General features: G+C 37.2%; 3 protein-coding genes and 1 long non-coding RNA gene across 4 annotated transcripts; 2 read left to right on the forward strand and 2 right to left on the reverse strand.

Moving 5' to 3' along the window:
- The first annotated feature begins 12,241 nt into the window (after positions 1-12,241).
- On the forward strand, positions 12,242-17,437 carry LOC149843467 (Sas10/Utp3/C1D family). The gene is made up of 9 exons (XM_090001843.1): positions 12,242-12,283; positions 13,589-13,671; positions 13,796-13,883; positions 13,994-14,173; positions 14,811-14,984; positions 15,067-15,240; positions 15,440-15,594; positions 15,897-16,026; positions 17,104-17,437. The coding sequence occupies exons 1-9, from the start codon at positions 12,257-12,259 to the stop codon at positions 17,113-17,115; spliced, it is 1,023 nt and encodes a 340-aa protein (XP_089857969.1). The 5' UTR covers positions 12,242-12,256; the 3' UTR covers positions 17,116-17,437.
- Positions 17,438-25,653: 8,216 nt separating this feature from the next.
- LOC149843468 (universal stress protein PHOS32-like) lies at positions 25,654-26,025 on the forward strand. The gene has a single exon (XM_090000915.1). It carries the CDS (start codon positions 25,654-25,656, stop codon positions 26,023-26,025), a length of 372 nt encoding a protein of 123 aa, XP_089857041.1.
- A 14,791-nt stretch (positions 26,026-40,816) lies between these two features.
- LOC149843469 (uncharacterized) lies at positions 40,817-48,219 on the reverse strand. The gene is made up of 2 exons (XR_016430875.1): positions 48,181-48,219; positions 40,817-41,128 (listed from the first exon to the last, which is right to left on the reverse strand). It is a non-coding gene; the product is annotated as an uncharacterized LOC149843469 (long non-coding RNA).
- Positions 41,894-42,767, reverse strand: LOC149843470 (uncharacterized). The gene is made up of 3 exons (XM_089999835.1): positions 42,669-42,767; positions 42,482-42,586; positions 41,894-42,383 (listed from the first exon to the last, which is right to left on the reverse strand). Exons 1-3 carry the CDS (start codon positions 42,729-42,731, stop codon positions 42,024-42,026), a joined length of 528 nt encoding a protein of 175 aa, XP_089855961.1. The 5' UTR covers positions 42,732-42,767; the 3' UTR covers positions 41,894-42,023.
- Positions 48,220-72,089: the final 23,870 nt, after the last annotated feature.

Raw genomic sequence — 72,089 nt, forward strand, 5'->3', positions numbered from 1 at the left:
TAGGGTTTTGGTAAACCCTAACGAGTTTTAAATTGAAAATCAGAATTTCTGACAAAGGAAAAATACTAAACAGCAATCAAAAATTCTAAAAAATTCACAGTAGCTAGATCTAATCAATATGAATCCATGGAACTTTAAAGATCTAAAATCGGATATAAGATGAGAAAAATATCATCACAGCAAGTTACCTTCTTGATTTTAACAACGATTTTAAAGTTTTAAAAACCCGACTTGATGTCTGATTTTTTTGACAGGGTTCCCGAAGTCCAAAACCTCTGGTTTTTTTACAGTAGTTCCTTTAGATATGCATGCATCACATATAAAAAAATCAGAAATAAACAACGAATATTTCAATCCGAAACAGCATGCTCTTTTCTATTCTAAACTAAAAACACACAGAAATCTAAGAAACTTAGGAAACCATGCATTAACTAATGAAAAATAATAAAATAAACACTAAAACAGTAAAATAAAATTGATTTCTATGCTGGAAAACGTGTAATAAACATGGATAAACAAATAAAAAAATAAAATACAGGGAATCCATGGCTGGAATTTACTTTCACCTTTGAAATCATGGATTTAACCCATTTAACGGGTAAATCTCACGTTTCGTCGGTTAAGAACATGAAAAACGTACCTCTCATCGATTCTAATGGATTAGAATCCTTGAAATCACCCTCAAACTGATTTAGATCATCTTCTTGGGTCGATTTTGGGGTTCTTGGATGAAATCCATGGTTAAATCCATGAACACAAGAGTTTCCATGGTGAAATCTATTGAAAAATCATAAAAACTAATAAAATAATATTAAATAAACTCACCTTGGGGCTGCAGCTGCAATGGAGGAAGGTGGAGGTGCTGGAGAGGAGAGAGAGGCCACGAAAATTCGAGAGAAAAAGAGCCCTCTTTGACCTCTTGAAGTCCCCTATTTATAGGTTTTCAAAACCTCCTTAATTAGAGTTAATTAAGGAGTTTTATTTTTTTAGAACTCTTTCTAATAAATCCAATGAAGGGGCAACGATTTTTTGGAGAATTATAGCCTAGGTGGGACTCTAATTAATCCCTAATTAACCCTTAATTAAACCCTAGAAAGTCCAAATGTGGCACCACCTAGTATGGACCCACATTTGGTTTTTAAAACCTGAATTTAAAACCTTTAAAAACCAATGGTTTAAAAGTTAAATAAAATGGATTTTTAAAATTAATTTTGACTCCTCTAAACCCCTAACCTAACTAGGACAGTGACTAACCCTAGTCTAACCTTGACTTATTCAAATGTGGCGCCACCCCGAGTGGGCTCCACTTGAATTTTCAAAAAATGATTTTAAAACTTGAAAATGAGAGGTTTTTGAAAAGAAATTCAAAAGTAGACTTTGAGATTGAAAGTTTTGAAATGGCACAGAGTTCCAACTGGGTCAGAACTCCTCTGGATATGGCGCCAACTGAGTGGACCCCACATCAAAGTTTTGAAAATTTGAAATAAATACTGAAAATGGCTTTAAAAAAGGGTTAAAATCAATATTTGAAATTCAAGATCTTTGAAAATAGGGTCTCAAGCGAACTGGAACTCCGGGTTAGAGTCCTGAACTCTTAGGACTCTGAGATTTTAGATTTTAAAAGCCAAATGAAAGAATTTTCAAAAGATTTTATCAAGAAATGATGAAATAAGTCAGAAAAACACAGCCAGGGGTAGACTCCTAACTCGACCGACCTCTAAAATAGAGTCCTGAACTAACTGGACTCTGTAAAATGACCTAAATTTTGAAAACAAATAGAAATAAATGAAAATGAAATAAAAACAAACTTCAAACAGACTCCTGACTAGACTAGAACCCTGGGATAGAGTTCTGATCGGACTGAAACTCTAGCTTTTTTTTTGGTATTTTCTGAAAAATAGTTGAAAGAACTTGTTAAAACAGTGAAAACAATAACGAATATTGAAATAAGACAGAGTTCTGATCCAACTGAGACTCTGAGAATAGAGTCTTGATTGAACTAGGACTCTCAGATTTTTGGATTTTCTGAGAAAACAAATGAGAGAATTTTGGAAAATAGTTAAAAACAGGATGAAATTGAAGTTTTGGTTCAGAGTCCTGTTCTGATTAGGACTCTAAGAAAGAGTCCTGATTCGATCAGAACTCTAAAAGATTTGGTTTTCTGATGAGCAAATGATGAAACTTGGGCAAAGCTTTTGAAAACCAGTGAAAATGAAGCGAGAACATCAATTTTGGATAGAGTCCTACTTCGATCAGGACTCTGAGATAAAACCTCAGAATTTTAAAATTCTTTGATAAAAGCGCAACAGTTTTGATAGATGAAAAGATTTTTTTGAAAGATTCTTTCAAAATTTGAAATCAGGATCGGAGTCCTGATCCAATTAAGACTCTCTGAACAGAGTCCTGTTTTGACTAAAACTCTGAGTTTCTGACTCATTTTGAAAGATTTTGAAAGATTTGATTGAAAATGATTGTGAAAGATTAGAGTTCTAATCCGATTAAAACTCTGAAGAAGAGTCCTGATCCGACTGGACTCTTGAAGAAGAGTCCTGATCCAACTAGGACTCTAAGATTTTAGCCAAAACAGAAGATTTTGAAAGGTTTTCTCCGAAAACAGGTAAAAAGGTAGTGAAAAGTAGAGTTTTGATCCGACTAAGACTCTGGAAAAAGAGTCTTGATCCAACTAAGACTCTAAGATTTTTGAGATTTTTGATAAGTGAAGGAATCCAGAAGCGACACCACCTAAATGGGCCTCATCTGAGAATTAAAATCAATTGAAATTGAGTTTGAAATGAATCCAGATCGTTTTCTAAGAAAGTATTTCAAAATATAAGGTCCCGGGGGTTGGAAAATGACAGAATGTTGAATAAAAACCCAAGTTTTAAAATTGTTTTTGAAAGAAAAGTTTTAAAAACCTGAATCTGGATTGAATATTTTAAAAACAGGAGTGCTGGATCTCGAAAATGAGATGGGATGACATGCAGTGCTATGCAATGTGATGAAATGATATGCAAAATGTATGCAGTGATATGCAATTACATATGAAATGAACAAACACTGGATGAGGGTGAAAATTTGGGGTGTTTACAGTCATGTAATCAGGTGGACAAATGATAGCATGTTGAATACTCTCTTTCTTAAATTTTTTTTAACCTCCTATGTTCATGCGTGAATGTGTATTATTTCAAGGCATTAATGATGGATTTGGTGGAAGTAATCAAACTGGTGATTTGATGACGTTGGTGTGAATAGAGTAGACTAGTAATTATTAGTCTAAATGTTGCAGCACATTGTCACTTAAATTTTCTACAGGTTGAAAAATGTGGATTTATTGAACCTTTTCCTTGCTCCTTTATAAGCTGTGTGAATGATATGGCTATTGTCCTTTTTGGATTGCAAATGCTTGCAAAGAAACGTAAGAGTTCAAGAAGCTTATAAGAAATCAAATAGCCTTACAAGGATTCATAAACTGATCCATGTTGTAGAAGGTGGATAGAAATGCATATGCAATTTCATGGTGCTCAGTTATGGGTGATCAATTTATTCATTCCATTGAGTTGAGTCGTTAAACCCATGGGCTATGACACATGGGTACGACTGAGGATATGGAGATGTGGCCATTTTTATTAAGCTCCCGGTGTGGCATAGCTCGTGGATTTTCTTTCCATGTAACTCTAACATTGTCATATAGGGAAAAAACACCATATAAATGTCTTCTTAAGGCATCTACATAGACGAGTGAAAACGGTTGGCAATAGATAAACATGATTCTGGTCTAACCAGAATCTTTACGCTTGATAAACCACAACTAACCCAGATTCATATCAGTTTATCCTGACATGGATTGACCTGAACCCAACAACAACAGGCATGGAAGTGGACGTTGTACCCTGTTGAGGTCATTGTCGTTGTCAGTGTGGGGACATAGTAGACTGGGGTTTGTCCATCTCCAGCTTGCTGTCGCAATTTTTATATAGCTGACTGTCCCTTTGCGCAACAGGGCATCTCACGCTCTACTTGAGCATAGTTGGCTGGGGTAACATTGACCTCAGCCATGGCATCTTACACACGGTGTTGGGACAGCAGGCCAGAAAAATAAAGATACAGATGTATAACTGGAAAACTGTTTGTTTTACCCATACTGCTTTTTAAGAAAAAAAAATAGTGACAGATCGACTTGGGCTATTTTGCCTCAAGTTTGGGTGGCTCAGTATAGTCTTCAAGGCTTTTAGAGATCTGCCTTTGCCCAATGGTGGTTGCAACAAATTTGCAGCATGTCAATGACTCATCGCAACCCGACCATAGTCGAGAGTATATATTTATATGTATATATATATATATATGCATGTATATGATAAAATGTTTTGAAAAGAAAAAGGGTTCGATACGACCTTATGAATGACAAATGCTCAAGTTCATAAAGCCTCAATTGTCTAGGTATTCTTGTTCTACTTGTTAAATATATATATATATATATATATATATATATATATATATATATATATATATATATATATATATATATATATATATATAAAGATGGGAATTTGGATGGTTTTGGCCATCACCGTATGCATAGATACACTTTTGCAAAAGTTGCACATTTCATTATTTGTTCCCGAAAAATATGTTTATCTCATTCTTGAGTTTGTGAAGTATAGAAAATGATAACTGTATGTGTTACTTCCCTAAAAGTGGAAAATACATTACATCAGAGATTCACTATTATGCACATACTTCAAGTGGGTCTGAGATTTCCTATTTTGTACATACATTAGATCTGGTAAAAACACATTGTAGTGCACAAGTTAAATAGCACGATGATTTTTATTATATGCTTATGAAATGAATGTTATGTATCGATGAATGTGGAAAATGATTTAGGTGTCCATGACATATTCATGTTGCACATGGTTTTTGTAAGTGATTGACATACGAAGGTTGCGACTAATGTTTCAATGCACGAATTGCATGTTGCCAAATTCATACTTTTGTTATAATTACACAAATGAGAAAAACTACAAGGGCACGATAATACAACTCGAAACTGAGTTTGTCAAATCTTTTTGGTGTCATATGGGCATATATGATGCTAAGGGAATTGCATATAATTGAATCATGATTTGCATGTAAATATTATGACATGTTTCGGTGCTAGTTGATCTATGTTTGTTCTGCAAAAGTTTGCATAATAAAGGACATCTTCATGACATGATTATGTGAAAACTTAAAGTCGAGCTTGCAACTTTGCAAAATGTTGACAGTGCCATACGAGCACATGTGAATTGTTAAAGTGGGTTATGCCATGTTGCGGCATAACCAGTGGGGTACGATATGTATACCCTAGCACAAAAAACAAAAGTTAAATTAATACATGATGACATAAATGAAAACTCTAGATTCTGGGTATACCTGAAAGAGGGTATATGTTACCAGTTTCTATTGGGGTTCCGGGTACATCTAAAAGACGATGTATGTCACTGGACCTAGAGAAAATAATAATGAAAATATACGCGCATGTAATATAAACAAGGGATTCTGGGTATACCTGAAAGACGGTATATGTTACTGGTTTCTCGGGATACTGGGTATACCTGACAACGGTATATGTTACTGGTTTCCCAGGGCTCTAGGTACACCTGAAAGATGGTGTATGTTACTGGACCCATGGTCTACCTTGGAGAGGGTAGATGGTACAAGCTCCGTGGGACAATTTTTGTTTTGGTGAGAGCGAGGCGTCTCACCTGGTCCCCAGTCCTCGGAGTTAGGGGGTCAGGACTACCAATTCGTCCTAGGTGGTAGATCCAAGTCTTCTGCAGAAGTACAGGGTGCATCCTAATTCTAGTTCTAGCCATTGGGGAATACTCTCTCGGTCATGAACCGTCCCCTTTGGATATCCGTACGGCTAGTCATACGGGTTATAAAATAATAAACCCCCGTGTGGTCTCGGTCTGCTACGATGTCGAATGCCTGTGCGTACCCACAGGGAAATTAACAAGATGAAACATAAAGTTAGTGCATTAAGAAAGATCTTTAAGTAGTTGCATACTGCTCGATGTTGAAATTGTTGGAGTAAGTTGTGACTCCTGTAGAGCATGATTCAAATTAGTTTTCCGTTACATGGAAATTGTGATAACTTATGAATGATGTGTTGAACGTTGATGTTTGTGCTTTATACACATTTTACATTAAATTCTTTAGTTAAGTCAGGTGTACATCTTCATTAGTTCCAAAGTTGTTATTGCTTATATAAATATGGTTCATGCATATGATGTATCGTGCTTTGACGTTGATGGAATATATCATGAAATACTTGACTTTAGTGACCTGTACATTTATCACTTGTTAAATGGTTATTGTTCTATCTAAACATGTTTCACATATACTTGTACACGTGACACTGTGCATATTCATATGGATATTATGCTTCTTACTCAGACGTGGTAGTCTGACCCTTTCTGAATTAATATTTTTCAGGAAACTGAATGACGAGCAATTGCAGTCGTCGCTACGACAGTGCCATGTGACCATATCTTCTTCGGATGTCCTAAGGAATATGACTTGTAATAAATCATTAAGTTGTAAATAATAACTTATAGTATTTCAATGCAAGAATTTATTTTACTTAAATGCCTTGAGTCTGTGCTATTACTTGTAACCTGCCCAAATAATTTGAATAAGGATTTAATAAAGTTTTCCGTTGTTGTTTAAAAAAAAAAATTATTCCAAAATTTTCGAGTTAAATATTTGGGGCGTTACAGAATCATTCATAATCCATTCTTGACTTTGAATCTGCCCAAAACATATTCACAACATACCCATCTTCATCCAGTTGCATTGCACTAAAAAAACCAGGGTCAATGTTTGGTTTTTTCTGTAGGTAATCAACCAAAGAACATATTCCTCCATTCTTTATGTTTTCTCACCTCTTCCTTCTCAAGTGGTTTCTTAAATCCATAGGTGTGAATGATATATTCTCACGACCACCATCTACGTGCCCGTAGAAATTGTATGTCTTCCTTGGTGCAATGCCGGCGGTATCAGCTATTTCAACAATTGTAGCATGCACTTCAGTTACTTTACGATATAACCTTAATATATGAGTCATAAATAAAATGGCTAATTCATGATTATGATCATTGATTAAAGTACAAACTATATATTTTCCATTCGGAAGTCTTCTTAACACCATTCTTGCTGGATAGCCGCATCTTGAATTTGGCTTGCTCCTTGTTGGATTTTCACTTGACTTCTTTTAACCTTGCTTGGAACAAACATATGCCTTTCTCACCATGACACCCTGTGCATTTTTTGCCCAAGAATACCTTCTAATACTGAAGCCAAGTTTTAAGGCATAATCATTGTAAAATTTGTATGCAACTTTCTCATTATTAAACTGCATTCCCTCTACGGGAACAGAGTCAAATGTACTACCATGTAGACTTGAAGTGCCTGCACCTTTGTCAAGTGCACTGTCATGATCGTCTACCTCATTATCGATTTGCAGTTCGTCTGCTGAAATATTCAAGTCAAGAGTGAATCTAATGCCTGCACCCTTCTTATCATGTGCATCATTAGTGCACATATTCAATTCTTCAGGTGCGTCGATAGTACGGATGTTCATTGCTCTATGACTTCCCAATGATTGAGATACGTCATCTTCACCGCAACTAGCTGATATGCTCAACACTGTTATGTGCAAAATATCAATTTGCGCTAGCCAGCGCATACGTTTACTATGATTTATAGAAGATGCATATAACAATGATTACTGATTAGTTAAGCATAATAACTTACAAATCGATATTAACAAACAACACCATATCTAACAAATCGATACTAAAAAACACATAATATCTTACAAATCTATATACCACAATTCAACATAATATATTACAAATCGATAGTAACAAACAAAACATCTCACAAATCGACAATAGAAAACACATAATATCTTACAAATCGATATAGAGCAATTCAGCATAATATATTACAAATCGATATTAACAAATAAAACAATATCTCACAAATCGATAATAGAAAATACATAATATCTTACAAATTGATATACAACAATTCAACATAATATATTACAAATCGATATTAACAAACAAAACAATATCTCACAAATCGACAATAAAAAATACATAATATCTTACAAATCGATATATGACAATTCAACATAATATATTATAAATAGATATTAACAAACAAAACAATATCTCACAAATCGTTACTATAAAACACATTGAAAATTTATGGGTCTTAATCGAAACTCGAGTCTTGTATAAAATTTCACAAACTATACTCGAATTCATGTATTAATAGGACCTTTCAGTGCAGACCCAGGTCTTCTTATTTGTCACCATACCTAGATCCTATAGGATTTGGTCCGGGTAAACCAGACCCGTTGACACCCCTACCGCCAATGCTCACCATGTTATATGATACACACGACACGCGTGCAAGATTGCCATACCACAAAGGACCAGGAGCCAGAAAAAAACTCATCTAAAAATAACATTTTACATGCGTGAAATTATCGTAAAGTTTTATATTGTTAAACATGTGAAAATCGAAGTTGAGAGAGAGAACAGTTTGTCATATGATTTTTTTTTCAATCACAAGCAAATTTTAATTTGTTAATAATTTTCTCTTCCATGTGAGAAAAAATGCATAGGTAAATTTATTCACAAGGAGGGGCGGTCACAGGTTGCCAGAAAGAGAAATAAAAATGGGAAGTATCTTGAAAAATGAAAACAGAAAATAAATTGAAAAACAAATGGAAAGCATTTAACAAGGAAAAAGAACTTACCAAATATGAGAAACATGTGTCTTACAAAAGGGAAACACTTGAGAAACATGTGTCTTACAAAAGGGAAACACTTGAGAAATGCATGGGAAACAAGTTTTTCAAATATGGAAAACATGTTTTTCTTAGAGTGGGATGGGAGTGTTAGCATAAACGAGATCGTGGAATAGTCACTTATCGAATGCAGTCTTGGACAATCCGAACGATGTTTTGGTATATGTGGGCGGTCAGCATTCTTCTTTGTCAATCAATGCCCTCAATAAACTCAGGCCAAAATGTTGACGTGTGAGTAGGACCCTTGAACCCAAAGAGAAAAATCACACACGTATGTAATACTCATCACACCGTTATGAGTCTCCGATTTATAGGGAGATCTGGTGAAGATCAATAATGGGCGTGAATGGTATTTGTCTTGTAACCCCCAAAATCCAAGAGCTTCCCCAATGGATGTCCCTATTTGCCTTGTAACAAATATCGCGAGAATTATAAAAATATCACAAAAATATTGTGAAAAATTGCCTAAAAGTTTAAAACAGTAATTTCTCACGAGGTTTTCAAACCGTGACAAATATCACGACATTTACTGTTTTAGCATATATTTATCACAAAAATTTTATTTCTATATGTGTTTTATTTATATTTTCTTATAATTTTTTTATATTTTAATTTAATTTTTATTACAGAGATTTTGCCAAAAAAAACTTGAGATTTATGAAAATTTTCAAAATCTCTCAAGTTTTTGACTCTCGAGATTTTGCCGTTTTTAACTTTTGTCACTATGGTCCCTTGATGTGCTCATGTCAATGTAGGTCACATTTACGTTGGATCCGATCCGATCCAAAACTCAATAAAAAATATATATTTTTCAAAATTTATTTAGAGTTTTTTGTTTTGGAAACGATTTATAAATAAACATGTTTTTCATGCTCCTATAGTGTTTTTGGTAACCTTGGTATGGATTTACATAGTGCATGGTCAATGGAAAAATTAACCCATAATGACTGTGAGTCCATTGGTGAAACCAAACCGATTTTAACAACATTGATTAACAGTATTAAAATAGTAAAGTATTTTTTTTAGAGTTAAAATAGTACAAAAGTAATGTGAAAAGGTTGTTGATGTGCAACGTGGCAGTGGAGAACAGATCAAGCAATATCTCAAAACACCTTCTTTTAGCATGAATAATTAAATGACGGGCATCTTATCTGTTAACCCCAGCGCTCATTGATGACGTCATGGACATGCTTGACCCCACAATGAACGGTGGAGATAATTTTCCAGACAAAAAAGAGTCAAAATGTAAAAAAAAAAGCTTGTCTCGGCATATCAACGGGTCGGGTTTATCTGGACCTGACCCGTACCAAACCCTATAGAGCCCCGGTATGGTGATAAATAACCGTGCCAAACCCTATAGAGTCCCGGTACCATGACAAATAAAAAGACCCGATTAAAATCCAAGTTTGGACCTGAAGGTCTGATTAATACATGGAGCCAGGTATAGTTTGTTAAATTTTATACCATACTCGGGCCCAACCCGAGTTACGATTAAGAAAAATTTTCAATTTATAAATAATAAAAAATATTATTGTAAGGGTATGGCCCTAGTCTGGTCGGGTTTATCTGGACCCAACCCGTACCAAACCCTATAGAGCCCCGGTATGGTGATAAATAACCGTACCAAACCCTATAGAGTCCCGGTACCATGATAAATAAAAAGACCCGATTAAAATCCAACTCTGGACCTGAAGGTCTGATTAATACATGGAGCCAGGTATAGTTTGTTAAATTTTATACCATACTCGGGCCCAACCCGAGTTACGATTAAGAAAAATTTTCAATTTATAAATAATAAAAAATATTATTGTAAGGGTATGGCCCTAGTCTGGTTCATGTAGTTCTTATCGGGTTCGGGTATGGTTTCTCTTATGCTGGGTCTGATTAGACTTAGGACTGGACCCGATACCATATCCAAAAATCGAGGCCAGGTCTGGTTTCACCTGGGTCTGAACCAAACCTGATAGGTTGTGGGTGTGACTTGGATTGTCAATCTAGACACGCCCTTAGAAGAATGTTGCTTTCAAAGTGTGATTCAAGATAATGAACCGGGTGCGGACCAGGTCTAAAACACGTAATAGTTGGGTGGCAGCCATATTGGACTACAAGATCGGTTCAAAGACCACACAGTTGGCAAACTCGCCGAGTCAACTTGGTAAACTGGATACTTTTTAGACTAGCCATCAGCTTGGGTCAAACTGGGATTGGATCAAATGGCCAAAGTTATTCAGTCGGTATCAACCTGGTGACTCACTCCATTTTGGGTTTGATGCGGTTAACTGATCCAATTCAGGTTGATTATATATCCCTTTTGTTTGACCCAACGACTCGCTTGGTTTAGGATCGGGTTAGTGACCGTTTGCGTTGATCATATCCTCTTTTTTTTTGCTTTTGTATATTTTAGCCTTTTTCTAGATTTATCTTTTACATATATTTACATTTTGCTTTTTATAAATAGTTTTTATTTTTTAAAACCTTATTATGTTTATAAATAAAAAAAATTCCCACCCATAAGGGCTTCCTTCATTCCGTAAGGGGGTGACTTATGAATGTCACCAAGTTGACAGGATGTCAAAAGTTCGAAACCTGCGGGTGGCATTCCTTGCTGCAAGGTTGAAGGTGGGTGTATGCTCCGGGGCAGGGGGACCTCCCACGGTTTTACCAATTGGAAGCCAGCCCGCATGCAGTAGGTTTGGATTGTCCAAAAGAAAAAAAGGAAATTTCTGTGTCATTAAATTTTATTGTTTGACTCACTGAGTTGCAAGTTTGGTCCGAGTTACTGGGCTTGGTTCAAAAGTGTTTGTTTGATTTGCTTGTCAAGTTGAGCTGTCAAGGTTTGGTCCAACACAAGCCCAGGTCAATACGGAGGACTCAGATACATTGGGTGAATCAATAGGCTTTCCAGCCGGATTGGTACGGGTCCAAGTCCAACCTAGATCCAGACCAAGTTCACCTGGATTCCGTCATGTTCCTCTTAATTTGGATCACAAGTAGCATTCACTGGGCCCCGTATGTGGGTCTGCATCGGGGTCTAATCCAAGAAGGACCGAGTCTGAAAAGAAAAAACAAACTGATCATTTTTCAAAAAAAACAAAACAACTGATCACCATGGGGACAAATATCGCGATATTTATTAAAATCGCGCGAAAAAAACGCAACATAAACTGTAAACGTTTTAAACGGTTAAATCTCGCGAGATTTACAAAATCTCGAAAGATTTTTGTTTTGTGACAAAATCTCGAGATATTATTGGTCACAGTATATTTTTTTTCCACGCGTTCTTAACCTTGAAACCCTAGGTGACAAAATCTCGAGATCCTCCCCACTTGTTTGCGAAAAACACAAACAACTTGTGTTGTGTTGTGCGGTTCTGCCTGTGAGAGCACTGAGATGCAACCCGACTGCAACAGCCAACAGGTTCATCTCTCTCTCTCTCTCTCTCTCTCTCTCTCTCTCTCTCTCTCTCTCTCCACACGCACACACATTCATATTGGGTAGAGTTATTTTTCGCCAAATGTTTAGGCTATCGTTGTTTGATGATACATTCCTATGCAGCAGACTCTTAGAGTTCTGGTGATTTGTGATTTGGGCAATGCCCACAAAGTGTTTGAGGGAATTCCCCAACGAAATGTTTATTCATGGAATGACATTGTCAATGCATGCTTCAAAAGACAATGCCCACCAATTGTTTGTTGCAATGCCTGAGAGGAATGTGGTGTCTTGGAACACTGTGATTGGTGGGTTTGTTCAGAGTAGGTATGACGACAGAGGGTTGAGATTTTATAAAGAGATGAACAGGGCTAATGTTCTTAGTGCGGCTGGTAAACTGGGTGATTTGGAAATGGGTAGGCAAAGCCGCAGTCAGGTTGTTAGTGTTGGGTTTGATTCAGATTTGTATGTTGAGAATTCCTTTGTTTATATGTATGCAAAATGTGGGTGTTTGTGCAATGCATACAGAATATTTGATGGGATGGCCACACTGAGGTATCATGCACTGCATTTTATATTATAAGTTTGCAAACCACAACTTCCATTTTGACAAATGCTAAAAACAAGTAACCATGTGGTCTCCAGAAAAAAACCAACAAATAAATTTCATCGTGAAGCCTCATAATCCAAGTTAAACACCAACAAGGAACATATATTTTTCATTGAATGGATAGCCTAACATAATATGCAAGTGAACTTACGCAGAAAGAAATTTCATAACATGTATGAAATCTGTTACACGTTCCCCTGTGGCACCCTCATCAAGTACCCCATCACTTCCAGCCAAGTCCAGAAGAGAAAGCTTGCTGTATGTGCTTTCCTCCATTACCAACAGGCTAGAATGTACATGAATTGTAATCACCCTGAAAGTATCCCAGTGAGTCATAACATAATGGTAGAGTGGGAGAAAAATAAGTGTGTATGTGTTTTATATTATAAGTTTGTATACCAACATAATGCTAGTGTGTGTTATTCCACTTGCATAATTTATGAATTCCAGCATATTATATTCATGTTTTTAGTTGCATCTTCAGATACGATTAAACATGGGTACCATCAGTTCTGCAGATGCCGATAAAATCCCGATAACGAGTTTTGACATCATGCCTTAAAACCTAGAAAACCCTCTTTCTCATCAGTTCTGCAGCGGACTTATCTCAATATCAAGACATAGTTCCTCTCTTTTCTGGATTTTTGGGTGTTGAACATCATCGTCGTCTTGAATTAACTCAGTGCAGAGGCATAGATTTCATGGAGGAAACAGAGGACAAACCGACTCCCCCCGAAGCAGGCACTGACCATGAGATAATGACGAGGTATGTAGTTATATTGGTTTAATTTTGATCCCACATGGAGTTCTTATCTATTTTCAGAGTTAGATATGTTTTTGCATCGTTGGGTGTCTCAAGTTTGCTCTGATACCAATTGGGTCTCTCTCAGAGATGCCTCAAAATTAGTGGGTTTGCTCAAAGAAATGAAGGAAGGATTGGATACTGTCAGGGGTAAAGTTCAATCACTCACTGAGAAGGTTTGCCTGACCTTATTAAATGTTTTCAATTAAAAATGGTAGATTGGGTTCGATTGGCTTTGATTGATTAATTAGTTTGGTTTTTGGTGTATGATTACGATTGATGCCAGGTTAAGGAGAATTGCTTCCCAACTGGGGAAGGGATAAGCTACCTTGATGCCAAACACTTGTTACTCCTCAACTATTGCCAATCGATTGTTTACTACTCGCTTCTTAAGGCCAGGGGTCTCTCAGTCTGCGATCACCCCGTCGTCCACAGCCTTGTGGAGTCGAGATTGTTCTTGGAAAAGGTCTGGTTGAGATTCCTTTTAGTTCAATATTTTTGAATTATTAGTGAGTAAATGCACCCTGTTTTACGGTCTACTTATTTTTCCAGTGCACAAATAAGAAAACATACATGTGCATATGCGGGTGGGCACCTATGGTGCAAGGCACCCATTGCCATGGGTATCTTCATGCATAAAATTGATAATCATATGATTAAAGCTTGATTATACTGAAAATTTCCTATTTGATGCCTAATTTTCTCCTTTCACGTACTCAATTTGTTTAGTTTTTGAGAAGAGGCTATTGATCATCGAAGTTGAGGACAAACAATTTGCAGCACAATTACTTTCACAAATTTAGGACTCTTGCGTTTTACACTGTCTTTGCTTTTGTTCAATCTTCTTTTATATATATATATATATATATATATATATATATAACTTTCAGCATTTTTTTGTTAGAGCATTTACATAAAGCATTGAATTCAAGCCACTCATCTTTTAAGCAATTAAACTGCCATTTCAGTTTTGTTCATTATGGTTACTCCTGCGCACGTGGTTGTCTATATACACAAGCAATCATGGTCATATTAATACAAGTTTGCATGTTTTCTAACCTGTCATATTGTTTCACAAATATTGAATTTGGTTATTTCTATAGGTTCGTCCTATTGATAAAAAACTTCAATATCAAGTTGAGAAATTGATAAGAGCTGCTAATAGTGGATCCACAAAAGTGGCACCTGATGGGAAGGAAAGTGATGTTAAGGATGATCTGTTGAAATATAAGCCTAACCCGGATATGATTGTCAGTAAGATGGATCAGGATGCCCAGGTAACTTTGGCATACCCTCTGTCAGTTTTTGTGATTTACAGTGAAAATTGTTCTGCTTGTAACTTTTGATGTTTACATTTAGGATGGAAAAGGTGTATATCGTCCTCCTATGTTTGCTCCTACTAGCATGGATGAAGGGAAAAGCTCAAAACAGAAGAGGATGGAGCTGAGAAAGGAGAAAGAAGCAGTGAGGCAAGCTTCACATAGTTCCTTCATGAAACAAATGTTGAATGAGTTAGAAGGAAAACCAGAAGAGGTAAATATTTCATCACTCAGCTTTTACTTATCATTATTGCTCATGGATGTCACACACACACATTTCTTTGTTTTATGATTAAGCTGGGGTATGAACAATTTGGAGTCCTGCCGAAGACCCATGGCTAAGATAATGATGCTATTATACAGCCATCACACAACTTATTATGTGTAATTTTATTACTGTCATTTATTGACAGGTGAGAACCAGTGGTTGGTACGAAAGCAAGGATTTTGTTAGAGAGAAGGCAAAGTTTGAAGAGCGTGCATGCGTAGAGGAAGAAAACTTTATACGTCTTCCATATTCTAAGGAAGAAAAAAAGAAAATAAAGCATCTGAAACGTTCTAGAAATGGGTATGAAGATAACATTAGCCAAATAACAAACTCTATTTTTATCTGTTCGCATGCTTCTTTTCATCAACTCTGTTTTATTTGTTAATATGTTTCTTTTTGGCAATTCCCTTTTTTATGCACTGTTGTGATTCGTAAAGATAACAAACTATATAATTGCAGGTTATATTAAAAAACTGGGTTAAATATGACATGGATTTCTATTTTCAGTATAAAATGTTTCTTAGTTTTGCCACTAGCAATTCCTTTTCAATTAATGCCTTTTATTGCTCCTTTTTTTTCTCTGTTTTTTCCTTTTTCCCAAGGTTGCTTGGATTGGTGGATGATTTTTATCATGAAGTTTCTGGTTTGTTACCTACTGAAGAGATGGAGGGTAAGCAGAAGACAGACTATGCCAATGTTAGCAAAAGAAAGAAAGGTTTTAGCAAACGCAAGGTATATCTTCCATGTGACATTATTTCAAAACACATGCAAAATCTTTCGGACATGCCCATGCATCTTTATGAGTTTGCTAATATGTACTAAAACAAGAGCATACTGAACTTGTATTGTGTCCCTTTTCACGATGAATTTACCATTTTTAGGTGAATGGATTATTATTAAGAGTTTGTCATCTCACTTGGATACGAATCACTCACTTCCCCAACAACTAGTTACAGTTGATTTTGTAATAACTTAGGACTCAAACAAATAGATTTAATGGTATGTGGTCATGATCTTGTCTTGAGTGCTCAACTGTGTATGGTACTGGTGTTCATAGTTATGGTAGTTGACACTTCATAATGCAACCTAGACATATTCTGAGCCTGATTTAGAAGCAAAGAACTACACTGGGTAACATGGGGCCATAAATCTTATGATTTTGCTATCCATGCTGTTAAGCTTATAGACTTTTTTGTTATATTGGCAATTTCTAAACATGTGCATATAAATGCTGCCTGCTTTCATCAAATATTCTTATAGCTGCTACCAAGAGTGGAGACAATGGTGATTCATGTCACAAATATACTTTGTAATCCAGCTTGTGCTAGGTTTGTTGCTTGTCTGCTCATTGATACTTGTGATGTCTTTTCTTTTCCTCTTTTACAGCGCCATGTTTCTGTTTGGTAGTTGATTTAGCTTGACTGGTAATCTCTTTTTCTAACCAAAACTTTATCTTATTCACTCGAGCTTCCAAAATTGAAACCGTAGACAACAAAGTAGTTTTTGGTATTAGGATGAAAAGTGGAGATAGAAGCAACTTTTGATATTAATAGAAGTATGCACAGTTGCATGTACCTGCAACAAAATCAGGTTTAAGTTCTGCTTTCTTTTTTATGCTGCTTGGAGCCTTAAAGCCGCTTACATTTCATTCTGTTTACTAGAGCACAAAGCTCTCTCGCATACACCCCTAGTATGAAACTTTTGCTTATCAATTTTTTGTGTTCTCTGGTGCTGCTGTTTCTTTGTTCATTATATTGGAATCTATCCTCGTACAGTCTTTTATAATGACAATCTGTCTTGTCACTGTAGAGGATGCGATGAAATAGTAGCTCCTGGGAACTGAGATGCACGGTTAACTGTTAAAGAGAAGCAGATAGATACAACATTTGCGAGTAGTGTTACAAATAATTATGGCTGCAGTTCACCACATACGACCAACTCAGAGTAGTTTTTCTCATTCTATTCATTTCATTGTATTGAGCAAAAGCCATCAGCATGAAATACATAGGTTTAACGTATATTCGTTGGTGTTTTGACCGAACCATTGCAGCTGACCAGCAGTTATGAACTTTTTTTAATGTTTATTTTTCATAGTTGGTTGCGGATGAGTAGATTCTATACACTCAAATATTGTTACATCCCACAGCTCCTGTCCTGTCCAGGCATTCTGTGAACTTAAACGAGTATGATAGCTTTTTTTGTTTCTGTAAACCTTTGTACCGTGGTTTAAATTAATTCATGGAAAACCTCTCAAGATTACAGCCTGAATTTTTTCTTGATGTGGTTGAGGCCGTGATTAATTTAGGGGCTGTTTGTTACATGGCACTAGGGTGGAACACCCTTTGCCATGAAATGAGCAAAATGAATGGAAAGTCATTGGCCGCTGAACTTTGCATGAAAGTGGTTCTCTGCCTTTTAGTGTGCAGGCCCCACAGGATGTTTCTGCCTTGGCTTTTCATTTCACCACAAGAGAAACAGGGCCACTTTCACCTGAAAGTGGGCCTCCTTCCCATCATTTGAAGTGAAACAAACAGCCTCTTGGTGTTCCCAGTTTCTCTGAATACTGATGTTAAAGTTTTGGAATCAAAAGTCTCTAACCATGGACTACTTAAAGATGATGGGTTGTCCTGAAGGGTGCTTGGACAGCGATGGACATCGGGCTAGGTAGCCCATCTGTTATCTGAACATGTTGTATATTAGCTCAGAGATTGGTAAACCAACATTCTGGATGCTAAAGTAGCATTGTTCATCTTCTCATTAGCTGCAATGTAGGTTGTGTTTGAATGTTCAGATTTCAAGCTAGGATTTGAGATCTGAGCATTACCGTTACACATATCTGTGGCCCAAAATGTATGCCTGAGGTTCTCATACAAACTACACCCAAATGATCTCACCAAACTCTAGCCAACTAATAATGTGGAACTCCTAGATTCCTGTTTAGTGGAATGATGATGCAGTATACTTCTGTTATTATGATATCCCTTCATGGTTTTTATTGCCGGCCTTCCTAATACTGGATCTGGATCTTGATCTTGGCGGTATGAGAGGATTTCCGATTTTATTGAGCAGCCTACTCTGGATATTTGTTTATACATGGCTGTGAAGTGTGAACTATCCAACAAGGGGGAACCCAAGGGTGCGCTTGAATACCACGGATTGTAGAACCTTTATCAATTATAGTGTGGGGCCTATGCAAAGACTAGGTAGACAAACTCTGAGTCTCATATTCCCCTGGGATTTCAAATCCAAGCATTCAAAATGCAACCTAAAACTCCAAAAGTTTTTTTTCGACAGAGAAAACTCAAGTTTACCACATGATACAACCTTAAACAATGCATACTCACTAGGCCACAAATTCTCAATTTCCCATTGTGCATTGCAGATAATACACTAAGGATTGTTGGATACAAACTTGAGAAATCATTGCTTTTATTACGACCAAATTCAAATTCGTTAGCAACATGTCTATTAGATGTGATGATTTATGGTGATCTGGATCCTCTGAAGAAGCCACATATAATGTGACCATTTGTTGTCAAATATAAAGATTGAGAAAGCCCATGGACCCTTGGCGAGCTCATGGGGTCAGAATTAAGAGGCAATTTCATCCAAGTCCAGGAAAATAATTGCTAGCAAACAAACAGTGAAAATGATGAAAGGCTGAACATCTTGGCAAAGATGTTTTTTTTTTTACCAACGAAAATGTGTTCAATGTTTCAAAATGTTTTTGATGATAAGAACAAGAAACTTTTGCTGTAGGGAATACCCCAGGAGAGCCCGGCTTGGATGGGGCCAAGCCTTGTCAGGCCAAGACCCAAGACTCAGACCCACCTATATGTTTGTTCAGTTAATGCTAGGCTCCAAAGAATCTTTTATTTTTTATTTTTTCAAGTGAAGATGGAAGATAACCGAAGTGGGATCAGGTGATCGGGGCTATAACTCTGATTACCTAATCAACCAATCTCATCGAAAAATGCTGAGCCTTGTAGTTGTAGCAAACAAAACATGGGGACTGCAAGGATGCTTCCACGAGATTGGTTGCAATACCCTGTGATTCTTGGAGTTTTTCAAGATCCAGTGAATGTAAATCACAATCACAACACTTTCTCAAAGGTTAGTGAAACATGAGAAAAGTACAAGTTGTGATTGCCAGCTGTGATTGGTTTTGCCTTGAATCTTATAAAAGTTGGTCACAAGAAATAACCTTGTGACCAACAATCACAACTACTTTCTCAGCTCTCATTGTCCATTTCCCACCTGTGATCAAAGCAAACATGCCCTAAGTGATCTCCCCAATCACTTGATCGCTTCTTGCAATAACTCCTGTAGGATTTGAACCTGAAACCCCTCAATTATGATAGCGTGACTAACCAACTCCAATCTGATCAAATGTTTTACCGTTGGGACCAGGTAGAAACCAACAGCACATGCAGCCCAAACCCCACATGTTTGGTTTGATCTTTCCGCCCAAGCTGCACACCCAAAGCTAGGGCTGGAAAACGAGACGAGTAGTTCTAACAAGAAATCTCGAGCAGGGGTGGGAAATGAGACAAGCAGCTTGGAGCTTGCTGTTTGGCTCAACTCAGCTCCTGAAATGTTCAGTTTGGCTCACTGAGGGGAGCCACAAACCAGCTCATTTAGGTATCAGAGCTGAGTATGAATAGAAGAAGCTTGCTTGGCTTGTTAATATATATACACACACTTAAAAAAAAAAAAAACAAGTCAGCTCGTAAAGCTCAGCTTATAATGAGCTCAGACTCCGCTTGGCTCGAGACGAGCTCATGAGCCGAGTCTGAACAAATTTTCACCTTTAAAGAGAACCCAAACAGGCCAAATTCAGCTCGTTTGCCAGCACTACCCAAAGCCCAGTAGGCCACCCAGCCCGATGTCACTAAAATCTGGGTTGGGTCCCAAAGTAGTTTCTTTATAATTAATCCTATTGGAACAGGTGGACCCTCGTCTTTTTTAATTTTTCCTTTTTTACCACAATCCAGGGATAAATTTACCACCATTGTCGAATGGACTTGGTTAATCAGATTAGCACCACATATAGCCAAAGCTTAAGTACAAGTTTGGTTAATCATAAGTGAATTTAAACGAGCTTTAACAGCTCAAACTAGTGCTCGAGCTCAAACTTGTTTAATTGACAGAGTTTACATATAAGCTTGAGCAGAGTTCGTTTAACAAATAAATGACCTCAAGTCAAGATCGAGCTACCCGGCTCCTTGTGGCAAACCCTACATACCAATATGCTTGTTATTCGTAGACCTTGCTTAGTGCATCAGCCATTTAAAAACTTTAGTAAACATCTACTTTTCTTCAAAGTGATAAAATTTCCATTGAAAGGCAAATGGTGGTAAGTGAAATCACCCATCGCCATTGTCTCATTCTTTATTCAATTACCAAGACATGAAAAATAAGATGTGGTTCATATGGACATGCCTCCATCAATGCACACATGTGCATGTGGGCACGAGTGCGTGCACGTGCGAAATTTCTGAGAGCATGTCCCTCAAAAAATGCAAAACGAGTGAATCAACTCAACAAAGAGACAGGAAACACACTACACATCTCAACATTTATTCGTGTTGAATAAACCTGATCAAGATCGACACTGACCAACTACTAGAGAAGAACACTTTCCCCCCTTACACATCCTTGCAATGACCTCTTATGTTTATTTCCAAAAAAAAAAAAGTCCTCAATCATAGTGGACAGTATCTTGAAAACAATGATTTGAAGAAATTGGTCAAACAACTTGATGTTAGTCAACACTGTGCTTCCTTTTTTTGGGGTTTTGGAAGATTGTATAGCAACAAACCTGATACGAGTATGATAGTTCCAATAGCAAAAAATGGGGTCAGAATAGCACCTTCGGGGATCCAAGGCAAAGGAAGTGAAAGGAGGTAAATGGAAAGTGGCACTGCAGAGAAATGAGAACATTAGTTCCTAAAATTACAGCATATGCATATCAAATTATTTATTTATTTAGTATTTATATTTACAGTCCACATCTACATATTTATTCACTTGTTTATATTTATATTTATAGTCCATATCAATGTCTTAGACATCATTCATTAAAAAAAAAGTCTTAGATATCATCCAATATTGAGTTGACTTGAAAAAACTGAACTCAGTCTTGCCTACAGATATTTGGAAAAACAATGCACCTAGGCAACTCAGATATTCAGCAGGGTCGGTTTGTTCTGCTCCATAATCATGGTAGGTATCCCATAATGAGCTAAAACGGCAAATGATCCGGCAAGCCCACTGAAATGCTACCTTCAGTTATTTGTGGTCATCATGCATTACAGGCATATCATAATTCCTTAGCTTGTCATTTAAGAATTGAGTTCAGCTTCTACTTGTCAGCTAACTTAAGCAACCAGTACCAAGTTCATGCCAGTTACCAAATGTGCAATTTGCATGCACACAATCACGTGCATGTATATTATATATATATATATATATATATATATATATATATATATATATATATATATATATATATATATATATATATATATATATATATATATATATATATATATATATATATATATATATATATATATATATATAGGGCAGTCAACGGGTTGGGTATCCAACCTATCAGGGTGTACCTGAACCCGCCCAAATAACAAGTTGTCAGATTCAGGCTTTGGGTTTGGGTTTTGCCGGGTCAATAAAATGAAATCCCAAACCCGAATCAACATAATATCAAGAGCTTACTTTCACTAAGGGTCAGATATCAGGCAAAAATAATAACCCAAACCCAGCCCACATATTACTCAGGCCGGGTTCAGGTCGATCGAAATAATATCCAGGTCGGCATCTTTTATGCCCATACCTGGATATTTGGGTTGGCATCAGGTCGGTTTGGGTACCCAATACAAACTTGACCCGTTATATTGGAAATATATTTGGCACTATTTGCAATACTGCATTATCTACTAGATTCCATTCGTAAAGTATTAGTTGCAGGTGTTTTTTGCTTAATCTGAATCTATGTTTCAATGCTTGCTTACTAATTGCTTGGTTCACAATTTGCTTTCAAAGCTCATATCATTTCTCAAGTGTCAGATCTTCCAAACCATGATCTGAAGGTTGAGGTGCCAAACTCTACGGACTGTTTCTCCTGCACGTTGACAGAGTGCCAACTTTTCATGGGGCTTGTCTGAAAGCCCCCCTCGCAATCTACTTGTGGCCAAAGAGGACTGTCACCTTCCTGCATGATCCTGGTAATCCTCGTAATGAAGGATACTCAAAGAACATGTGGGAGGGGTTCTCCTCTTCTCTTTTGCAGAGATCCCACCTATTGAGGAATTGCATCCCGAGGCGTTTGAGCTTATCCTGAGTGAGCAACTTTCAATCCCGAGCAAAACACACTGTTATCAACGTGCGATGATAGTTTTGTTTATGCCACACCTGTTTGAAAATTGAGTCCACTGAAAACAAAAGATTGAGAAGAAGCGAGAAGAAAGGAAAACACGATTTACGTGGTTCGGTCTCTATAAACACCTACATCAATGGTGCAAAGTCACTACTCAACTCGATGAATTGAGCATGTTCCATTGAAGACTTTATATAATATTTTACAAGGAGGTATTGCATTAGAACTCTCTTTATTTTTCACATTGCCGTGGACTCCTCTGGATGAGTCCATATTAACATGAACCTTATCACCTTGCATTTGACCAAGACTCTTCATTAAGTTCTGATTATGCAAACCACAACTTCCATTTTGACAAATGCTAAAAACAAGTAACCATGTGGTCTCCAGAAAAAAACCAACAAATAAATTTCATCGTGAAGCCTCATAATCCAAGTTAAACACCAACAAGGAACGTATATTTTTCAACGAATGGATAGCCTAACATAATATGCAAGTGAACTTACGCAGAAAGAGATTTCATAACATGTACGAAATCTGTTACACGTTCCCCTGTGGCACCCTCATCAAGTATCCCCATCACTTCCAGCCAAGTCCAGAAGAGAAAGCTTGCTGTATGTGCTTTCCCCCATTACCAACAGGCTAGAATGTACATGAATTATAATCACCCTGAAAGTATCCCAGTGAGTCATAACATAATGCTAGAGTGGGAGAAAAATTCCTGTGACATATATTAAAAAAAAAAAATTCTTGGCATTTTTTTTAAGTCTAAAAAATTAGACCAAAATGACCCTGAGTATGTTGACCGCTCCTAGGGTCGGGTTGACCACACCCGGTGCTGCACCCGCATCGCGTCCCGTCGACGCAGGTGCGGCACCCTGCTAGCCGAATCCCAATGACATAAGTTGTACAGTACAAAGAACAGAGTGTAATGCCTTGTTAACTTTTTATTTTTTATCTCTCTCCTCCAAGCTTCTCATATTTTTCTTAAATGCTACCTGACCTTTCTCATTTGGTTTATCAGTTCTTTTTCTGTCTCTTTCTCCTCCCATTTTTATCAGTTCCTTTCAATCATTTTATTGATGTATTTCTTTTTTATTTTTATATTTTGTAAACTTTAAAGTCTTTTTAGCTGGATGGTACCCATGTTTAATCGTATCTGAAGATGCAGCTAAAAACATGAATATAATATGCTGTAATTCATAAATCATGCAAGTGGAATAACACACACTAGCATTATGTTGGTATACAAACTTATAATCAGTTGGTTGGTGTCTCTTCAAATCCCTTTGTAGGCCACTCTCACATGGATGAGTGTGTGTTTTTGCTTAGTAAACTAGTTTATTTTGCAGAAAGAATACAATAACAATCTTTGCATAAACCAATGTGATTATGTGTTATTTGCATATTTATTCTCACCGATTGAACCTTTTCCATGAAGCTTAGAGCATATACTAATCAACTCCTAAGTCCACTACATGGTTTTATATCTATTCTTTTCTTCCTGGGGTAACTAATGGGCAAAGTGGATTTAGGTACCAAGTCATACATCTTCATTAATACTGCTCTTTCACTAAATGATTTAAATATTTGATGTGTTTTGATGTGCTTAACAGAAAACAACAAAATGTTCTGCTAAATATTTGATGTGTCTTTATGTGTTCTATATAGGAAAAAAGACGGGGAGACCTAAAGATGCATTATGGAACTATGCTACACTACGATGTTTGTTTGAATAGTCTTTTTGTATAAACTTAATAGTTCTATATAGGAATAGTCTTTTTGTATAAACTTGAATTCTCATGAACTTGTGGTCAATTTGTTTTCGTTCTTGTTTTAGTTGATGCTTGATACTTATTTGAATGAAAGTACATTTGATGCAAATGCTTGATACTTATTTGATGTTTGATACTTTTTAGATATGGTTAGTAGGATTGAAAATAGATTTTATACTTTTTTTGCATGTAAAATTAAATTAGTTTATTTTATTTATTTTATTTTTTAGATTTTTTTAGAATTTATTTTATTATTTAATTTTTTCCCTGAGATTTTGTCAAAAAAAACTCAAGAAATATTCAAAAAGTTGAAAATCTCCCGAGAAATTCACTGCCGAGAAATTGCCGTTTTAAACTTTTGTCACTATGTTGATCACCTATTATCTTTAAAATGACTTTTACACGCAGAGGTTGTTGGATCCGGGTTGGCCAATGACTGTAAAGTTTTTTGGATCTGGTACATATCGTAACCAGGTTCGACGTGTTTGTTTGGATTGAATCCTGCAGAATCAAGTCTAATGAGGATAAACGTGTCACAATCAGTAAAACTTATTGGATCTTGGCCAGATAGTATATGGTGTCTACCTGGGTATAAAATCACCTGAAGCCTGATCGGGCTATAGTTTGGACCTATTCAGGGCCCTGGTGAAAATCTGACCCATTCTGGACACTCTTGATTCAGAGGCCTACGCCATGTTTTTTGTTTAGATATTTACATGGAGAAACCACCTCAGGCTCAGAGACCTAGTGGCACTGGCTTTACCTGCCGTATTTATGATTGTTGTCCGAACTGTTTGCAACCCTAATTTTAGGTTAAAAATTACCAGCATCCGATTCTCAGACTGCAGAACCAGAGATCTCAAGAATGATCATGGATTCCAAAGAACCCTCAATGCCATACATGTTTGTTATGGAAAATGACAGAGTACCGTACAAAAAAAATGATGTACTGTATTTTTGAAATTCAGCCCATGTCCAAAATTAGGGACAAGGTCTCCACCCCCGCCTCGTCTCTAAAATGAAACCTTCATCCCCGGTCCACCCCCGTGGCGGGGGAGACTTTGGACCTCCACCCCCGCCCTGTCTCAAAATACTAATCCCCGTCCCCACCTCGTCCTTGTTCCGCCCCGCCTCATCCCCCGTCCCCGTCCAACCGGTTGGGGCTCCATCGACCTCTACGTTCGGTCGATGAGCGTCCTCTATGGCATCGATTGGGTCTCTGTCGACACCGATGAGGAGTCGCAACAGAAGCTCGAGGATGACTTTGATGCCTTCACGACGACAAAGGCGACCGACCTTGCACAACCGCTCGTCGATGCACATATCCTCTTTCGGATCCACATCATGAAGGACCACGACATGAAAGAGCGACTCTGCCTCGAGGTCGAGCGGCTCGGCCTCTCCGCAGTCATCATGGGCAGCCGCGGCTTCGGCGCCTCCAAGTGGACTAGCAAGCGTCGTCTCGGCAGCGTCAGTGACTACTGCGTCCACCACTGCATCTGCCCGATCGTCGTTCTGCGCTACCCGGAGCGTCAGAAAAGAGGCGACGATGACGACTGATAAAATAGGGTTAGGGTTAGTAAGAGAAGATAAAATATGAAGGGGTGGGGGCGGGGGAGGGGTGGGGCGGGAGGGGGAAAGTGCCAGTCCATCCCCGCCTCCATCCCCGCACAGGGATGAATTTTAACCTTCATCCCCGCCTCCATCCCCGTTTCATGCCCTCCATCCCCGGTCCAAACAGGGCAAGGCGGGGCCCCGCTTTCCTCTGATCCACTGCCATCCCTATCCAAATTGCAACTTTTCGGTTGTAAAAAGGTCTTTTCACCCTTCAAACATGAAAAATTCCTCTAGATATATGAACTTTCTTCTTAAATATTCAAATATGTGAATTTCCTTTTTATTTGCAGATATCTTCTCAAATATACGAATTTCCTTCCATAAGTTTGTGAATTTTCTCTCAAAATATGATAATATGCTATTGTTCTCCCAAATATGTGATTTTCTCCCAAATCATGCATATGTCGTACTTATTTTATGATTTTCACCCAAATACACTAAAGGCTTTAGCATGCTTTTGAAGTGTAGCTTAAGACCCATCACTCTTTTGAAGCATCTCTAAAGGCTTTAGTGGCGCTTTTGAAGTGCCTGCCCATTGTGCTTTTAAAGTATCATTTTTTTCTCAACAAATTTCTTTATTATTAAAAATTGCATAAGGGGCTCAGGCAGGAAGACACTTGTAAATGTGTGAAGACCTTCGCGTGCAAAGGTCAGAACATTCACAAATGCGAAAGCATGCAAGAGGGTATTCCCAAATGTGTGGAAGAAAATTTGTATATTTGAGAGAAAACAAAAATATGAAAGAAAATTCACATATAATAAGAAATTCACAAGTGCGAAGGGTGAAAATATCCTTTTATAGCTAAAAAGTCATGGTTTTGAACATCGTATAGATTTTTAAAAGGGTTTTTTGAAAAACACGTCATTTTTAGAAAAATAAAATCATGTAGATCAACCCATAACCATGGCCATTAGGATTGTGTATAGGGATGGCAGTGGGGCGGGGGACAAGGTTTCCACCCCCGCCCCGCCTCAAAATTTTATCCTCCACCCCCGCCCCGCCTCCGCGGCGGGGATGGATTTTATCCTCCACCCCCGCCTTCATCCCCGTTTCATGTCCTCCACCCCCGCCCTGTCCCCGTCCCCGTCCCCGCCCCATCCCCGTCCCCGCCCCGCCCCGGCCCCGTCCCCGTCCCCATCCCCGTTTGTCAAATTGCATCCCTACTTAGAAATCATTCACGTTAATAATTCAGTTAATGATAAATGAATTCATCCACATGGAAAACAGGATCTCCCCGCCTTCATAGCCCAGACAAAAATTAGATTTTACTTGTGCCTAGTAAACTAATACATAACATCCATGGATCATGCTCTAGAAGATATTGAATGGACTCAGTTCCTCATCCTCCAATTTTTTCTGAACTGGAGAATATTATTTAATAATTAGAAAAATGAATATGCAAATAAGTTGATCTGAAATGTTAAAAAAAATTAAGCCAAATCAAACAACCACTATAAATGAAAAAAATAACCTATTGAAACCTGCTTTATAATCACAGAAAAATGTGTCCACTATATGAGAAGATTTGACAGCACAAGCAAAACCACAGAGTGCAACACAAATTTAAAACATGAAGGTCCAGAAAGAAAGCAGGATGAAAATATTGCCCTTATGCTTCTTCAGAATGTCAAGCAAAACCCTAGTCCAGTAGCCACGATAACTTAGATTATCAAGATCGGAGAGTGGTCTCTCAGGTGTCCCAAGCTTACCTTCTTTTTTTGATAGTTCATACGCTGACAAACAAACAATGCATCAGCCATGTCAAAAGTTGTTTTTAAGATCTCAGAAGATGTCAAACAATGCATCAGCCATGGAAGGAGGGAGAGATCGTGTCGGCCAACGGTGGTCGGCGACGGCCAACGGTGGTCGGCGACGGCCCAGCTCCAATGATAATGCGCATGGGGAAGGAAGGGGAAGAGGCGACGGCCCGGCTCGGCGGCTCCAGGGTTAGGAAATTAGGGAAGGGAGTTAGGGTTATTAAACATGTAGAAAAATATAAAGGGTTGGGGGCGGGATGGGGCGGGGCGGGGCGGGGATGGGGCGGGGCGGGGCCGGGACGGGGATGGGGCGGGGCGGGGCGGAGGAACGTGCTAGTCCATCCTCGCCTCCACCTCCGGACGGGGATGGATTTTAACCTTCGTCCCCGCCTCCATCCCCGTTTCATACCCTCCATCCCCGGTCCAAACGGGGCGAGGCGGGGCGGGGCCCCGCTTTCCCCCGGTCCACTGCCATCCCTAATTGTGTAGGTGAAGTTTGAGGTTTAATATATATATATATATATATATATATATATATATATATATATATATATATATATATATATATATATTTCTACGTAGAGAGGATTAGGTCGAATGTGCAATTTCTAATAAATGAACCACGTGAATACGCGTGCGCAGTCAAATAAAGTTCGCAGCTAGAGTGTATAATGCAACCTAGTGCGCCAAATATATTCACACTTTCTAACTGGATCTTAGTGAATTACTAGTGACAGAGACGACCAAATGACCAAGCCCTTGATGAGAACATGCAATAACATGCCTCTTAGATTAGTGTGTTCATCTCTCTCTCTCTCTCTCTCTCTCTCTCTATATATATATATATATATACACACACACACAGTATTTTCACACTTTCTTCATCAAATCATCTAGTTCTCAGTCCTCGTGGTACTCAATTTCTACTTGTTACTCCTTGTTTACTTCTCCATCCTTCCTAATGAAAAAGCTACTCATTCACTACTTGAAGAAAAGTGCACAAAATCATGGGTATCCGCTTGCCACAGCTCCTTGCTTCACAGATTGTTTGACAAGCTTTAAGTATTGGAAATGGATCTCCACTAGTAGTTGGTGTCCCCAAGGGGCATTTTTTTATCTATGTTGGTGAGAGCTCAATGCAGTTTGTGATTACTGTTGGATCATATTTCGAATCACACAGTTTCACAATCGTCATCATGATATAAAACACGATATAAGTCAGGAAATATAACAGTGTAATTAGCATGATTAACAGACAACCGAAACAATAACAGAGAGCAAGCATGACAGGTTTCACATAAAACCAAAATCGAGACAGCAGCATATGAACAAACATATACATAGAACACAATAAACGTAAGAGAAGCATGTTAATACTGTGTAACAGGCTAAGGCGTATGGAAGTGCTCCCCTTAGAGAAGATTTGCCCCCACATACAGTGCAAATCAGGGTCTGGCGTCCTTCCCCTAGGATACAATAGCCACGACGAACCGAACGGTGCACTCCGACGGGTCGTCCTTCGAAAATAGCCTCTTTGAACCAAATGTTTCAGAACACCCCTCTCGGGATAACTCATGAAAGAGAGAGAGGGAAGATGGGAAATCGCAGAGCTTCAGAAATGCGTCTGTCTCAGCCTGTGCGTAACCCCAGCCCTTATCATGCTTTTATAACCCACTAATGGTTATGAAACGTGGAAGGACCCGTTACGGATTCTGAGGAGACGTGATCCGTTAATGGACTTCGAAAGATCTAGATTCGTTACGAAATCCGAAGAGCCATAATGGGCACGAGGAGTCATGACTCGTTATCATTTCTCATAACCCGTTACAGAATCCAAATATCCAAAGAAACTTTGGGTAAAAAGGTACTTTGTCTTGATTGGATATGACCCTAAAGGGCCAATTATCCGAACCCGAACCCGAACCCGAACCCGAACCCGAACCCGAACCCGAACCCGAGCCCGGCTCGGCTCGGCACGACACGACACGGCACGGTGGGCGGGCGCGCGGGCGCACACGTGTGTGTGGTGGTCATCCCACTCTCTTGTTCTCAGGAACAAGTGTATGAGTTCACAAGTTGCTTATAAAGCCCACAGAAAACTCAAGCACAAGCAATATGGGACTATTCCACCTCATCAAGACCACTTCGTCTAAACAACTCATGTTTCTCCTTTGAATTCTTTCTCCCTTTCTTCTTACACCTAACATTCCCCTACAAATTCAAAGAGTGAAACGGGAGGAAACCAAGGTGCAAGATGAGACAATCTGCAATAGGACATATCATGCTTTCAACAATGGTACCTTCCGGTTTGAACCACTACCTTAGTTGACTAACTTTTACCCCCACAGGAACGAAGTGAACTGAAGTCTTAAACTTGAACCTTTGGTGTAGGAGTGTCCATCAGCAACAACATGACAAAGGTTCTGGTTGTAATCTTTACGGGCGGCGCGTTAAAGGCTATGTGCCCGAATCCTGTTTCATGAGTGACTTCAGGAATAACCCAATTCCTTAAACTGCGGCCACACAGTCACACTCACATAGGTGGGCTTCTCCAAAGATGCAGTGCTAACATCTCGCCTAGAAGGCTTTGAACCCATTCAGAGTTTTAACTCTTCCTTAACTTACAGCTACAACACCTTTCCAGAGTAAACAAGGGAACAAACACATATACAAAGTATCATATTTAATAAGGTGTTATCCAGTTCACCCTACAACTTGTTATTACCACATTGAACCTACTTTGTGGGATCTCCACTCAGATAGGTTGGGTTGCTACTGCAGATGAACTATTGATGGGTTTCAGTCCCATCCCCTCTCTGGATTTCAGGACTAAAGACTTATCTAGTCCTTTCGTTAATGGATCAACTGTGTTTTCTTTGGATCCAACATAGTCCACAGCAACCACTAACTGAGACATCAGTTCCCTTACAAATTTTATTCTGACTTGGATGTGTCTCCTCTGCTTTTGGTTATATTTTGTGCTTTTAATCTTTGCAATAGTGGTCATATTGTCACAATGCACAGATATAGCAGGAATTGACTTGCATATTAAAGGAAGTTCCTCAAGAAGTCCCTTTAACCATTCAGCTTCCAATCCTGTGACATCTAAAGCACAGAGTCCAGCCTCAAAAGTACACCGAGACAAGATGGTCTGCTTTACTGATCTCCAGGCGACTGTGCCGCCACCCAAGGTAAATACATACCCTGTCACGCCATAACTGCCAGAGTTCATGGCTATCCAGCTCGCATCACTATATCCCTCAAGAACTGCAGGGAATCTCTTGTAATGCAAACTCAAGGAAATAGTTCCTTTAAGGTATCTAAGTACCATATCCAATGCTTTCCAATGAGTGCGATTTGGACAACTTGTGTATCTACTTAATTTTGTCACGGAGAACGAAATATCCAGTCTCATACAATTTGCAAGATATATCAAACTTCCAATAATCTGGGAATACCTTAATTGAGACACAGGAACACCAGTCGTATTCTTATGAAGAGGGATAGAAGGGTCATATGGAGTTGCTACAGATCTCCCTTGGTTATAGCCAAATTTCACAAGTACTTTCTCAACAAAGTGAGATTGAGAAATGACTATTTCCTCAGCTGAACGAGTCAGCTTTAAGCCTAAGATCACATTTACAACACTCATATCCTTCATGTCAAACTTACTACTAAGAAACGACTTTGTCTCATTAACAATTCCCATATTGGAACCAAACAATAGAATGTCATCTACATACAAGCATAAAATAATACAACCATCACTTTTAACTTTGCAATAAACACACTTGTCAGATTCATTTATAACATAGCCAAATGATAAAATAATATTATCAAACTTTTCATGCCATTGTTTAGGGGCTTGTTTAAGTCCATATAATGACTTAACAAGTCTACAAACTTTATCTTCATTACCAAGAGCCACATAACCCTCAGGTTGATCCATATAGATCTCTTCTTCAAGATCGCCATGTAAGAAAGCGGTCTTCACGTCCATTTGATGGACCGAAAGATCATAAATGAAAGCTAGTGCAATAAGCACTCTAATAGTGGTCATCCGGGTAACCGAAGAATAGGTATCAAAGTAATCTATTCCCTCATTTTGTTTGAACCCCTTGCAACCAGTCTCGCCTTGTACTTGTCAATGGATCCATCTGGTTTCAACTTCTTCTTAAAGATCCATTTGCACCCAATTGTGGAACTACCACGAGGGAGGTCAACCAGTTCCCAAGTACCATTAGAGATAATGGAGTCCATTTCACTCTTGATGGCATCTTTCCAATGCTTTGCTTCATGTGAAGCCATTGCATCTCAAAAAGTGGGAGGATCATTCTCGATAAGGTAAGTGATAAAGTCACTTCTCAAATCCTTGGTAATCCTTGGTCTCATGCTCCTTCTAGGTTCAACCACTTCCTCAGACTCACTGGGTCTAGGATGGGAACAAGATGGTTCTACCCCCACATCTGTCATCCTTTCCACATGTTCGGGAATGGAACTAGAAGTTGAAGGTATATCTAAAGAAGACAGATTCTGAGGTACACCAACTTTCATGGGAAATACATCCTCAAAGAATGTAGCTTCTCGAAGCTCTACAATAGAGTTAACATCTATGCCAGACATCTCAGACTTAATTACTAAGAACTTGTAGGCATAACTGTTCTCTACATAACCCAAAAAGACAACATCTACTGTTTTAGGACCCATCTTCTTCCTATTGTGTTCTGGGACAAGTACCTTAGCAAAGCACCCCCACACTTTAAGGTATTTCAAGCTAGCTTTCCTATTTCTCCAGAGTTCAAAAGGGCTACTATCCTTATGCTTCTGAGGTACTCTATTCAGAATATGGAAAGCCGTATTCAGAGCATCCCCCCACATATAGGTAGGCAATTCAGAACTCCCAAGTAGAGTATTTATCATGTCAGTTAGGGTTCTATTTTTTCTTTCTGCAATCTCATTGAATTGAGGAGAATATGGAACAGTAAACTCATGAACTATTCCAACAGACTTGCAATATTCATCGAGTTTATTAGAGGTATATTCTCCCCCTCTATCAGACCCCAATCTTTTAAGTTTTTTACTAGTTTGTGTTTCTGCTTCATTCTTAAAAATAAGAAACTTATCAAAAGCTTCATCTTTTGATTTTAGCAGATACACATAACAGTATTTAGTGCTATCATCTATAAAAGTGATAAAATACTTTTTATGGTTTCTAGTTAACACTCCATTAAACTCACAGATATCTGTATGCACCAGATCCAATATTTCAGAATCTCTAACAATCGTATGGAATGGTTTTCTACATTGTTTTGCTTGCACACAAATTTCACAAATTTTTTTGTTTTATCAATGGAATGCTCAGGAATCATTTTCAAGTTCATCATGCATTTCACAGAATTAAAATTCACATGACCTAATCTATTATGCCATAAGTCAGATGATTCTATGTTATATACAACATTAGACAATGAATCATTTTCTAATTTATCACTGCAAACATGTTCAACACGAAGTTTAAACAAACCATCATCTAAATACCCCTTGCCAATAAAAGTTTCAGAATGTAAAATAACAACTTTATTACATTTAAAGTTAAATTCATAACCCTCTCTAACAAGACATGAACCACTTAGAATGTTCATTCTAACTACAAGCACATGGTGCACTTTGTGTAAAGATAGAACTCGTCTTGAAGGAAACTTCAGATCCACGCGTCCAATCCCTAACACCTTTGCAGCCGTTGAATTGCCCATAGTCACGGATCTGCCTGCAGCAGCCTGGTATGAGACAAAGACAGACTTATCAGCACAAACGTGCACATTAGCCCCAGTGTCAACCAGCCACTCTGTTGGCTCATAAATGTGATAGATTTGCGGGTTAACAGAAACATACCCAGCACTGGTTCCAACGACCTCAGTCATCATGTTGACTTGAGGTGTTCCGTCTGTGGTCCCATGAGCTTTGGCCTTCTTGGAAGGACATTCCTTAGCCCAGTGCCCAACCTGCCCACAGTTCCAGCACGGTTTGTTCTTTGCCTTTTTCTGGATTTTGGCCTTAGGTTTAAACTGGTTTTTCATTGCAGATTTCGATTTTTGTTCTTTGCCCTTAAAAGCTCCGGTCATCATGTTCACCTTAGGCGGTTCAGTTGGCATCACAATCTGTTTCTAGCTCCTATGCTCCTCTTCAATTGCAATGGCTACCATAAGATCATTTAGGGAAATCTTCCCTCTACAGTGCTTGAGAGACATACCAAAGTCTACCCAAGACTTAGGAAATTTCTCCACGATGGTCATAACTTGAATCTTCTCAGGAAGTTTCATTTCAGCCTCAGCCAAACTATGGAGCAACAACAGAAACTCGTGTGCTTGCTCAGTGACCAACTTGCCCTCTACCATCTGATATTTCAGAAACTTGACAACGGAGTACTTTTCAAGACCTTGGTCTTCAGTATTATACTTCTTGTCAAGTTGATCCCATAGACCCTTAGCAGTGGTAGACGAAGAATAGTACACATCGAACAATGTGTTGGACAAAGCCAACAGTATGCAGCCACGACATATACTGTCCTTTTCTTTTCACTGGACTGCCGCAGTGACTGCAACAGGGTCAAGATCAGTATCAGAAACCGAAAGGCAGTCGATTTCCAGAACCGACAACAACCCTATCGTGGTGAACCAGATTTTCATGCGTTGCTACCAACGCTTGGAATTCTGATCAGCAAACTTTTCTGGCATATCGGACATGTCCACTTTTGGTACAAAAGCGGAAGAAGACGACATGCTTAGAATCTTCTCTAAGACTGATGGATCATATTTCGGATCACACAGTTTCACAATCGTCATCATGATATAAAACACGATATAAGTCAGGAAATATAACAGTGTAATTAGCATGATTAACAGACGACCGAAACAATAACAGAGAGCAAGCATGACAGGTTCCGCATAAAACCAAAATCCAGACAGCAGCATATGAACAAACATATACATAGAACACAATAAACATAAGAGAAGCATGTGAATACTGTGTAACAGGCTAAGGCGTACGGAAGTACTCCCCTTAGAGAAGATTCGCCCCCACATACAGTGCAAATCAGGGTCCGGCGTCCTTCTCCCAGGATACAATAGCCACGCTGAACCGAACGATGCACTCCAACGGGTCGTCCTTCAAAAACAGCCTCTTCGAACCAAATGTTGCAGAACACCCCTCTCGGGATAACTCAGGAAAGAGAGAGAGGGGAGATGGGAAATCGTAGAGCTTCAGAAATGCGTCTGTCTCAGCCTGTGCATAACCCCAACCCTTACCATGCTTTTATAACCCACGAACGGTTATGAAACGTGGAAGGACCCGTTACGGATTCTGAGGAGACGTGATCCGTTAACGGACTTCGAAAGATCGAGATCCATTACGGAATCCGAAGAGCCATAACGGGCATGGACTACGAGGAGTCGTGACCCGTTATCATTTCCCATAACCTGTTACATAATCCAAATATCCAAAGAAACTTTGGGTAAAAAGGTACTTTGTCTTGATTGGATCCTGAGCTCGGCTCAGCACGGCACGACGGGCGGGCGCGCGCGTGTGTGTGTGGTGGTCATCCCACTCTCTTGTTCTCAGGAACAAGTGTATGAGTTCACAAGTTGCTTATAAAGCCCGCAGAAAACTCAAGCACAAGCAATATGGGACTATTCCACCTCATCAAGACCACTTCCTCTAAACAACTCATGTTTCTCCTTTGAATTCTTTCTCCCTTCCTTCTTACACCTAACAATTACAACTTCGTACTTGAAGAATCCTACTTTCCAAGGACTTTGGGTTCAAGCATCACAATGGCCTCACAATTCCATGTAGTGGCGATGCCTTCTAAGCACTTAATGCACAACTATCACGTACATATTTGCATACCACCATATATAATTCAATTTTGCCTTATTTAAGGGTGCATATATTTTTTGTATAGGGGATAAATCTCATTGTTAATGTACAACTATCATGTACTTGTTTCTGAATATTAGGAGTGGCAATCGGGTGGGGTTGGCGGGTCAGCATACCTCAACACGAACTCGACCCGTTTATTAAACGGGTTGGCTGTGGCAAACACGAACCCGACCCATGTATTGAACGGGTAACCCGACATGACACGGTTAACCCGTTTAATAAACGGGTCAGGTCGGGTAAACGGGTTGGCGGGTTAGTGGGTGGGTTGGCGGGTCGGGTTTGTGTTAGCGGGCGAGTTGGTGGGCGGGTCGGGTTCGGGTAAACGGGTTGACCCGCTCGCCTAACCCGTTTATTAAATGGGTCAGCCGGGTTGGCATACCCCTAACAGGAACCTGACCCGTTTAATAAACGGGTTAGACGGGTCGACCCGTTTACGACACGAACCCATTTAAGCCAAACCCGAACCCGCCTAAGAAGCGGGGTTGGGTCAGAAATTGCCACCCCTACTGAATATTGTGATGATGGATTGAGATTTTCATGTCTTGCTTCTTTTTTTCTTTTGCTCAATTGTTTTATGTTGCAGTGGTTGTACAATTTTTGTTGATGGCTTTGTGTGCTTTTGACTCATAATGTGGAAATTTCATATATTTGTGGTGATTGTATTGCTGTACTGATTTCTGGTAGCTTTGTTTTGAGAATTAATAAGTAGGTCACCAATAATCGTTGTCTAGTTGGAAGAGGGAAGTCATATCAGCAACTTTGTATTTTTTGCAACTTCTTATACTCTGTTTTAGGAATATTGTGCTTCTTACTATAGTAGAAGTTTGAGAGCTACTAACAAATTTCTAAGACGAATGGGATCCATGCCTTATTGCCCACTTCACTTTAATTCATTCAACTTCTTACTGTGGTTCATTGAAAATCGGTTAACAGTTTAACAAGAACTTGATAGCAATTTTTATATAGCTGGGCCCAAGGTACTCCCATACAATAGGCACCCACCAATGCATGGTAATAAAAGTAAAACTATCTTGTTTGGCTGATTGATGTTTACTTTTTTTTAATGAGATTTTTCTTTGGTTACTTGGAATTTTTTGTACTCAATTATGCTTACCTATTCTCAGTTATCTATGCACATGTTGTGGCAATTGAATGGCTTTTCTCATTTGGAGTAGGTCCCTAGATAGGGAATACCTCATAGCTTGATCAAAATTATTAGACTATATAACTGCTGAGAAAAAACTTCATTAAAATACAAACTTTGATTGGAATCGAATATAAGAAAGTGGACAGGATATGCACACACTTGAATTATTTCACTGTTGATCATGTTTGCCTGGTTCCCTAATTCACAAATTACATTGTTGTTGTTGGTCTTTTATTCCACGGAATATCTAGCTATTATTGAGTTGGATTAAATATGACTGAGGTTGCACATGTTGAAAAGATTGTCACTACTATATTGTTGATCAATTTTCTAGTAGTGGAACTATATCTATAGTTATTGTATGGATTGGTAAATGCATCTATCTATTTGTGAAACTTTTCCTTATGCATCCAATCCACGCGTACCGTGTACAAAAAAGGGTCGGTGATCGTGATTGCCGCTAAAGAACCCTGAGGCTTTAGCGCAGTTAGTGACCGCCACTAAAGTCCTTTTGGGTGGACACATGGGCATGAGACTTCGTCTCCTGCCGTTCAATGTTTATAAAGTGTCTTCTATTGGACCTCTCTCTCTCTCTCTCTATATATATATATATATATACCATGATAACATGTGATACTCTTATTTGCATAGATCTAGCCACCAAATGCTAAATCAAATGGATGCGTTCAACAATCAAAATCAAAATAATAGGAATCAATCCTTAGATCATACCTTTTTAAAGAAAAATATGTTCTTTTGAAATTTGAAAATTTGATGGCTAGCTACTATAGTAAATAAATCATGCTAAATATATCCATGCGGTTGATTTATCATTTGATGGCTACATCTATGTAAACAAGAGTGTGTACCACCATATGGTATCATGGTACAAAACTTATGATATTTTCAAAATATCCTGTTGTAAATTCAGCAAAAGATAATATAGGTAACATATTGCGATGTTTTGAAAATATCTCGTGATATTATCAATTATACTGTTTTCATTTATTTTTAATATTTTAAATATATTTTTCTTCTTTTTTTTTACATTTTTTACTTGTTTCTTTTACCATTTATATATTTTTCTAAATATGATATTTTTTTATTTTTATAATTTTTAAGCACCGAGATTTATCACCAACCTATAATATCGTGAGAAATAATTAACCGATAGTAATATATATATATATATATATATATATATATATATATATATATATATATATATATATATATATATATATATATATATAATCGCCAACATAAAAAAAATCAGCCATCTTTCATTTCCATGCTTCCGAAGTGTGGAATGCAGAAAGTTAACAACAAAGGATACTTAATAAAGAAAGTAGCTACTATATTTCTTATTTACAATAAACAACCTAAACCTTTATGAATATTATGTTGGCTTTTGCAACAATGACACAGGTGCACATCTGAACGCACGCAAGCATACAGTCCTGTAATATTCAGCAGGCCATGCTTTAGACAATTGAAATGGCTAAATTGACTTGAACTCTTAATTTTATTAGCAAAAGAACATTTGGTAAACTATTTTATCAAAAAATCACAAGATCGTAGTTTCGTTTCCCAAGTGGGATTGCATCTTTCATGCAGCGGTGGTGAATGATTAGCGTGCAGCTCCGCTACGTTGGCCATCCATCTCAACATAGACAACGCACTCATCTCGAGAAATGCCAAGATGGATTGTTGTTAGGCAGGTTGCTGCATGCCCACCATGAAGCGACGCTGCATATAATGTGAAGTCTAAGAAGAAATAGGCAGTTAAATGTAATAATTGATGTTAGATAATTATGTATAGACAAATAAAAGTTAGGTGGGTTTTTTAAGCTCTCTTCAATGTGATGTCCTAGCTTAATTCCACTTCTAAAGATGAATGGGTGCATCCAAACATGCCCTTAGATTAAACATCTGCCAATGCCGTTTGAACAACATCAGCAGAAAGAAAAGAGAAACTTGGGATTGAGTTGCTCAACACCTTTGGAGAGTAGGAAGATCAGTAAAACTTCAACTTCTACCTGCGAGTTTTTAAGTAGCCTATGAACAAAACGATGGTTAGGTTAAGTAGGACCCCTTAGGCTTATCAATTTTAATAATAGTAGTATTAGTAGTAGTTCGGCTCCACTTATCCCCTATGTCTTCCCTCATCTTCATACCCCTCTTAAACCTTATGATTTAAGTTGTTTTGATTAAGTCTTATCTTTTAGATGGATTCAGCATGGTTAATTTAATAAAAACCGACCCTTGGATTATATTTTTTCAACAAAAAATATTATTTTTTTAAATCATAAAGATTTTTGTGTTTTGTCAACCGTTGATTTTTGCATCACCAAAAAATCATGCACACAAGTTGGATTTCAGGGATTTAAATCTTGGTCTCCACTAAATGAATGATGTAGATCACATCTGTGGAGTTCTAATTTGATCAAAACAACTTGCATCAATGAAATCCCTCAACCACTTATCAGACGTGCACTTAAACTAAACTTATTGCCTGCCATTGTTTGTACGTTCTTTTTTTTTTACATTGTTGTTTGAAGAAAGGAGTTAATACATGTGAGATTGTTTTTTTTTTTTTGAAAGGTTTCATGCTTACACAAATAAAGGAGTAATTATGCAAGTCTCTCTCACTCCCCCTAATGGGGGCTCAGCTTTTCTGGCAGGAGCAGTTCGTGCACGTCATCTTGTGTTGGGACGTTGCAGGTTCAAACCCCAAATAGTATGGTTGTATAATTGGTAGGGTCTGCCTAACCCCAGCTTTATCTGTCAAAAAAAAAGTCTCTCTACATGTATTTGTGTGTATGCCTATATGTATATGTGTATCTAGATGTATGTGTGTATATATGCATGTTTTCAACCATATCTCTACAATAGTGAAACCCAATGTGTTCAAACTTTTATTTGAAAGTTAAACAAACATCTACACGCTGTTAATTCATGTTATATGTGAGATAATGTTTCTGGCAGTGTTAAGGATATTAATGTGGATTCTGATTTGGATCTCGCTTCAAACGGTTCAAGAGAGAAAAGTGCTAGTGGGTTTGGATCTCACTTCAAATGGACCACATCAGAATCGTGATAAGGTGATAAACATTGCCAATCTCAATGGCAACCCAAATGGAAAAGTCGACAATCCAAATGAGTAATCTTCAAAGTGGTTAGTTTCCTAATCTTGTAAAAAAGGCTAGTAGATTCAATGAGCAGATTGAGGACCAGAGTCCTGTTCCAATGTTGCCTATCGGCAACACAATCGAGGTGGAAATCAAAGCCACGAAAACCAAAATGCTAGAAATAATAGTAGCGGAAATCACAACCGTTACCATGATGGTGGTGGTGGCCGCAATGGTGGTGGTCGGTCCAACTGGTTCAATCAGAACTAAAAATCAATAATAAGGAAATTAGTTTACCCTCCTTGTCGGTCAAGGCTTTGGGAAAAAATGGCCATGGTGTGCTTTAATGCCGATCCTACCAATTTTAGAAAGAACCTTGCTGCTACAAAAGTCTATCATGTAGCACTGTCCCAAGCAGCCACTACAACAAAGCAGTAGATTAGCGACGACCACATTCCGTCGCTAATCCGTCGCTAATCCGTCGCTAACCATGTTAGCGACGGATTAGCGACAACGCGGCGACAGTATGCTTACGTCGCGAATATTTCGACGCTAACTGGCGACGGAATAATTCCGTCGCCAAGTCCGTCGCTAATTGCGACGGAATAACGAGCGCTATATTCCGTCGCCAATCCGCCGGTACTAAACGGCGACCACGGCGTGGCGACGGATTTAATTCCGTCGCTAAGCCATCGCTAGATTAATATGAATAGCGACGGAATCATCCGTCGCTAATCCGTCGCAAAAACGAAAAAAAATCAAAAAAAAATTATTTAAAAATTAATTACCGAGAACTGTACAATTTATATTTCCTGTACAATTTATATTTCCTGTAAATAAAAAACAAACCACACAAAAAAATTCATATAACAAGTATCTATAATAATTAATCGTTCCACCTTAAAACTAAGAAGTTTAATTATTTACAATTCAACAATTACAATTAGGAAAAATAAAAAAAATAGAACTTCTTCAACACAGTCCTCTAATCATCGCCAAGATTTTGTGCGTCTTCTTGTTCATTGTCTTTATCTGTCCCTTCAGCTCCACTACCCTGATTATCGCTAGCAGCCTACACAAGAAAAGAACAGTCAATATTGATAAACAAAATATAATGAAATAAATTACACACTATGTGTGATTCTATCATGTGCTCATGTGTGATCTAAGGCAATAAAAAAACTCTATATGTGATTCTATCATGCTCATATGTGTGCTAAGGCAGTCAAAAAATTGAATATGTGATTATAGCATGTTCATATGTGTTCTAAGGCATATAAAAAAACTCTATATGTGATTCTACCATGCTCAGATGTGCTTTAAGGCAGGCAAAAAACTATATATGTGATTCGATCATGCTCGTATGTGTGCTAAGGCAGTAAAAAAATTGAATATGTGAATATAGCATGCTCATATGTGCTCTAAGGCAGGCAAAGCCAAAAATTTTATATGTGATTCTATCATAAATGATATATAACATGTTCATATGTGTTCTAAGGCAGTTAAAAAACTCTATATGTTATTATAGCATGTTCATATGTGTGCTAAGGCAGTCAAAAAATAGAATATGTGATTATAATATGCTCATATGTGTTCTTAGGCAGTAAAAAAACTGAATATGTGATTATAGCATGCTTATGTGTTCTAATGCAATCAAAAAAACTTTATATGTGATTCTATCATGCTCATATGTGCTCTAAGACAGACAAAAAGTTAAATATATATATATATATATATATATATATATATATATATATATATATATATATATATATATATATATATATATATATATATATATATATGTGTGATTCTATCATGCTCATATGTGTGCTAAGGCAGTAAAAAAAATTGAATATGTGATTATAGCATGTTCATATGTGTTCTAAGGCATCTAGAAAAACTCTATATGTGATTCTACCATGCTCAGATGTGCTTTAAGACAGTCAAAAAAACTATATATGTGATTATACCTGAGAGGGACCTGGAATCGAAGATCCCCTATCCTGAACAGCGGCCTTGATCTCATTTCGGAGAAAGGGGGCGACGGTGTATTGGAAGTAGTTATTCAGTGATTCATTAATGATCTCGCGTACATCATCACCGGAAAGAATAGTCGGCTGCTTGGAGCTTATGTCGGCGCAAGAAGTTGGTGAGCCGTAACTGGAAGAACCAATAACTGGTGAAGTGTTCATATTACTCCCAAACCCGAACACGCGACCTTTTTTGGGTTCACCTGCTGCAGTCACCCATGCTGTATGATCAAATGATGGATGCTGAGTAGCGTCTTCGCCATATCGCTCTACCATTTGTTGCTCATATGCCTCCTACAAAATAATGTTTAAAGTATTCATTAATAATTAATGATAACATTATGATGACTTGCATATATATTGCAATGATTATTAATAGAATTAATACATACCGTTGTCGTTCTCGCCTTCTCTGATACGAAGACTCCCGTGGTCTTCCGTTTATGTGTTTCTACAAACACATCCTTATATGGTACACTGCCTCCTTTTTCTGCTTCCTGCGAAGTTAAATGACAAAAGATTTAGTACACAAATTTGCAACAATACTTATAAAATTAATATTATATATTGATGAGTTACCATTTTCTTTAGGTGGCTCCCAAATGTCTTAGATCCACCTGTGTGTAGATGGGCTTCGGGCATCTTCGATCGATTTTGTGCAGCCTTCGCAGAGCGATTTCTAAATGCATCTCCCGCCCACTTATCGCACATTTCATCCAAGTAATCTCTCCTGATAGTAATAGGACCATGGCCCTTCCACAGTAATGGATCATCTACTACGCCAGATGCTTTTTTTGCTGCAGTCTTTATAGTGTGCAGCATGTCTGCAAATCGATTGGCAGCCACCTTCTGCCACACCTTCCTTGCATCATTTTCTTCCACCGTAGTTGCAAAGTGATTCGAAGCCTACAAATATTTTCAGAAAGTTAGTAGACATTGCTTAAATAAATTAAATATGAAACACATTAACTATGAGGAACAACTGTATACCATGAATGAGGACCACAATCTGTCTAACACCTCCTTTGGGTACTCTTTCCATTGAGCAACTGGTCCTGGTAGATGTTAAAGAAGTGAATTCCTAATCTCCCGTACTACTTCTTGTGGCTCAAACCTCGTGCTGCACATGAATTGTTACACAGTAAATATCAATATAAAATATTTAAAAGATATGCAATAATTGAAAACAAAATACTTACGGTCGATTATCGATATACACTATTCGAATGAGTCTTCTTGTGCCAGCCTGAGAAGACCCTGTTTCCTGTGTTGGCTATTGACTTGTGCGATCAACTGGTGTAGGTGGGTCGTGTACAGGCGCAACATCATCTGTAAAAAAATACACACCAAGTTCTCAGAATGTGCATTTGAACTAATCAAGCATCTAATTAGTTATATGATATACCTATCACAGGAGCCCGTGAAGATGAAGGTTGAGCCTGGCTACTATTGGATGAGCGACCACTATAACCTCCACGAACCATATTCTAACAAATAACATATGTCATACAATATATTCAAATAATTCACATCAAGTATTACAATGCATTCAAGTCATTCACATCAAGCATTGCAATGCATTCAAATAATTCAAATCATTGACATCAAGTATTGCACTAATTCAAATCATTCGTTAATTGCATAAATTATAATACATTCAGATAATTGAAATCATTCACATCAAGTATTACAATGCATTCGAATCATTCGTATCAAGTATTACAATACATTGAAATAAAATTTTTAATCATTCACACCAAGTATTGCAATACAACTCACATCAAGTATTACAATGCATTTAAATAGAGGTTTGTAGTATAAGATTTTGCTCACTAGCTTGAGAATTCTTCCTCGTCACTAGTTTGACTTTCTTCTTCTTCTTCTTCTTCTTCTTCTTCATTGTTTGCCCATCCACTTGGTACATCATTTGGATCACATTCCTCTATGAATGTTTTATCAGCCAATGGAGATATGACATGCATATCATGCGCAACATCGTGACCATAAGCGAAGTCACAGACATCATCTGATTGATAGTAATCACTGTCTTCAGCTAACTCATCTTCTTGTAACTGATCATACTCGGGGTATAGTTTGGATTTCACCTTGCAAACTGCCCACCATTCATTTCTATCTGACTTTTTTATACTCGGATATGAAGTATAATAAACTTGTTGAGCTTGCGAGGCTAATATGAATGGTTCATATGTTCCAAACCTGGATTTATGATTCACCTCCACAATGCCTGAAGCTTTGTCGAGTCTTGTTGCAGTTGGATCAAACCAATGACACTTGAATACCGTAACCCTGTTATTCATGCCTAAGTAAGTCAACTCCATTATTTCCTCTATAACACCGTAGTAATCATGTTCATTTTCACCGTAGCTGCTACCCTTGACACACACGCCACTATTTATCGTTGATTTGTTTATACCGTAGTCTTTTGTATGGAATCGATAACCATTTACGATATTCCCGTTGTAGCATTGCACAACTTTGGTCGGACCATTTTCTAAATCACATATTCCTTGATCTTTAACATCACCATGGCGAACCTACGCACAGACAAAAACAATTATTGTGATCACGATCAATTAAGTAACTTAATGTTGTTTATAAGTACAAAATTTATGTTAGCTTCTTTACCAACTGTTTCAACCATTCCACAAACTTAGTTTCACGTTCTTTTTGTACTTCTGCATTAGTGAGATGTGAAACTTTGCTTTGCAACTCCAGATCAAATCGTCTGCAAACCACAAATACTTATATTACCGAGCCATGTATCCACATATAGAACATAAAAGGATTTATAATTGAGTTGCATATACATATACTTACTCGATGTATGGGTCGATCGCTGAACAATTAAAAAGAATATAGATGTGTGCTGCATCTTGCTCTCGATCTGTCAATAGCCTTGATCGGCAACTACCAAATGCATGCCCAAGTCGTTGAAATATCGACAGCTTGTCAGCTACAGTTACTTGTTCTCCATCATCGTTACGAGGCGGGCATGTGTAACGTGTTGAAATATGAGGTTCGAAGTACATAGATGAGAAATTTGAAATCTCTTCTAAAGTGTACGCCTCACAAATAGAGCCTTCTACTCTTGCTTTATTACGAACCTTTTTTTTTAGGTCGAACATGCATCTGACAAGAATATACATTTCAAATTTTAAATATCTGTCATTAAAGAGACAAATATAAAAAAACATATACCTTTCAAATGGGTACATTCATCGATATTGCACAGGGCCACCAACCCTTAGTTCATATGGCAAATGTATGATCAAATGTTGCATAACATCGAAAAATGCTGGCGTAAATATCTTTTCTAACAGACAAACAGTGGTGATGACAGAGTCCTCGAGATTCTTTACATCTGATACAATGACCTCCGATGCGCACAATGTTCTGAAAAATCTGCTCAACTCAGACAATACCCCCCATATAGGTTTGTCTAACATATCATGGAATGCTAGGGGTATCAATCGTTGCATAAAGATATGACAATCATGGCTCTTCAACCCATATAACTGTCCATCGTCAATCTTCACAGCCCGAGCAATGTTAGAGACATATCCATCTGGAAATCTCAGTTGTCTCAACCATTGACATACATGTTTTATTTGATCAGGTCCGAGCACGTACTTCGCCTTTGGTTTCAGTACTTTGCCATTATACTCTTTGAGTTCCAATTCTGGTCTTTTACATATTAATTTTAAATCCATACGGGCCTTCGGATTATCCTTCGTTTTTCCTTTAATATTCATTACTGTATTGAACACATTATCAAACACATTTTTCTCTACATGCATCACATCCAAATTATGTCGTATCAATAGGGTCGGCCAATACGGTACTTCCCAAAAAATAGATTTTTTCGTCCAATTGTGTTCCTTCCCAAATCCACGGAAGGGTGTAGGACTGCGAGCATCTGTTAATACATCTGGAAAGTATCGCAATCTTCTTAAAATCTCTATGCCAGACAATCTTGAGGATGGACCTTCCATTTCAGTTGTGCCTGCTGTAAATGCATTCTTTTGACGTCGGAACGGATGATCGCTGGGTAGAAATCGACGATGGCAATCAAACCAGCAAGGCTTCCTTCCATGCCTCAATCTAAAAGCTTTGGAATCCTCCATGCAGTACGGACAAGCCAACCTCCCATGTGTGCTCCAACCAGATAACATACCATATGCAGGGAAGTCACTGATTGTCCATAGAACAGCGGCCTTCATGTTAAAATTTTGTTTTTTGTGGGCATCATACGTGGTAACACCGTCATCCCACAGTACTTTTAATTCATCAATCAATGGCCTTAGATATACATCAAGATTTTGGCCAGGTGAGGTCGGACCAGGGATCAACAGAGACAAAAAAAGATTTGGACGTTTCATACACAAGCTTGGTGGAAGGTTGTATGGAGTTACAAATACTGGCCAGCATGAGTATGGAGTTGATCTACCCCCAAATGGATTAAATCCATCTGTACATAGACCGAGTCTAACATTTCGCACTTCCATTGCGAAGTTCTGATGAGTACGATCAAAGTGCTTCCAAGCTTCAGCGTCAACAGGATGCGTGATCTTGTTTTCATCATGTCGAACTTTATTTGCATGCCATCTCATGTGTTTAGCTGTCTTTGAAGACATATACAATCGCTGCAATCTAGGAGTGATAGGAAAGTAGCGGAGCGACTTGTATGAAACTTCCTTTGATCTCGTGCTACCATTGCCTCTTGTCTTTGGCTTGAACCGAGGATGCCCACATGACGGGCATGATATGTCGTTTTCCTGCTCCTTGAAATACAACATGCAGTGATTTGGACAAGCATCAATCTTTTTGTAACCCATACCTAGAGCGTTGACCATAACTTTCGCACGATAGAAATTTTGTGGCAATTTTTCATCTTTAGGCAACATACTCTTCACAATCATGCACAAACGGTCAAAACATGATTGACTCAAATTATACTCGGACTTCAAATTCATTAGTTGAAGAACTGCAGACAAGATAGTATGACTCTCACAACCGTTCCAAAGTGGCTCATCAGCATCTTTAAGTAAATCATAAAATCTACTAGCTGCATCGTTTGGTGATTCTTCATCTACGATAATTCTTACATCACTAGAACTCATAGCAGAACCCAGTTCTGTTCCTGCAGCATCAAATATCAAATTCGTATATGGATTATCGTGCACCACATTCACCCGTGCATCAAAATCGTTTCTAAATTCTTCTCCATGAAACGCCCAGTTTTGATAATCACTCACAAAACCCTTTCTGTATAGGTGATGTCTAACGTCATGAGGTTCTACAAATCGATTATTCTTACAAATCTTGCAGGGACACCTAATCCGACCTGTGGGATCTACCGTACTGACACTCGCCGTTGCAAATTCAATAAAACTATCGACACCATCTATATATTCATGCGATAACTCATTGTCCACTATCCTACGGTACATCCATTCACGGTTTGCAGTCATTCTGTCGTATGATGTTACGAATAGTATCCTAACGAATTAAGAAAAAAACAATCAGAATGCGACGATGAAGAAAATATCAAATTTATCATGCAATATACTATGTCAAACAATAACAAGAATTTTGATGCATGCATTGATAACTTAATATTTTCATGTGCAAACTATTAATGACATGATACAATCATTTGAAGCATGCTTTTATTATAAAATTTCACATGGAAGTCAAAATCAAATTGAAAGTAACTACATGCAAGCATGGATACAATTACATCAAACATTGCAATACATCATAATCATTCATATCAAATAAATGGCAAACATGTACCTGCAGCAAACACACTTCAATATCTCACTAACTACTACCATGCTTAGCATGGACTCCGTACTCCAAAAATAAGAACACTTCCATATTTCTACATTAAAATCATGCTCAGCATGATCTCCGAACTCCAACAAAGCAGTCCTAGATATCAACAACTAAGTGAGTGTGTGAACAATAAAGTGTTGCATTCAATAAATTAAATAACATGTGATACGTTTGCATCACTTACTCACCACGGGTATTTACCCGATTTGCATTGTTTTTGTCATTTACTTACCACAGGTGGCCGAGCACGAGTTGGTTCCGTTGAAAAATCTGCACAAAAACAAAACAAATTAAGTAACAAACTAACTAATCATGAAACAATATGAAACACTAACTAAAAAAATTAAAACAAATTAAAACAACTCTAACTAATTGAAAGAAGAGAAAAGAAAAATAGTATATATGTTAAGCCAAATCTAACTAGAAGATGCTAATTTAACAAACCAGCTATAACATGTTGAACCAGTCGACTAACATAAAGTCATAGACAATTTCTAATCTGAACTACTTAGCAAAGGAATAGTAAATCAATCAATTAGTTTACTAGAAAAGATGTGAACTCCGTTTAACCACCACTATCATAAAGAATTCAAATAGCCCTAATCTAACTAACTGATTGTTAGAACATTAAATACCAATCTATCTAAGAAAAATATAATTATAAAAGACTAATAGATTGAAATACTCTAACTAACCAGATTTCAAGAAAACAAATTGAAGTAAAACTAACTACCAGTAGACATTAACAAACTAACAAATTGATAAAAATTTATGAACTACTCTAACTAGAACAAACTAACAAATTGATAAAAATTTATGAAATACTCTAACTAACCACAGTTGATTAAATCTCAACCTAGCCAGTTGATTTCGATTTGAATTTTTTTTTATAATTAATTTTTTTTTTTGAATTTTAAATCTCAACCTAGCCAGTTAAACCACCTGCCTTTCCGGCAGGGAAGGGGGTTAAACCCCCTGCCAGAAAGGCAGTTCCGGCATGGGGGGTTGACCCCCTGCCGTGCCTTTACGGCAGGGGGGGTCGACCCCCTGCGTTTTCGGCAGGGGGTCGACCACCCATGCCTTTCCGGCAGGGGGTCGACCCCCCCTGCCGGAAACGCAAGGGGTCGACCCCCCTGCCGGAAAGCACGGGGAGCGGCGGCTGGCGAGGTCGCCGGTGGCCGGCGCAGTCGACAGCAGAGAGGGGGAGACCTGGAGCGAAGCTCGGGGGCCACTGGGTCGCCGGAACTCAGAGCGGAGGCGAAGAGGTGGCTGCAGGGAGGATCGTCGGTCGTCGGCGGCTGAGGACGCCGGTTGCGAGTCGCCGGCGAAGGGGAGACAACACCTCCCGGCAGCAGCCACAGAGGAACAGCAGGGAGGAGGAAGAGGTCGGCGGCGGGTCGCCGGTGCTCGGAGTCCCTGGCGCAGCCGCTAGCCAAGCAGGGAGGTCGGCAGCGAGGATCGTTGGCGAGGCGGCGGCGGCGGCCGGACGGTGGCGAGAGCCGACGGGCGGCGGGAGGGAGAGGGCGGCGGGCGGGAGCAATACAGCGAAACAGGAAAAAGAGAAAGAGGGATGGGATTAGGGATTTACGCGATATTTAGCGACGGCTTAGCGACGGAAACATTCCGTCGCTAAATCAAAATACAAAAACCGCGACGAAATATATACTGTCGCTAATCCGTCGCTAATTAGCGACGGATTAGCGACGACAGAGTTCCCTCTCTAAATCCATCGCTAAAATGGTGTTCTTGTAATAAAAAGTAGCGACAAAAAATTTAGTCGCTAATCCGTCGCTAAGTAGAGACAGATTAGCGATAAAATTTGTTTCTTCGCTAATCCATCGCGATGATGAATCATGGTACTCCCGTGCTACCCATCACATCACTGCCAACCTTAAAAATTTGTCGCTGCAATCTGAATATCAAGGTAGTGACTCTGTTCAAGTGGCTAACAACACAAGTTCCATCACATTGGTAGTTCTCTTATTTTAGTCTGAAAATTCAGATTTTACGTTGAATAATAACTAGTGAGGTCTGTCTAACCCCAAGCTTGCCTTTAAAAAAAAAAGTAATAATAATAATTAGGTTGCATTTCAATTTGTCAAAGTTCTACCGGACATGGATCTAAATCTGAATTGTTAGAAACGATCCGATACGGATCCACTTGTGGGATCTTGACGGTCAGGCCCGACTAGTGTTGTGAGAGGCATACGCCTCAATACCTGAAGCGTACGCCTCATAGGCAAAGCACACGCTCAAGGTATTGAGGCGTTGCATTGAGGCATTTCAGACTTGAAACGCACGCTTCACTCATGTGAAGTGCACGCCTCAAGTCGAAACGGGCTTCGCTTCTAAAGCGTACGCATCTGTGTAGTCCCTACAAACCGCCCTTTCCTGCCAAAATCCGCCGCCAGGGACAATGACGAGCAGGTTGGCGCCATTGTCAATGGGCTCCTCCCCATGCCCACATTCACCACCACAACATAATCCACCTCACCTCCCGGCGACGCCGCCGCCACCTCCTCCTCCACGACACTCTGCCCGCCTCTTCCCTTGAATTGCAGGACCAAAGAACCGCTGAGGATGAGGTTGAGGGTGAGAGGTTCGCTGAAGCTGACCCTTCGGGTTTGGACGGAGACGTTTGGACGCCGGCATGCCCTCCGTTGGAGGTGAAGGACCTGGAGGAGCTTCACGAGCAATGGAGGCGGTCGAAAGTTGCCTGGCTCTGTAAGATTCTGCCCTCCCACAAGCCCGCCACGCTTATCAGGATCCTCAATTCTCAACGCAAGTGGATGACCCAAGAGGACGCAACGTATATCATCGTCCATTTCTTGAGGATTCGTGAGAACGATGCCAGTTTTAGGGTTGGTTTCTTGTTTTCCTTTTATGGTCTGAATTCCCATTTGTTGATTTCATGGCTTAAGCAGTCTGAGTTAACTAAAGCGGAAAAATTCATCCTTTGGTTTACTTCCCAATCTCAATTTGGTTGGTTGGTATGATCTAAGTTGGTTGAATTCGAAAAAGATGTTATACCTTTTCAGAAGAAAAAAGGCCTTTTTGGGTTTTAGCATTATGAGTTAGAGTAAGTTGAATTTAAGTGTTTTAATGTTTTTCTAATTCTTTAGTTCTTTCTTTCTTAAATTTTCTTGTGCAGCCTGCTTTCGAGTTCAAGATGTAATCTATCTGACTTATTTAAATGGCACAGGTTTTAGTAAAAATGTAATTTACTTAGCCTGGTTGAAGATTTCAGTGGATGTTAGGACATACACTTAAAGCTTCTGAGCTTTCTTTATGCGTTATGAGATGTTATAATTTGATCTAGAACACCATCAATTGGATTCTTTGAAATACAATGTCTTATGAATTGTCACTCTGTTCTGAATAAGCCCATGGCTTAGGAACTTCCCTGTTCTGCATAAGTATGTAAGTCAAGGTGCAGAGTATTATCAAAACAGGTTTTCCTAACTAAGGTTATAAGGCGGACACGAGAACAGTTGTGTTGAGGTCGACCTCAAAAAGATGAGAAAGCTTTTAAGTAGGAAGCTTCTAGTCAGGTATAAACTATACTAAATGGAAAAGAAATGTGAGAGAGCATGCGCTCACTTGAGGGGTATGATTAATGCTGGATTGACCAAAAATATAGGCCTCTTGCAATAATGTTGAAGACTTCTAAGTCATATTTGCATCATAAATTACTTTAGTAGACAATAGCAGCACTGAAAAAAAATAATTGCTTTCTGTTGTGCAAGTTTTATAGTATTAGTTTTGCGCTGAAACTTGTTAGTTAAAGGTAAATACTGGTTGTGATAGTATGATAAAAATGTATTCTATGATGGAGGAGAAAATAATCGAGCTTTTTTCGTCCTTTGAACTAATTGAAAGGCCAAAATGATATTATTTAGTTTCCGTGGCCAATTTTTATATGTGATACATAGTAACTGGGAATGTTTTTTCTTAATTTCTTTCTGAAAGGCCAAAATGACATTCTTTAGTTTCCGTGGCCAATTTTTATATGTGATACATAGTAACTGAGAATGCTTTTTCTTAATTTCTTTCTCCTGAAATATATAACAAACTCATACATGTATATAATTTATATTAAAAAACCATTTACCAGTGCTATTTTATTAATATTATATATTTTATTATTTTGATCATGAAGCTTACGCTTCAATGCCTCTCTTCATAACATGCTCAACGCCTCGCTTTGCCTCCTCACATTTAACAACCTTGGGCCCGACTGCCTTCGTAAAGTCAGATCTTGCTTAGCTGTTTGTGCAGATAAGCATTAGCCACTAATTTATGGTTGTGAACTTGTGTGTGTGTGCGTGTGAGAGAGAGAGAGAGAGAGAGAGAGAGAGAGAGAGAGAGAGAGAGAGAGAGAGAGAGAGAGAGAGAGAGAGAGATATGCATTCATTGAAAGTAAAAAGAGAGACATCCTTCAACATCCTTTTGCTTCTTTGGGACAAATTCTGTGCCAGGTACTCCTCAAACCTCTGTTCTGTACTCTTTTCCTTTGATTGCTTCATTAAACCACCTAAGTCGAGAAGTGACTATTGGTAAAAATCAATGAGAAACCGATCTATATTTTTGTGGGTATGATTTGTCTGGCGAGAAGATGTGGAAGCCCATGGATAGTTTTCCACAATTCGACATAGAAGGTATGCATTTTTCTGAAAAAGAAGATGGTGTTGCTTTGTTCTTGTCATTGACGAACGCCGTTCAAAATGTTTTCCTCTGTTAGGTAGAGAAGTTTACAGCCTTATTCATGCAACACTGGTTTTTTGTTAACTCATGCAATTTTGATACCTCTCTCTCTCTCTCTCTGAGAGAGAGAGAGAGAGAGAGAGAGAGAGAGAGAGAGAGAGAGAGAGAGAGAAACATGTAATACTTATATTGGTCGTACTTATGACCGAGTACTAAACCACCACATGTAACAAACAGTAACTGCAAGTGGCTTTCATCTTTAGGATGGGCATACATGACCTACTTTTAGTAACTATCTCATGTATAGGGTTTACAGATTTGTCAATCTTTTATGCAGAACCATTAAACATTCTCAGTTTTTTCTACAGAATCCATGAAGATTAGAGAATTTTTCATAATTTTGGAGTATCCTATATATGATTTTTTTTTTAAATTCACCAGTTTTTTTGTTTTGAACCATTCCTCCATTGTACAGTTCTGCTGTGTGGCAGTGACTGAGGCCTATAACATCATGACCAAGAAAAGAGGAGATTATTGGGTATTTTACAGCTCAAACAATTGCAATCAGCTTTATGAAAGACATGGCATGAATAAAAAATGATCTATCTACCATTGTCAGTAATGTATTTACTGGAGATGGATAATAGAATGAACTCAATGATCAGAATAAGGGGAATTTCCTGATAAAAAAAGATCGCATTAGCTCACACATCCCAATCCTATCTTCTAGCATGGAATCATGTAATTGTAGAGAATTGGCTGCAGAAGATATGGGCACCGTAATCCACCATGAGCAAGATAAAAGTTGCAAGTATTTATAAAGAGAACTGCTTGTATTTGGGTCTGATGCTCGCACTTAGAACCAATCTCATTTTCATATCCTCTTCAATTGTCCATACCAGATAATTGAACTTATTGTGATTGGAAACAAAAACTTGGGATCTTGGCTGAAAGGTAGGTAGTGGATCCCATGTGGTACTACCTTAACACAGATTAGGTTGGTTCACTATCTGGTTGTCTAGTTACACTATCCTGCCTAGGTTTCCCTAGAACTATTATGAAACTTCTCGAGGATTTCATAGGGTTAAGAATGTAGAAAATGCACGTTTGCTATTGTTAAATCTGATGGTTGCTCGTGAACTCTTCCTTTAGCCATGTAAATTTTACCAGGTTATGGTAATACAAATCTAGAGAGCAACATGTGGACAGAGAAGATAAGCAGTATACACACACACATATCACTGTTACCGATATTTTGAATATTTTGAAAATATACGATATTTTCAAAATATCGCCAAAATGAAAATATCACAATATTATCATAGTTTTTGTGATATTTTTTAAAATTTCTTATTTTTATATATTTTAAGTTCATTCTTTTTTTTTTGTTTCTTTTGTATTTTAAAAACTTGTTTCTCTATATTTTTTGCAAGAAAAGTCTAGAAAACCTATTATTTTCCTATCTTTGTTATTATTATTTATATTTTTTCAATTTTTAAAACTTCCAAGTTTTTCCTTAGGAAATGCAATTTTTTTGAATATCTCCAAGAAAAGCCCTTGCAGAAAAATTTCCTTTGAACAATATAGGTGACTATATATATAGTGTCGGTTCAACACACATGAAACAAATGAAGCAACTGATACTCCACATGCTGGCTTGGTTTTATAGGCTCTTTATAGATAATTTTCACCCTTATAGTGGTTGAATCAATGTTGTTAAAAGCATATTGTAACTTTGTAAGGCATATCGAAAGGGTATAAGATACAGGTTTATCATACCATATTGTCGTGTATCATATTTTTTGATGAGATATTGTAGCGTATCATAAGATACATGAAAACATCTATAAATCTGAAGAAAAAATTTCAAAGTAAAAATGAAAGATTTTGTAGAAACTAAAAGAAAATGACCACAAAGAAAAAAAAAACAATTCTGAGCACTCAACCACAATATTTAGTAAATCTGACTATGGAATAAATAGAACATGAATAAATACCAATATAGGATTTGTTGCACTTCTATGTTGGACTGTTTGTCATGACCAAGTTAATTTTGATTGTTAAGGCTACATTCACTTATTTTTTCTATTTCCTGCATATTGGGATGTTTACAAGATACATTCCTACATCAGAAATCTTAAATCTGGGCACCGTAGCTTAATTGCTCTTTTTTATTCTTCTTTTTGTTTTTTGAGTGCTGATATGTATACAATCAATTAAAAGTGGAAACATACATCCTTTTTTTCCTTTTGCAGTATGTCATGTTTTCTCTTCTTTTCATAATTCCCAGATGTTCACAGTAATGTTCAGATGTGCATACCGGCCAGATACTCCATGGTACAGAGCACAGAAATGGAGATCAGTAGCTTTTTCATTTCTGTTGCTTACCCTTACAATCATGTTATTGTTCTCTGTGAACAATTCCAATTCAGATCATACATTTCATTTTGTTTTTTGAGTGCTGATATGTATACAATCAATTAAAAGTGGAAACATACATCCTTTTTTTTCCTTTTGCAGTATGTCATGTTTTCTCTTCTTTTCATAATTCCCAGATGTTCACAGTAATGTTCAGATGTGCATACCGGCCAGATACTCCATGGCACAGAGCACAGAAATGGAGATCAGTAGCTTTTTCATTTCTGTTGCTTACCCTTACAATCATGTTATTGTTCTCTGTGAACAATTCCAATTCAGATCATACATTTCATTTTTCAGTGCTTAAGTGGAACAGCTTTCAGTCTGCCATTCAATTTTCTCCTACCCTTGAATTTGTGAATGGAACTGATGTGATATGGCAGATACCTGATTCTCCAAAGGCTGTTCTTTTTCTGTCTCATGGTCACAATGGAAAAGCTGCAAATTTTTGGGATCGATCTTAAAGCACCTGAAGAATGGTTCATTTTCCTTAATGTGTTTGCTCATACATTTGCTGTTATAACCATTTCAAGCACTGGTCGATGTTGGTCATTTGCGAAGGAAAAGGAAAGAGTCAATCAGATTATCAGATGGTGGATTGAGAAAAAAAAAGTTGGAAAAGCTTCCTCTGGTGGATATTTTGTTTCAGCGCTTGAAAATGAGATCAAATTTAGTAGCACTGCAATTATGGTTGCGGAAGGCATGTTTAAGTACATGGAGATACCTGATGACAACCGACTGACTCTTTTTGTTCACATGCCAAAAGACCATAAAAGAGCAGAGTTGATATTTGAATATATGGAAACTCTTAGAAAGAAAGGTACCTTAGTCTCAGAAATCAGATGTATGGAATTTTTTTTGACACCTAAACTTTTGTCTGATCAAATTCCAGGCTTGGATGAAACCATTTCTATCATTTTTGAAGTTTTCCAAGAAAGAGGTATTATAGATAAAAATGGATTCATGATGAGTGATGGTCGTAAGGAAACAGATACTAGACTGGTTTCAGTCATGAGTTCATGAGATTCTGTTTCCTTGATGTACACAAACAGAAACATATCAAGAGAACAAAAGCAGGTCTTGTGTTTATAGCTGCTATCTGGAAATTTTAACCTAACAGATTGGAATTGAGTGGTACTGTGGCTGAGAGAAGTCTGTTCAAAGTGGAAAATAGCCAAGTGGAATAACAATATTACAGTTTTCATCTTCAGCAAAAGGCTACTTGACTGGTTATGTTCAGTTATTTTTTCTGGCCAGGTATATAACTCATAAAGAATTGAGTCCTGACTTTCATTTTCAGCTTGTGAAAAGTTATACTTAAGGCTTTTCTTCTTTGATTTTGAGGACAATCTCACATGTAATTCTCCTATTAAATGTGCTTTTCATGTGTGAGCCTAGAAAGGGCCATGATATACATGTATACTTTCTGTATGCTGACACATCTCTTGTTTCAATTCTTCTTGCTTCTGAAAGTTTCAACTTTCAAATGCAATTATTTTGCTCTTTCACATCATTATTTCTAGTAAAAGTACTTACCAGTTAATCATCAGGGCCTTTTGTCCTTTTATATGTTAGGAATGCGACTTATTGGTTACCCTTTAGATTCAGAATGTAAATTTTCTTTGGAAAAATCTACAAGCACATCATCCTTTCACATGGGTAGTAGGACTCCATGTGGTCCTACCTTAACACAGATTATGTGGGTCCACTAGTGGATTGTCTATCACACTTTCTTTCCTAGGTTCCTTTGAATTGTTATGAAACTTGGTGAGGATTTCATTGAAAAAAGGAACCTTCACTATTGTTAAATCTGATGATTGCTGTGCCCTTAGCCATGTAAAGTTTACCAAGATGTAGTAATAAAAGACTCGGTAGCAACTTGTGGGCAGAGAGGGTAAACGGTGTGATCCCATATAGTCTCACTTTCGAATGCATGAGATACATGTAAGAAACTTCTACTCCACTTATTGGCTTGGTTATATGGCCCCTTTATAGATATTTTCATCCTTATAATAGTGGAAATAAATGTTGTTAGAAGCATATCATAAGGCATACCCAAAGAGCTTGATTTAGGTTTACCATATCATATTGTATTGTATCATAAGCAGCATGAAAATTGATTATAAATTCGAACAAAACAAATTAAAAAACACAATTTTTGTAGCAATTAAAAAAAAAATCAACTACAAAGAGAAAGAAAAACAATTTTTTGCAATCAAACTACAATAATGAGTAAATCTGATCATGGAATATATAGAACATGAATAAATTTCAATGGTTGGTTCTTTTGCTATTCTATAGTTGACTGTTTATCAATGATCATTGATCAGATTAATTTTGGTTGTTATCGGTTAGCCCACTAAGTAGCTTTGTACTATGAGATTATTATACTGAATCTGGAAGAACCTACACATTATGGGTGCTTCTAAATTCATACCCTTGTTTATGTATGTGAATGTTGGTACTGCTGCATTCTGGTACTGGGTGCTACTTTCTGCTTTTGTGCATGTGAATACTGTGTACTAAAACACACACACACACACACACACACACACAATATTATACTTTTCTTATCTTAATCAAGTTCTTATTTTTGTTGCCTCGAATGTTTGATATATTTTATCCCCATATTGTGCCAATAATGACTGTACTCGTGTTCATGTGACACATGAAAGTATCATGTTGGCCTTTCTTCCTCATCCTTTCCTTCATCGACATCTTCCTTTTTTTCGTCTCTTCTTTGTCTTCTTCATTTTCTTCTTCCTTTATTTTTGTGCTCTCCAATGACCTGTGAATGTTGGCAGCTGGGAGCCAACCAACAATTTTACAACTGACTCTCCTTATTGAAATAAGTCCTGTCCAGCCATAAGAGTCAAAGGATGTCACATTTTCATGTACGCTACTAAGCGTTTGATACCTTGAAACCAAGGTTGTAAAGTATCATATCGTTACTTGTATCCAATGTTGTGAAAAGCGTTGAGGTGTAGCGAAGCGCTCCACCAAAAACTGAGGTGAGGCATAAAGCCTATGCCTCAAATTTTTCTAGAAACTTAAAAAAAACTTTAAAAAGATATCTAAAAATACAAATAAATAAAAGAAATGCTTTATTGATGAAGCAACAACCGATAAGAAATAAAAAATCTCAAATAAATACGAAAAAATTGTTTTTTTTCTCTTTATTTTTACATTATTTTGTACCTACTTATTATTAATCCCTGTTAGCTTTGAATAAAAAAAAACATCCAAAATTATGATAGGCATCTAAATTTTGAAGATAAATCACCGTTCTAAAATGGTTCCCACCTATGTCAAGCAAACGTCCATATAACTAGCAATTTCATATTTTTAAACAAATAACAGAAAACCCACACATAAACCTAGACAATTCATTAAAGATTAGATAAAGAAACACGATGCACTAAAAGAAATGCAACATGAAATAAAAAATTCTTCAGTTACGAACATCAAATTACTTGATCATCAAGTCTGCATATCCTACGCATAAACTTGTAACAACACAAAAAGAGAGGTCGACTGAGAATTATATAATATATATATGTAATATACACTATATATGTATATAACTGAAAATGGAAAAAAGAAAAAAGAAAAAAAAGGAAAGAAGAAGAAAAACGGAGTGGCGGGTGAGAGCTCATAAGAGTAGGAAAAAAATAACAGGAAAAAAAGAAAAGGGAAGGGAAAAGAAAAAGGAGTAAAAAAAAAAATTGCTTACCTCGAGTTGACGGGGTCCTTCTTGCAGTAAGAGAGGGAGAGTGATACCTCTCTTCTTCTTCTTCTTCCTTTCGGTAAAAAGAGAGAAAGAGAGCAAGATACGAGATACGAGAGACGAGGGTCTTCTTCTTCCTTTCGGCCTTCCTTTCAATAGAAAGAGAGGGAGAGGGAGAGGGAGAGGGAGAGGGAGAGGGAGAGACGAGAGAGCAGGGAGAGACAAGTGAAAGAGAGAGAGGGAGGCCCCTTACCCTCCCTAATTAGGGTCGGGGCCCCTCTCTAATTATTCTCAAATTTTGGTCAAATGGGGGCTTTTGACCCCCATTTTACCCATTAATTGAAGGAGCGTACTTCGCCTTGAGGCGCACCTCAGCCCACCTTTGCCTTAAGGCGTGTTTTTAACAACATTGCCTGTATCGATCAGGCCCAAAGTAATATCATATCGTAAATCTTTAATAACTTTTTTTAAAAAAAAATAAAAAAAAATAACAAAAATTCTAAAAAAAAATGGTATCACATGAAATAATGATGAATTGCACAAAATACAACCATAAAATCACATATGAAGCATTTATGTCTCCATGAGCTGCAATAAATGACATGCATATTTATTATTTCATTAGAAAAATGTAAATTGTGAAATAATAAACAGCACTAATTAAGCTAACAAGTCATAAGATCTATAACATAGCATGTTTACATAAATAAAAACAAAATCCCCAAGTGTTTTTCAATACTTAAAAATGTTACATAACTAAATTTTTTTAAGTTCAAACAAAAATGAAGACTTCTTTTCTTGCAAGAAATCAAGCCCCAAATCACTCTCAAATTCTTTAGGAGTGAACATAAACTTACCTCAATGAGTCTTCTTATATATTTCAAAAAAAAAAAAAAAATTAAGTGCAACATAAAATGCACTAATTGTGTATCTTTAAGATATACGATGCATTTGATACTAGTATGATACACACTCGTATCCCGATATGAATGTATCATATCGATTAGACTCAAAGTAACGATACGTATCATACGGTATTGTATCATACGATACTTACATTGGTTGAAACCACGTGGAATTGATCTTATAAACGTGTTGGATTTACACCCCAAATAACCCCTCATCCCACCCCAAGAAAGAAAAAATCTAGGACAAGACCTCCATTTTCTTACAAACTGAATTACATGGAAAGAGATTCATGACGTTCACCCCCATAGCAGCGTCCTCGGTCACCTACTGTTAAACTGCTAATACTAGGACCAACCAAATGACAGAAAGGTATCTTTTGTGTTGTATCTAGCCCTCCTAACCGAATCACATGAAAAGAACTTATGACATTCCCCCTTATAGCAGCCTGGGTCACCTACTGCTAAAGTGCTAATACTAGGACCAACCAGATGGCAGGAAAGTATCTTTAATGTTTTATCTTTCCCTCTGTGTGGTTTGATATTCTCTTCCAATTGGTTATTAAATGCCCCAACTTTGCTTCATGGTGAATTACCATCTAGTTGCCACAACCCAAGTGAACCTTTGTGTGCCACATAAACAACCCTGTCTGCAATAGACCCTATATGCAGCTGCTAATGCAAGGGTCCTTTCCACACGAAATGTGGCCTGCTTTTACACGTACCCCCTTTCCTCCTTAAATACATGGAAACAGAGTCCATCTTTGGTGCAGGAGGAGATGAAACTTTGTATTGGTAAAGGCAACCACTTTTCATGTGAACACAAATGCAACCTATATGAGAGTATCATTGGTTCATGTCATTTAATCCAAAATAAACCTACAAATATATGTACTCTCGCAAGAGAGCATCATAGCATATATAAATTCAAAATATTAACAATGAAACAATATAACAACAATATGCAAGAGTATCATAATATGCCAACCATCCACCTAAGCCTCAAAAGGTGTACATCACCCAACACAAAAATACATCAAGATACTAAAAAAAAAACAGAAAACCAAGCAAAGTAACATAGCAAAAAAATTTTGCATCCCCTCAATCATTGTGTAATCGATCTTTGGTGCACCTCACGTTGTTGCACCTCTTGTTGTACCCACCTCGCCTTCGCCATGTACTCTTGCAATCAGTTATTAGCTTATTCAAAGCTTGTGAATGATTTGTACACAGGGAATTAACATGCATTCACTCAACAATTTTAAAAAATAGAGAATTAACATTAATTCACTCAACAAATTTAAAAAATAAGGATTTAGCATGGATTTTGCATGCACTCACTCAACAAATTGAAAAAAACAAGAATTAAAATAGAATAAGAATTAACAAATAAGCATATCCAAAACAGAAAAAATTGAAAACAGAGATTGATTTAGCATGCATTCACTCAACACCTTTACAAGAAAGGGATTTAACATGGATTTACACTACAAAAAAATGTTAATCAGCGACGAAACTTTGTGACGGATTTTTTCCGTCGCAAAGTTGCGACAGATTAGCAAGAGAACCATCTGTTGCTAACATTCGAAATATTTACGAAATTAGCGACGGAAAAAATTCCGTCACCAAATCCGTTGCTAAGTAGCGATGAATTTGCGACGGATTTTTTATGTCGCAAAACCCATCGCACTTAGCGACAGAATATTTTTTCTCGCTAGTTAGCGAGGACGTTTGGGACAGAAATATTTTGTCGCTAATTGTCGATGTAAAATGATCGTTAGTTAGCGATGGAGTAGAGACAAAATGTTTTTTTCGCCCATCCGTCTCTAAATGTCGATGTAAAATGCCCTAGGGCACGAAATCGATCTTTTCCTGGCTCTCTCTCTCACCTACGCCGCTCTCTGTCGACCGCCTCCTCCCTACCGGTCTCTGGCGATCGCCCCTCTCCTGCTCTCCATCGACCCCCCCCCCCCCTCCCGCTCTTCGGTTACCGCCCCCTCCCTCCCGCTCTCCGTCGACTGCCCCCTCCCTTCCGCTCTTCGGTCGTCGACCGCCCCCTCCTCTGCTCTGCCCCCCTTCCTTGTGAAACCGGCTACTGAAGACGCCGATGGCCTCCGAGCTCAGTGACCCATCGCCTCCTCCCCTGCCCCCTCCCTCTCTCCAGCGACCACCCCCTTCCTCTCTGGCGTTCTTGCACATGCCAACGGGAGCTCCATCGCTAGCAAGCTGCCACCATCATCTGCAACCAAAAGTCATCGCCGACAACCTTCCTCTTGCAGCAACAACCACCTCCTCCTTCAATCGTCGGATTTAGGTATGGTTTCTTGTAGGTTTATCGTGGACCGTGTTTGCCAGATTCTTGTTTGCCAGAATCTCTCTTCACCGGTCTTCACCGACATAATCCTTGTTACGGCGGCCCCATCAGGTAGCCTCCTTGAAAACCGTCAGACTTCGGCTGTTTATTTTCAAAGAATACTTTCACGGATGTTCGTCATTTTAAAATCGTTATTTTTATGGCATTTCTATTTGCCGTGAACTTCTTCACGGCTGAAATTTCACAGTTTGCAATTTTTTTTAAAGTGAATTTCAGGAAATCTTTGGCAATCTAGTGCTATTGTTCTCTGTTTGATTAAGCTATAGTCTCTGTTTGATGAAATCATTTTCTGTTTGATTATTAGAAATCTGGTGAATGTTGATTTGATTAAGCTACATTTTATGTCTAAATGAATCTGAATATTAAATGAATTTCATTATGATTTACTGAATTTCAATATTTGAATAAAATTGAATTTCATTGCAATGCTTTTATTGTTTGTTACTGATTTTATTTATGTTCAGTTACTATTTCTGCTGAATAGTAACTGAAGTTTCATTATATTTTTTTTTACTGTGTGTTAACTAAGTTCCATTGCATATTTTTACTGTGTGTTTTACTGATTTTTACTTGTGTTTTACTGATTTTTTATGTTTGGATTGAATACTAGTGTTAGTGTTAGTTTATTACTTCGTTAGTTGTTTAGTTAAATAGATTAGTTAGTTGTTAATATATCAATTAGTTAATTGTTAAGTGAAATAATTAGCATTGTTGTAGAAAAAAAAACATGATTTCCTGTCTTTTTTATTTGCTCTCTTTCTTTCTGGCTTTTTATTTGCTTGTTTTTCTTGGATATTGATGCTTTTGGTTTTTTGATGTTCAATCCACAGCAGGAGGCTCTGTGTTTTTCACACTTGGGCATAAGTTGCCAATTATTAGATTTGGCAATTAGCTTCTTTAAAAAGTGGTAGTTCTTTAGCAAATAGTGGACCTTATTAATCTGAACTAATATATCATATTCTCAATTTCATTGGTTGGCTAGAATTTCCTAATTGTATTTTATGTTTTATCTGTAGGTTCAACATTGTTGGACAGGTAATTCCTACTTTGCTCGATGCTCTCTCTCTCATTAATTGGTTCTCATGAGTAATGACATTTCTAATTCATGTTTCTGGTTGTAGTTGGCAGTCACTGCCAGTGTTGATTTTTCACTTGCACAATTGGTTCAAGTGATCATCTTAAAAATATTTGTAATGGGTCCAATCAATTTAAGGCATGAACCAAAATCTTTGGAATAACAATTTTTTATAATGAGTTCTGTTTGAAAATGAAAATGTACATTGTTCTGGAGGATCTTTAATGACATCATTGCTATCTGTCTGTTGGGGACACTCTACCAATTGAACTATATTTCTGGTGAAAAAAAATCCTTAGCTTCTACTTCTTGAATATATGAAATCCTTTCAAAAAATGACCCAAAATATTTTATGAATTTATTAATTTCCATTTAAAACATAAATGTTGGTTTCTCAAAATGGTACTTTAAGAAGTCTTTGTCTTGTATATCAAAGCATTGTCTCTATGGTGGATTGGTTGATGTAGCTTATAAAAATCAAACATTTACTAAATTTGTTTGGTATGTGTGCCATTAACTCATCTTTCTCTGGGTATGTGATCTATAAACACAATTCAAAAAATTTCATTGAAATTTACAACAATCAAATAGTAGTTAGTTAACCAACTGAATTTTTAAAAAAATATATATAACAATAATAAGACTCGGTCAAAGTTGTGCCCATTAGGGGACACATGATGAGTTGTGGAGCCTGATTTAGAGTTTTTTTTTCCTACAGGAGGGGGTCTGGGAGTTCCCCTCGGCGCGAGTCCCGCTGCGTGGTTAACGGGCAGGGGTCTAGGGGGAGCCGCCCTTGGCGGGGGGCAGCGCCCCCCAGACCAAATTTTTTCTTGGGCTTATGTTTGAGACCCGGTTTCTTATGGATCATACCTGAATTTTTACTAGCAGCTTAGTTAAAACTGCGTAAAAAAACCTAATTTTTGGTCAAATGAGGACTTTGACCCTCATTTGATTAAAAAATTTAAGGCGTGTATGCCTCGACTTGAGGTGTGCCTCGGGGCTCTTTTTTTAAAAATTTTGCGACGGATAATATCCGTCGCTAATATTCAGCGATGAATTTTCGATGGTTTGCGACGAAATTAGCGACAAAATATAATCCGTCGCAAATCCAAATCAGTGCTTATTTAGCGACGGACTCGTGACAGATCATGTATGTCGCTAATCCGTTGCAAATTTATGGTGGAGGTAGCGACATATAAGTTCTGTCGCTAATTAGCGACCAGGATTATGCGACAGACGCTATCCGTCATTAATCCATTGCCAAACCGTCGCTAAATTGTTTAGCGACGGATAGAGTTCGTCGCCAATCCACGTTTTTCTTGTAGTGTTAACATGTATTCATTGTATTTAGCATGCATTCACTTTATAATTTGCAAAAAACAGGGTTTAAAATGCAACCCCCCACCCCCCCTATAAAAAAGAAAAAAAGAAAAAAAGAAAAAAAAGAAATAGGATTGAACAAACCCTGCTTGTACATAAACTAGATTTAACATGCATTCACTCTATAGTTTGCAACAAATATAGTTTAAAATGCAAAAAACCCCAAAAAGAAATCAGATTGAACAAACCCTAACCTGGAATAAACTTGATTTAGCATGCATTCACTGCATAGTTTGTAAAAATAGGGTTTAAAATGCAAACCCCCCACCTCCCAAAAAAAAATGAATTAAACAAAACCTAACATGAAATAAATTGAATTTAGCATGCATTCACTTAATCAATTTAAAAAATAGGGTTTAAATTTCAAAACCCCCAAAAAGAATCTCTGATTGAGCAAACCCTAACCATGAGAGAGAGAAGGGAGAGCACCCCAATCCTACAAGAGAGAGAGAGAAAGAAAAATATGTGTTGGAAAGAGGGTTGTTGGAGCGAGATACATGCTGGAGACAGGCTCACGAGAGAGAGAGGGTCATCAAAGATAGGTTTCGTCAGAGATAGGGTCGTCAGAGACATCACTCATTAGGGTAGGGGGTGAGAGAAAGCGAGAGAGGAAGTTCATCGGAGTCAGGGATGAGGCAATGAGAGAGAGAGGCAAAGTGTCAGGGGTAAGTGAGGGCTATTTTTTTTGTTCCCCCCGTCCCTGTTCTTTTCATAACAAGGAAGGTGGAATGTGGCAGACGTGCGTTCTGTGCATCCGTCGCGTCTTTCATTTCTTCGACGCCTCATCAAAGAAGCCCTAAAGGGTGTGCTTGGAACATAGTTACCAAAAGCTTAAAAAAACTTTGTAAGCTCACTTTGGTGTTTGAAACTGTATACTTCCTTCGCACTTCTGAAACTTTGTGGGAAGCACACTTCCTCCGATATGAAATTGAACTTCCACTGATATTGGAACTGCACTTTTCATCTGAGAAGATTGTATTTCTAAAAAAATATTTTTTACTGTAAAACCTACATATGATAGGTATTTTTGAGATAAATGAAGTAAATACAGATTTTATCCTTTTTTTCTTTAATGTCATTTCTTGCTTTCTTTCATTTTTTATTCTTGCTTCCTTTTATGCTGCCTAAATGCTTCACGTTTCACATGCTAAAGCATTTTTCAAACACTCGCTTCTCGCTCCATGTTTTATGCATCTCTTCTCACACCCACTTCTTACTCCATCAACTATGGTTTGCGTGAAAACTGCAGAGCAGTAAAATGAGTTTCCCTTTCACTAATGATGGGTTTCACTGTTTGCTACTCCATAGAGTTTCCCTTTCGCTACTGATAGGTATTTTTGATAGAAATGCTTAAAGATGCATAAAGTAAACACAGGTTTTAATTCTTTTTTTTTTGCTATTTCATACTTAATTTCATTATTGATTCTTGCTTGCTTCCTTTTATGCTGCCTAAATGCTTCATGCTTCACACACTACGACATTTTTCAAACACTCGCTTCTCGCTTCATGATTTATGCATCACTTCTCACACCTGTTGGATAAAAATAAACTTCAGATCTTTTAAAGGAGTTTCCCTTTCACTAATGAGGTTTCATTGTTTACTACTACATATGTGGAGGGTAACTCGTTCTGCACCTTCACTTTTTCATAGATAAGGGTCTGTAATGAGTTCCTCAGTTACAACATCTCTAGGTGGTAAGAAGGTGTGTTTTGTCTTTTGTGTTGCCCAAGGAAAAAAGAAATTCTACTTGGGGGGATGTTGTTTTGTACTTTTTGAGAAATTCATGAGGCTCAGAATTTGCTGGAAAATTATTTTACCACCTCTGTAGACAGTAAATTGCGGGGGTACAGTGTGGGGACCTTTTTCCTTTGTGACTGTAGAAATCAGCAGAATGCTGATTCCAATAAATCTTTGTACTACAAAATAAAGGAATTCTTTTTTTTTTTTACAGCTTTTTGATAATCAAGCAAGCATTTACTCCCCAAGGAATTCAAGAATTCAAACCCGAGATTTCTCAATTAACACAGGACCAAGTTCACAATCAAGTCTGGCCTCAACTTAATTTCACTTGTTTAATTATTTTTTAGGATCTGTGAAGGCTCTAATGTTGTATTTTAGTTGGATGGAACACTAGTTTCAACTGCTAATTAGCATTTGTTACTTGGCATCTATAATTGAAGCTTCAGACTTTGGATTCCTGGCAGTAGAATTATTGGAAAATGACCATACTTTACAGGTAATTTTACGTGATTCCTTAAAAACCTTATAATTTCCAATATTCTCCTGATGTCCAAAATCACAAATATTTGATATTGTTAGGACACTTTTACCCTTTAAAACTACTAATTTAGGCATTTTTACGAAAAAAATTGCACCGCCCATCGAATATGTCCAACACCTACTTAAATCCAAAATCGTAGTTTTTTTTATGTGAATTTAGACCTCATGAACTCACATAAATTTATTTGAAAAATCTTGATAAAACCGAAATCACAAAAATCACAAATATCACTTTTTTGCATGTATTTCATGAAATCGCAAAAATACATGTATGAAACTCCACTTACCACTAAATTTGCAAATATCATACTTTTCAAATATACTTTTTAAAATCACATAAATTTATGTACGAAACTATACCTACCACCAAATTTATAAATATCTTACTTATTCGCATATATGACACGATATCACATAAATTCATAATATGGTTTCATTTTTGCAAAACCACACTAAATCACAAATATCTTACTTATTCGCATATACTATATGTTCTCGTATAACATAATTTATGAATCACTTAATATCGCAAATATCGTACTTAACTGTTTGCGAAAGCATGACACATATATGATATTGCTTATTTGTTGCAAAACATTTTCTCGAATCATATATAAACTTATTGTGGTCCTCAACCTGATTATTTTTGCATAATCTAGGATTTTTTTGTCTTTCGTTCTCAACCAGTGGTTCTCAACTTGCTTATCTTCCAGCAACTATTTTTGGCAACCATTTCTGACAACTATTCATCGAAGGCATTTCATCGCTACTGAACCATCGCTGACATATTTTTCCGATAAGCACAATATGCCCTTTTGTTTAACAGCTGAATCAAACATTGTTCCATTTTGTTTAACTACTGAATCAAACACTGTTTCATTTTGTTTAATGGTTGAAAGAAATAATGTTTACTTTTGTTTTTTCTTTAATTGCTTTTTAAAACACAAATATGTTGTTTGTTTTTTGCAATACTTGTTCAGTATTCTCTGTATTGTTATTGTAGAAAATTTTGAATCTTTTTATTAATACAATATGACTAATAAGAAGAAGGGGACCACACCCGTATCCTCTGAAAATTTTCAAGCACAACAACAAAAGCCAACGAAAAACTATGAACTGAGTCATTCTAGTAGTTTGAAAGCACAACTTAGTGTGCATATGTGGGTAGAGAGGGAGCCATATCCATTGTAAAAAATAAGTCTCTGACATTTTTCATAAAAAATGTACTATCGATAATCACATACAGTTGTGTTCAAGCAATGAGCTAAAAAAAAACCTGAATTGTCGTACAATGAACTACAAATTTTAAAGTAGCCCATATCTAAGGCAGAGTGTGCAAAAAAAAATTAAGCAGTTTGTAGGCATAATCTTGTCTTCCATTTCGAAAGCATCTAAAGAGGGGGAGGGTGGGTGACCCATTGGCTGACTATGAGGTTGTTGTTAAACTCAAAGCCTAGATAAATGAAGTTAGAGATGCGGCCACCTGTGGTGAAAGGGTAGAGGAAGTACCTGACCAAGAGGTTGAGGTTAATATAGATCCTCCTCAGAAAGTAGATGCAAGTGTGAGTCATGTTGCTGAGTCGGATGTGAATATCGCTCACGAGTCTGATGTTGCTATCCATGTGCAGAAAAACATGCATACTTCGACGAAGAGGTCACAATAGAAAAGAAGGTCTAGTGCTCGTGGACAGATAAAAATTTATTGCAATTGATTGATTTTATTAATTAAATTGATATATATATATATATATATATATATATATTGCTAATATACATGAATATAATTAATTAATTTATCATTTATGTGTGTAAAATATAAAAATTCATGCAATTGATTAGTTTGTCATAAAATATAGAAATTTATTATAATTGATTAATTTTATTGATTAATATATATATATATATATATTGCTATTATACATGAATGCAATTGATTAGTTTGTCATGTATGTGTGCAAAATATAGAAATTCATTGTAATTGATTTATTTCATTGAATAAATTGATATATATATATATATATATATATATATATATATATATATATATATATATATATATATATATATTACTACACATAAATGCAATTGATTAGTTTGTCATGTATGTGTGCAAAGTGTAGAGATTCATTGAAATTGACTAATTCATTGATTAAATTGATATATATATATATATATATATATATATATATATATTGATACTATACATGAATGTAATTAATTAGTTTGTCATGTATGTGTGCAAATATAAAAATTTATTGCAAATGACTGATTTTATTGATTATATATATATATTGTTACTATAAGTTAATGCAATTGATTAGTTTCATGTATGTGTGCAAAATATAGAAATTCATTGCAATTGACTGATATATATATATATATATATATATATATATATTATATTAATGTAATTGATTTGTTTGTTATGTATGTGTGCAAAATATAAAAATTCATTACAATTGACTAATTTTATTGATTAAATTAATATATATATATATATATTATTAGTGTATATGAATTCATTAAAATTGACTGATTTAAGTAAAATTAATTTGTATTGCAGGATTCTCATCCAATTGATTTAGAAGAACCAATATCTTGCCTACACCGGTTCTACTGGAACCAAGCACACTAATGGTTTTTAACACTAACGGAGGAAGCGAATGAGTTATTGAATGTAATGCATTTTTGCAAATTCTTCGGGATGACACCATGGAACATCCTCTCTTAGAGGCCGTTGTGTAAATCTGGAATCCGAAAACCAACACATCCTAGTTCGAAGATCTTGAGATGGCTATCAAGTTGGAGGACATGACATGAATAATCAGACTAAAGTGTCATAGGGAGCCAGTTATTGGACAACAGTGAAATTTTTTAAAGTAGTTGTGTGTTATTTATTTGCAAGCAGATGATGTGTTCGAAGCCGATAAGATCAAGTTTTCATGGCTTATGAGTAATTATGTCTCTAGTAAGGTGAAAATGATGAAAGCAAAACTACCATGTGTTGGAGAAAAGAGTGGTAGTAGGGTGAATAAGATAGTGAGAACATTCTTTCTATACTTTTGTGGCTCATGTTTATTCATCGACACTGGTAAAAAGTTGATTCATGCATCATACATCAAACTGTTGGAAGGCCTAGATCACATCGATAAATACGCATAGAGAGCAGCCGCACTTGCACACCTATATGCAAGTTTGAGTAGCACGAAGAGTGAAAGAAAGAACCTTATCAGAATGTTGGTGTTATTGGAAGTATTTATTCATTCATTGTACCTAAACTTTTGATTTATAATTATTTCTATAGTTATATATTGTGTATTAATCCTTGGTAATCATTGTTATGTAGGTTTAGATATGAGAGCATATATCCATTGAAAGGCCTCAGATGTGTGACGTTGCCCATGAATTTTCACATGTCACAATGTGGAGTCGGTCATGCAATGAAAGGGGTCGTGATTGAAGATTGGTGGGTCCTCACATGTTATGCATTGCTTTATAGGCTGACTAGGGAAAACGTAAGTGTTATTGTTGATATTTCATATAATAATTTTAATAAATACATATTTATAGGCTAACCATAAAAAAAATATAGGTAAACCGGTGTCCCTATGAAAGCGCGTTGGAGGAGGAGTAGAATGTCAATGTGATTGTGGGGGTGGATATCGCCAGGAAGGACATTTGGATGCACAACATGAATGAAGTTGAATGTCCAAAGGCCAACTGAGTCGTTCGGCAATTTGGGTTTATTTAGCAACCAACCGGTCACCCTCGCACTGTTAGCAAATTTCTATCACATGCCACAACGGATCAAACGAAGGATTACCTCATGATATTCCTCTCTGAACTTTAAGACTGGCCCGAGGGCGACGAAGACATCAACTTGTCGTCTATAGAACATACCACCAAATGACGATTTTGTATCCGTCTAGAAAGTTGTATGTTCTTTAACGACAAAGAGGGCTTTCAAGAAGAGAAAAAGTTGAAGAAATGGAAAGGCCGTAAGTAGATCGGAGGGAGAGTAGACTCTTGAATTAAAATAAATAGGCATGCTAAAGAATATGGTACATACTCAAGAGGATATGATACATGCTCAAGCCGGCCTTCTAAAGAATGCAAATAAGGTCATCCAGGAGCTACGATCACGAGATTTACAACATCCTCAATCATAAAAATTTATTTGATTTTTTTTTATTTTTTTTATATATTCGAAGATCAATATTGTAACTCATTGATTTGTTTATAATGTCAGCTGAATGTTTCTATGAATGAAAGTTTATATAAAGTTGTTTGTTTGTCATTCATTTGTATATAATGTCATTGATTGAATGTTTAAATAATTTGAATGTAAAACTGGAATCACTGTTAAATGTTTAAACTGAAATCACTGCTCTTGCACTTTAAATGATTTGAATGTTCAAAATAAAAACATTGTTTAATGATTTGCATATAACATCATTATTTATATGTTTATATGTTTTCAAATCATTTGAATGTTTAAATTATTTGAATATCTATTTGCTTATTATATTCATTGTTATTTGGGTTGTTATATGCGAAAATCTACAACAGGTTTATATATAATTTAAGAAACTTGTAAAAAATAAAAAATTTTGTATATTTGTCATAATTTTGCAAATATTTAAGTATGATATTTGCGATATTTGGAGATTCACAAATAACTTCATGCGAGTGTGTTCAATATATACAAAAAGTAAGATATTTGTAAAAATGAGTGGTAAGTGTTTTGCAAATATATTTATGCAAAATATTAACATATATGCAAAAGAGTATGATATTTGTGATTTTGGTAGTTTAAGTTTCACAGAGATTTTGCAAATAAATTTATACGAGTTTGTGAGGTTTAAATTTGCATAAAAAAACCTGTGATTTTGGATTTAAGTGAGTATTGGACATATTCGATGAAAAATACAATTTTATCGCAAAAATGCCTAAATTCATAGTTGAGAGGGGTAAAAGTGTCCTAACGATGTCAAATATTTACGATTTTAGACATCGAGAGAATATAAAAAATTATACAGTTTTTAGAAAATTGCATCAAATTACCCGTACAGTAGGTTCATTAATTTTCCATAGAATTATCCTGCCAATTGAAGAGGATTGTAAACTGATAATAAGGAAAGCTTTTTCTCTTTCTATAACTATATATGCTTTTATTCTTCCAGAGATGTCCTTCTGTTAACATATGGTGACTTTAAATTCTTGATCACCCGAGTAGGTGAAAAGGTTTAAGGCCAAGTTGAAGGAGGTCAAGAACTC

This window comes from Nuphar pumila, chromosome 3 (assembly GCF_984573655.1).
Source record: "Nuphar pumila chromosome 3, dmNupPumi1.hap1.1, whole genome shotgun sequence".
In the NCBI taxonomy this organism is placed as follows: domain Eukaryota; kingdom Viridiplantae; phylum Streptophyta; class Magnoliopsida; order Nymphaeales; family Nymphaeaceae; genus Nuphar; species Nuphar pumila.

Coding starts and splice junctions, on each gene's coding strand:
- LOC149843467 (XM_090001843.1), top strand. CDS start 12,257: ATGCAACCCGACTGCAACAGCCAACAG. Junction 13,672..13,795: donor GACCATGAGATAATGACGAG/GTATGTAGTTAT, acceptor GGTCTCTCTCAG/AGATGCCTCAAAATTAGTGG. Junction 14,985..15,066: donor AGATGGATCAGGATGCCCAG/GTAACTTTGGCA, acceptor GTTTACATTTAG/GATGGAAAAGGTGTATATCG.
- LOC149843468 (XM_090000915.1), top strand. CDS start 25,654: ATGAGCGTCCTCTATGGCATCGATTGGGTCTCTGTCGACACCGATGAG.
- LOC149843470 (XM_089999835.1), bottom strand. CDS start 42,731: ATGCCCGAAGCCCATCTACACACAGGTGGATCTAAGACATTTGGGAGC. Junction 42,587..42,668: donor GGAGCCACCTAAAGAAAATG/GTAACTCATCAA, acceptor TTAACTTCGCAG/GAAGCAGAAAAAGGAGGCAG. Junction 42,384..42,481: donor AGAAGGCGAGAACGACAACG/GTATGTATTAAT, acceptor ATTATTTTGTAG/GAGGCATATGAGCAACAAAT.